This window comes from Mus caroli, unplaced genomic scaffold (assembly GCF_978045245.1).
Source record: "Mus caroli unplaced genomic scaffold, Mus_caroli_1 scaffold_16, whole genome shotgun sequence".
Taxonomy (NCBI): Eukaryota; Metazoa; Chordata; class Mammalia; order Rodentia; family Muridae; genus Mus; species Mus caroli.
Genome location: NW_028227271.1, coordinates 40292539 through 40364627, shown reverse-complemented (window position 1 = coordinate 40364627; position 72089 = coordinate 40292539). Strand labels below are relative to the sequence as shown.

At 43.7% G+C, this 72089-nt stretch overlaps 1 protein-coding gene and 1 pseudogene across 1 annotated transcript; one reads left to right on the top strand and one right to left on the bottom strand.

Moving 5' to 3' along the window:
• Window positions 1-38686: 38686 nt before the first annotated feature.
• On the top strand, window positions 38687-39142 carry LOC110310056 (coiled-coil-helix-coiled-coil-helix domain-containing protein 2 pseudogene; annotated as a pseudogene).
• Window positions 39143-53693: 14551 nt separating this feature from the next.
• On the bottom strand, window positions 53694-64966 carry LOC147000767 (gasdermin-C). The gene is made up of 11 exons (XM_085831590.1): window positions 64756-64966; window positions 63953-64130; window positions 62161-62323; window positions 59623-59734; window positions 57028-57141; window positions 56801-56830; window positions 56545-56571; window positions 55628-55767; window positions 55007-55136; window positions 54509-54582; window positions 53694-53933 (listed from the first exon to the last, which is right to left on the bottom strand). Exons 1-11 carry the CDS (start codon window positions 64964-64966, stop codon window positions 53694-53696), a joined length of 1419 nt encoding a protein of 472 aa, XP_085687716.1.
• Window positions 64967-72089: the final 7123 nt, after the last annotated feature.

The window sequence follows — 72089 nt, the reverse complement described above, 5'->3', positions numbered from 1 at the left end:
TGCAACCTGGCATACATTAATGTACATTTTCCATGACCCCTCCTCCTTCTCTGTGACTCCAGTTCTTCATCTGCAAATTTAGATGGGCTAAAGCAACATCTCCTACGAACAGGCAGTTAGGAAGAATTATTTTTAAAGTAATTTAGCAGCTCCCAGGATATACAAAGCCAAGTGTAAGGATACTGTTCTGTTTCAGCCCTGCATTCCAACTGTTTGGTGTTATGGTTAAGTGCCCGATTCAGAGGAAGTAGAGATTATTTCTCATGTTTGTAACTCGGCCAGGCACAAGCAAGGACATGAATGCAGGACATATCGGCTGGCAGGCTTTAGTCAGTCAGAAGACATGAAGGTTTCCAGTGACTTGGTTTGAGTTCTAGTCACCACCTTGTAACATGGTTATCCTAAACACAAGTCCTTCACATCTCCCCCAAGTTTTGACTGTCTTAATCCAACTCATAAAACTGACAGTTTCAGATCTATCAAACTCAAATGGTTTGTTTCAAACATGAAATAATTAATGCCGCGGATGTCTTTTTTAAACTGCCATCTCTCCCTCTCAGACATGGGTTTTGCCCTAAAGATGGTCCAGGTGTCTCTTTTGCCCTTGAATCCCTCTCCTCCATCCCCTTCCACTCCTTGCTCGTTCATCTGAACATCAAACACCAAAAAACGGGTGAGGACTGAGCCCAGCTCAGAAAAGAGTAGCTGAGCTCCGGAGGCCAGTAGATCTCCTTCTATGTGCACAGCCTGGGGTATGAAGTCCTAGCTACTGCTTGTCCTTTCACTTTGGTTCCTTGCGAGGACACAGAGGATACATGGAGGCAGCAGCGGCCTCCTCATCAGGCCTTCCAGACCTCGGGGTGGGAAGATGGAGATAGGTGAGCCCAGCCTGCCAACCACCAACTCTGAAAGCCTCTACTGCCATCTACTGACCAGTGGGGGAATTCATGGGCAAAATGCCAAGAAGGTGAGTTCCTCACAGTTAAAAGTTTTAATAATCAGTTCCTGTACCCCCCCCCCGCCCCCTTTCCTCCCAATGAGAAAATCCCAAGTCTGCAGAAGTAAGGGGCTTCTATGACACCATACCATCAGTCGTAGCAGTCTATCTCCCCTGCACCCAGATTGGCTCTGCCTACCTACAGTTTTTCCATTTGAAAATAGAGCCACACTAGCCTGCAAGAAAGAGCCAAGACTGGGTCTGCATTAATATTTGCCTTTCAGCCCAGAGCTCAGTGCCACAGGGCCAGCAACGCCCTTCAAGGACAAGGTTCTGAACTATTCATTTGAAAGTATTTGCTGGGTTTTGGTTTGTTTTTTAGAATATGAAGATACCAGGTTTGTTCACACACACACACACACACACACACACACATACACACACACAATCCTATAATCCCAACACTTAGGAAGTTGAGCCACCAGGCAGGAAAATCTTGAGTTTGAGGTTAGATTGGGCTACAGCAAGACTCTGTGGGTGGGGTGTGGTGTGTGTGTGTGTGTGTGTGTGTGTGTGTGTGTGTGTCAGAAAGACAGAGGTTGGTGAAGTGGGAGGGAGAGAAGAAAGAAAGGCATAAGGGAAGGGAGAGAGGGAGGGAGAGCCATGTTTATTATACTTTACAACATACTTTAAAGTTTTTGCCCTTTACATGCTAAGTACGTTATCAATTGCATTTTAAGTGACCCTGTTCCTCCTAAAATTGATACCTTTTTAAAAGAACACTGACTTTCAAAAGCGGGCAAATTTGCCCAAAACAAAAATCTACTATAAGAATAAATACCCTGAAATACAAAATAAATTAAAATATTACAATAAAATTAAAATAAAGCCATGTATAATACCTCTTTTTCCTGTTTGAAGGAACCATTGTTTACTAACGGAAAAGAAATGTCTTCCTCCCACCTAAGAGTGAGACAGATGTGACAAAAATACAGCTTTAGGCAGTTTCCATGTGCAGCCCAGTCTCTGCCGCTCATGCAGGCTATTTTTCTCCGCATCCATTTTCTGTTTCTAGACTTACTACTGAGCTTGGGGAAAAGAGGAAAAAAAACCTCTCACCAGGATCTTCTGTGTTCTAAGTCCTAAACCCGGGGACTATTGGTTCTCTGCCAAATTGTGATAGCATCCTGCGCAGGGATGTGTCCAGCAGGCACATTTACAAATGACTAAGAGCCGCAGGCATTCTTGTGCATCATTCCAGCTTCACCGGTTGGCCAGTACATCTGTTGGAATGGTAGTGTGGCAATGTCATCTCTTTGAGAATCCCCACCTCCACCCCTCCTACAATCCAGTCCCCGCTCCCCTTTTCTGCTTCCCGCAGGTGTCACCAGGCTACTTGCTCAGAACAGTCTTTGGCAAAATCCTAGAGCAGATGTGAGGGTCCCTGCACCAAATTCACCTGGCAACATCCTCTTGTATCTCACTGGCGGCTAACTGCATGCTTGAGTGGGGCTATCTTAATTAAACAGAGAAGGTTAATGAACGATTGCTCCTGAATGCTCAACTTGTGTGTCTGGTTTGAAAATATGCAGGGGTCTCCTTAAAGAATCAAATGGAAGCCAGCTAGTTAGCTGATTACTATCAAATATTACTAAAGCAGGCCATCACCTTCAAACCCTTAAAAGAAAGATTCTTTTAAAACCAATTACCACATCTTATAGTCAATGTGAAAATGTTTATTTTATTCAAAATAGCAAAAAAGAAGAAATGAAAAAATAGAAACCAGAGCTATTTTGTTGTTTTGGGTTTTGTTTTAATTTTGGATTTCATTTCTTTTCCTTGTCCGTTTTTAATGATTTATTTATTTTAATTTTATGTGCACTGGTGTTTTGCTGGCACATGTTTCTGTGTAAGGGTGTCAGATCTCGGGGAACTGGAGTTAGACAGTTGTAAGTTGCCATGTGGGTGCTAGGAATTGAACCCAGGTCCTTTAGAAGACCCGCTAGCGCTCCTAACTGCTGAGCCATCTCAACAGCCACTGTTAATCCCTGTGTGAACTCTTTCCCCATTCATTCTTCTGATTTTTCAGTTTTGTACAAAAGTTGTTCCATACAAAACATCCTACCATGCAATATTTGTTTAAGGTAGCAATAAATCGCAGATACCTTTCAATCCTTCCAAGTTCCTATGTGACAACATTTGCGCTAAATATAGAACATGCCATTTACAAAAAGTTAAAGCCATTGGAAGAAGCTGGGCCTGGAGGCACATTCCAGGACACACAGATAGATGAGAATCAAGAGTTCAAGGTTATCTTGAGCATAAAGTAAGTTCAAGGAAGTCTGGAGACACCAACAGGATCATATGCTGAGTGTTCTGAATACTATACATTCATTTGCGCATTCCTGTGAGTGTGTGCATATATGTGCGGGCATGTGGGCATGTGTAGGCCAGAGGTATTGGTCCTCCAGGGCCACCCACTGTAGTTTTTGACACCAGCTTTCTCACTGAGACCTGGATCTTGCAGATTTAGCTGGATAGGCTGGCCAACAAGCCACGGGACTCCTCCTACCCTTGCTTCCCTGGTGCTGGGATAACAATTATGCACCATCACACCCAGCTCTTTTATGTGGATGTTAGGATCAAATGCAGCTCTTTTGGCTTGAGTGGCAAGCACTTTACCTCCTGAGCTCTCTCTCCAGCATCAACTTATTAACATATGTTAATTACACCTAGTCCTGGGATTCAATGTGATCTTCCCATATACCACATGGCATACACTGATATAGACACCCTTTCCAATCCAGCCCCCACCCATTCAGGTCTAGGACAATTGATAAATCTATCTTCAGATTGACTTTTGGAGCTTCCGCACATGAGAGAGGACATACTCTACTTGTCTCCCTGTGTCTGGTTTGCCCAATGTCCTTCAGTTCCATACAGTTGCTGAAAGAACAGGAGGTCATTCTTTCCTTATGCTACATAGTACTCTGCTGTACACACCGCATACATTCTTTATCTATCCATCTGGCATTCTGCCCTGTGGCCAGTTCCATATCTTGGCTATTTTGAGCAGTGCCATGATAAACCTGAGCATACAGTTGCGACACATCTATTGAATATTCACCTGTAGCTGGAGTGGCTGGATCATATGGTAGATCTATTTTTAGTTTCTTGAGGAAGGTTCATACTGTTCTTTATAATAGCTGTGTGAATTTACATCCTTACCAGCAATGTCAAACTTGGTCAGGTATGGCTTCTTGCCCTGTCAACAATCTTTTTTTGTTTTGTTTTGTTTTTCTTAGTATTCATTAGTTATTTTATTTATTTGCATTTTCAAATGTTGTCCTCCTTCCTGGCCTCCTCTCTACCCCTCCCCCTGCCCCCTCCCCTTTGTCTCTAAGAAGATGCTCTCTAACCCACCCACCCACTCCTGCCTCACCCCTCTAGCATCCCTCTATGCTGGGACAACAAGCCTCCACAGAACCAAGGGCCTCTCCTCCCATTGATGCCAGATAAGGCAATTCTCTGCTACATATGTAACTGGAGCCATGGACCCACCTATGTAAACTCTTTGGTTGGTGGTTTAGTCCCTGGGAGATCTGGGGTATCCAGTTAGTTGATACTGTTCTTCCTCTGGGGTTGCAATCAATCTCCTTCACCCCCTTCAGTCCTTCCCCTAACTCTTCCATTGGGGTCCCCAGTCTCAGTCTAATGGTTAGCTATGAGTATCTGCTTCTATCTTACTCAGATGCTAGTGGAGCCTCTCAGAGGACAGCCATACTAGACTCCTGTCCGAGAGCACTTCTTGGCATCAGCAATAGTGTCAGGATTTAGAGTCTGCAGATTGGATGGATCCCCATGTTGGGCAGTCACTGCATGGCCTTTCCGCCAGTCTCTGCTCCAATTTTTGTCCCTGTGTTTCCTTTAGACAGGAACAATTCTGAGTTAAAATTTTTGAGATGGGTGGGTGGCCCCATCCCTCCACTGGGGGCCATGTCTATCCACTGGAGGTGGTCTCTTCAGGCTTTATCTTCCCTCTGCTGGGTATTTCAGCTAATGTCAGCACCATTGGATCCTGGGAACCTCTTGCTTCCCTGGCACCTGGGACTTTCTAGTGGTCCTCCCAGCCTCCAGCCCCCAACCTCCACTGCTACTTATTTCTATTCATTCACCTGACCCTCTGGACTTCTCTCCTGTCAACAATCTAAAGTGTCAAGCTTGAAAAAAAAAAAAAAACACTGGGCTAGATGTCAGGAGATCTGGGCTATATTCACACCTACTCAATTCACCAACCAAAGAATCATGGCTACAGGACACATTTTATCTGTGCCTCAGTTTTCTAATCTGTACACTGTGATATGGCAAGCTGCCTTGCCAAGTCTGAAGTGAAACAACAAAAGAAATGATTATGCTTTGGACAACCTTGGGAGATCATTGTGAATGCTGTTGAAGATCCATCAATGGTGAGACTTAACACTTTGAAATACCTCGAATCATAATTATAAATAAGGAAGGAAATGTTCAACCCAGCTAATTTTAGAAATAGAGAAACTGACTACCTGGGAAGTTAGCTTACTAAAAGTCTTCACTGTGCATCAGGAATCCAGTGAAAGCTAGAAGTCAGCATTCAGATCCACACGACATCCCTGATAAAATACATGTCCTTGTAAGCATGTTAAAGACAGTCCAGTTCCTTACCATTTATTTCCACTCAAGAGAAATAAACTAGACGTTTACCACTTACCATTCCAGCTCTAACATTTGTCTTAAACTTTTCTGAACTTTGAATGTTTCTTTGTATCTTACAAGAACAAGGGCTTCTTGAAGAAGTAAGGGAAAAAAGTGAATTTGAGCTGAGCTTTTGCATTTGCTGGGTGAGTTGCATACAGCTTTCCCTCCCCGACTCTTCCCCCACCCCAACCCCCATCCCTAACCTAAAGTGGTCTGGAGAATTGATCACATCCCAGGAATTTGGAGAGCTGCCTAGGCTGGGGAAATTAGTTACAGAGTCACAGAGTGACATGTGCTGCCTGTCACATGAAAGTCACTTCCAGCTTGGAACTGATCTCAAATTCCTGCCTTCTGAATGGTGTTTCAGATGCCTATGGGCAGTCACCAAAATAAAAGGAAGTCAGGAGGAAGGGACCTTCCAACACCCTGCCCAAGACCCACAATCACAAAAGGGAGGAGAGCTCTAACCTAACCCTCCACCAGCCCTTGCTTGACAGTGAGGTTTGAGCAAAGCTATCAAATTCAGTTTGTCCTCAATGGAAGTATTTATTTAACAGCACAGGGACCCTTGGGCTCCATCTGAGCACGTTTTTAAACTATGCACACAGTATACACGAGGGTGGATGGGTTTCTTATATATAAACCTGTTGAATGCTGAGGACCCTGGAAAGTTTTGCAGGCCTCCACTTGACTCATCTGGTCCTTGTACACAGATTCAAAGGAGAGGTACTGTTTCTGTGACAGCCAGAGAAACTGTGCTCAGAAAGTTGAAGAAGGTGTTCAAGTTCAAAAACTAGTAAATGAATAGATAAACTTAACCCGCACTGAATGATGCTAAATCCTAGGCTCTAAACATGTTGGATAAATGGAAGCAAAATGACTATAAAATAATGAGTTAGGCTTAATGGTCTGGCCTGTTTTATTGAGTCCAAGACACTGTCATAAAAGAACACTTCTTTTTCCATAGATGATATACCCCAAAATTTCTAGGATATCTGAGACTTGAAGACAGCATTGAGCCTCATATGCTAACAAACAGTGTGAGATATCAATAACCAACCCTTAAGACTTAAATAACAAATGAACAAATAATTGGTGGGTTGAATATTACACAAATGAGTGGGTAGTATGGCTATGTTGAAAGTTATAATTCAAATTCCAGGATGGGTGGTACAGATATCACCATACTCTGGGCTAAGAGAACATTCAGTTGGTAAAGTACTTGCCTCCCAAGTACAAGAACCTGAGTTTAGCCCCAGGGACTTCACATGATGATTCATGCCTACAATCAAGCAATGGAGAGGGCCAGCTCTCCTGGCCTATATGGTACAGATCCAGGCCAGTGAGAAGACTTGTCCATAACAAAACTCAGAAAGCATATGAAGACCAACTCTCAAAGATGTTCTATGAGCTACACACACACACACACACACACACACACAACCCAAAAGGATATACAATACAAAAATGTACTTTAAAATTTATAAATCATTTCTGGAATCTTACATTTAAACCTTTTAGGCTGCTACTGACCATAGGTAAATTAAACCACAAATGTGAAATTGTTCATGGTACGCTGCCTGTTGCAGGGTTTTATGGTTGCAGTGACTGGCAACGTCATTCTTAATTCAGAATATGCCATCACCCTAATTCCTGTCCTTTGGTTTCCCACACCCTCCTCTGAGAAGCCTGTCTCAGACCTCGTTCCCATGAGAGACATCCCCTGTCCTCACAAAGGGATTCTTGTCTGATTTCAGTTCTTCTAATTGGAGTTTAAGCAAACTGTTTCTTGCTCTAACCCAACTAAAGAAAAGCATGATTGTCCTCTATTTCACGTTACCCTCACAGTTACAATACATGCTTAGATATTGTGAACATAAGATGTGATCCTTTTTTTTTCCCTAAAACCCTAGGGCTTCAAGGGGCTCAGAGAATTTTTAATTTATTTCATCCTTCCTTCAGACAGGACCACTCTAAATCAGCAAAGCACAGAAACATCCTGTGAGATCCACTGTGAGATTATTATTAGCCATTCTTTGTGAAGGAGGAAATCAAAGCAAGGCAAACTGGATGAGCAACCTCAAATAGTTTGTAACTAGCGCAATAAGGGCAGCAGGAGCCTGACTGACTCTAATAGCCTTTGCCTGCCAAGGAATCTAAGAAGTACTAACTATAAAGTCTTAACATTATAAAGGGGCAGGGACATGAGACTATTATCTTATAGACATCCCACTTTTCTGACACTATCTTCACTGTCCTGTAGATATCAAGGAATACAAACTAATTCACAGTCCCCTACAAGTACTGTGGTGGGAATTAATAACTACCTCAGACAGACAGACTAGGACCACCCTCTACAGGAGGCAAGACATGCCTCCCTCACTGGTTCCCTAATGGTTACTGCTTGTCCCATAAGCTCTCTAGGCATTCCCCAGGTCTTTGCAACAGGCAAGCAAAAGGGGAAGCATTGGTGTAACACAGCCATCTACCAATCATATGCCATTGGCAGGTTCCCTCCACAGTTTCCTGACCTCTGCACTGGGTTTAAAGATGCTTGCCCAAAAGATAAGTCTTTAGCCTAACTCTCTGAACCAGTGAATGTTACCTTTCCTACAGGGTCCTTGCAGATATAGTTGTGTTTATAGATATAACCGTGTTAAAGATCTTGACATTAGGTTACTCTGGGTGTTTTAAATGGCCCTAAATCCATTGTGAAATGCCCTTATATAAGAGATTCTTGAGTCAGGCGTGGTGGCGCATGCCTTTAATCCCAGCACTTGGGAGGCAGAGACAGGCAGATTTCTGAGTTCGAAGCCAGCCTGGTCTACAAAGTGAGTTCCAGGACAGCCAGGGCTACACAGAGAAACCCTGTCTCGAAAAACAAAAAAACAAAAAACAAAAAACAAAAACAAAAACAAAACAGAGAGAGAGAGAGAGAGATTCTTGGAAGAGACACAAAGAGAGAAGGAAAATTCTCCAGGTGGACAGGGGTAGAGATGTGATCCTGCTACAAGTCTAGGAACATCTAAAGGGGAATATCTGAGGGAAGTGAAGATGAATTGCTGTGGCCCTGCCCACAGCTTACAGATTCTGGCCCCCTGTACTGTGAACGAATATATTTCTTCTGGGGTTTTTGTTTTGGTTTGGTTTGGTTTTGGTTTGGTTTTATTGGTGTTGTTTGAAGCCTCTGAGCTTCAAAGAAACTCATTGGTTAGACATTCTTACGAACCAATAGTACCTCTCCAATGTCATGTTGTGCCGAACATGGAACCTACCCCAGAGCTCATGTTCCATCCTAGGCTGGTTTTGCCTCTGCGATGCTGAAAGCAAGCATAAGCCCCTGCTCATTGTCCCTCTCCCTCTGAAGGCCGCTCTTTCACCCATGTTAGGATAATGGGTTTGCAATATCTGTTGAAGAATATGTTGAAGAACATATGACCAGTGGGCATTTTTCAAGATGATAGCCCCAAATGTTGCTCCAAACAAAGCTATATTGAACCGGAAAAGTTCAAAGCACTTTACAACTGATTCTGGTGCAAAACATGCTGACATTCAAGCAGGACACACTGATAAATGTCCATTCTGACACTGGTGTGATGACAGTGACATCTGCCAGTGATGACAGTGACATCTGATGTGATGACTGACATCTGACAGTGATGGCATGATATGATTCAATACTGTCACTGTCACCCCTGAAGAGAGGCATGCAGAGAAATGCTAAATGTTGATGGTTAGCAGTGCGGAGTGCTCACACTGTGTTGAGGCGCATGTTACGACTTAGGAAACATGAATGAAAGAAAGCAAGGATGGCAGGGAAGAGCCACAGTACAGCATCCTGCTGGTCTAGATTTCTTTATCCAGAACTGCTCCATTCATCTGCTTGGGCATGTGTTTCTTTGAAGAGAAGGGGAAATGAAAGCCTTATCATGACACTTTTCAAACAATCCTAACAAACTTGTAAAGTAAAACTTTCAGGGATGGTCCACAGTATTTTAGTGATGTAAGCGAAATTACCCAGTAAGTGATATTTCACTGACTGACAGCCATGACCAGAGTCTCAGACTCAGTGCATCTATCTGTTGCTTCTGTAGCCACAGCCTCAGTGCCTTGGCCTTACAGTGTTAGTACCTTGGTCCCCAGAACTCCTCTTCAGGTACAACAGCACCACACTCCAAAGAAGGTCCACATGATGGACAGCAGAGAATGTCAGGCAGGGTAATCAGAGCCCCTGCAGGAGGTGTGGTCTTCAACAGACCCAGCCAGCCTAGGTTCCCGGCTGTTGCTGTGGGAGGTGGTGTCCTTGCTAATCAGATCTCCCTCTCCACTGTACCTTTCCCTTCCCAAGCACTAACGCCCAGGCTTTATCTGACTGAGAGAATGTCCAGGGCATAGGGCCGTTGATATAGTTCTCAGAACACAATGGCAAGGCACATTTTTTTTTCCACAGAGAAGATAGGAAGGAGTGGAAAGAACATGATGACTACCAAGATGCTTCTAAGAATGAGCCTTTATCTACTCCGACCCAGCTCCAGATACTTGGGCTGGTGTCATAACTGGTTGATCAGGTATTTGTGTAAAGTCCAAAGTGATCCAGAGACAAAGGTGCACAAATATGAAGAGCAATAAGAGATTCGTCTGTCAACCACCACAATGGATTACCAGTAAAGAACAGGCTTAGTGGCACACATCTGGAATACCAGGACTTGGGAATAGAAATTCAGGAGGATCAGGAGTTTGAATCTGGCTTAAGCTACATGGCCAGACCCTGTCTCAAGCTGGAGAGGTGGCTTAGCACTTAAGAGTACTTGGTTCTCTAGCAGAATGGCACATGCAGTTTGGTTCCCAGCACCCACACAAGGCTGTTCACAACAGCCTGAAACTCCAGCTCCAGGGGAACCAATGCCCTCTCCTGGCCCTTTGGGTATACAAGCACTCACAGACCTAGACCTAGACCTAGACCTACACCTACACCTACACCTACACCTACAGCTATACCTACACCTACAGCTACACCTACACCTACAGCTACACCTACAGCTACACCTACACCTACACCTACAGCTACACCTACACCTACACCTACACCTACACCTACACCTACAGCTACACCTACACCTACAGCTACACCTACACCTACACCTACACCTACAGCTACACCTACACCTACACCTACACCTAGACACATAATTTAAAACAAATAAATCTTTTTAAAAAAATAAATATACAATAAATGTCTGGAAACTAAAAGTATCTTACCAAATCCCTGCCATGGAGCGTTCATATGGTCAAACTGGAATGTCTGTATGGGGTCTTCCCTCAGGGAAACCTAATTCTGTAAGCAGGATGCTATGCATCTCTTACAAATGAGGTGGATATAAGAGCCCAATAATCATCCTAAGGAGAAAAGGAGAGAGGGAAGAGTTGCAAATAAAGGATGCAGGGGAGAAGGGAGGAACAGAGAGGGGACAGAAAAGAGAAGAAAGAAAGGAAAAAAGAGAGGTTACTATACAAGTACTACAGGGTCAGGGATGACCAGATAAATAGTATGTAATTCCCAGAAGGGAGTATCAGCAAGACAATTAGTGAATTAGGCTTAACTGTGCCTACCATCTATTGAGTCCCCACTACCTGATAAAATTTAGGAATTCCTTTTTCCAAAGTGCCTCAAGGTCTGAATAAATAATAGCTCCACTTCATGGAAAAAACAAACAAACAAACAAACAAAAAAAAAAAAACCCTTGAGCTGAAACACAGGAAGACTGTGTCCTCTGCCAGACAAATTCAGCTTTGGGACACCATGGGCAAGTGAAGTGCTGTTTGACTCTAAATCCTGGTGTTTTCTGTCCATCTCCAGCCACACAGGACAAGGAAAGAAATCATGAGTAAACTCAAGGGAAAACAGGGATTATTGCAGACATCAGCAACTGAAATCACAGCAAACTTAGGACCATTAACAGAAACAGAGGTTTCTGGAATGTGCAGTATATACGGAATGCTTACTGTCCAGGTGAAGTTCTAAGAGCTTCCCACAGATCATCTCTTTGTGTCCTAAGGATAATACTGTGAAGAGCCAAGTAGCATCCTTCCAGAGAACAGGGGAAAAAAAATTGAGGCAAAGAGAAGTTGCCCAAGATACATAACCAGGCAATCATGGAAGAAGACTGAAAGTCTATGTTCTTAGTCACCTTGTACTTAAGGAAGTTTGTCATGAGCAGGATGGAAGGGCTGGTCACCCAGAGCATCCCTTCAAATGGCCAGATATCTGCAGAAAGAAAAAATGGATTGTGGTCAAGTAACTGTTCTTACAGAAATAAACACCGGGTGCGGGGAGGGGGGGGGGGGGTTCAAGTGTTCTCAACGCAAACAGGTGACAAATGTCTAGAGTGGTAGATATACCTGAGTATTACACATCATGCACCTGCCGTGAAATGTCACTCTTCTATCTCATAGATGTGAATCACTCTCTTATCAGTTGAAGATTCAAAATAAACAAGTGGCTAAGGAAAAATCAAAACAGTGAGCAGAGAAGTTGTCCACCAGAGAGAAAGCCCAGCTATGTCAGCCACCACATTCTACTCACCCCACTGAGTTAAAGAAAATTCATGTTTCATGGTCACGGCCAGCATGTGATCACAGGAGAGGGTCTTGGGGCTGAGGAGTTGGCTTAGTGGATGCAGTGCTTGTTGCACAAGCATGAAGACCAGAGTTTCTACCTTAGCCCTCAAATAAAAGTTGGTCAGACTTGTCTGCCTGCAATCCTAGCCTTCAGGGGGATATGATGGGGGGTGGGGACTCTCAGGGCAGGCTGCTAGCAAGACTCCAGGTCCCTAAATCACAAGCTCTGTGTTCAGAGAGACTCTGCCTCAATTAATCAAGTAAAAAGTGATTGGGGAAGACAACTGTCATCAAAATCTAGCCTGTACGTGAATGTACATGCATATATCCACATAACAGGCAAACACATATACACACATGCATGCTACCACCCACACATATATACTTGGAAAGAAGGAAGGAAGGAAGGAAGGAAGGAAGGAAGGAAGGAAGGAAGGAAGGAAGGAAGGAAGGAAGGAAGGAAAATGGTTCTTTGTGGAACTGTGGAGGGCAGGGAATGGCTAACAGAAGAACACTGGCATTTGGAAACTAAGCATAAAGTCCACAGACTGACTGATAGCTGGCTAGTGGGAAAGAAATCATAGAAGGCTGGATGCTGGAGGAACTGACTGTACCCTAGGAAGTCAAGGCCAGCCTTTCTCCTGTTTATTCATCACCCTCTACATACCCACAGCAGAGGAGTTCCTAGCCCAGAGAGTTCCTAGGGAGAAGGTACAGAAGAAGCCCGTTCTCATGGAACTCAAACGTAGGAGTTTCCAGACTGTCCTATTTAGAAATCTTCAAGAAGTTCTCTGGACGGATGGAGGGTGCTACCTATCAAAAGGAGACTTAGTGTGTTAGCTCTCTTAACTCCATCCACCCCTTCCAAAAACAAAGAGCAGAGCTATAGGATGCACGGCAAAGAGTATGAATTTGTCAACCCTTGAGCAGCTCTCTTGGATAAGACGCAATGCATCATGGGAGTACAAAGCCAAAACAAGCCTGGCTAAGACACGAGAGTGGAGAAAGGCAATAGGCAAAGAAAACATAGATGTTATTCCCAAATTTAAGTAAGTGATTTCCTCCTCCCCCCCAAAAAAAGACATTTAGGAATTTTATTTGGGAACGTTAAAGATAATCATTTTAAAAAGCACTTTAGAGGCATGCTCAGTTTAAGGTTAGAGTTCAGGAAGGAAAGACAGCAGATACATTTTTGCACGTTTAGCTCAAGGTCACAGAGCACATGTTTAAAAGGTTAAAGTGACAGGACCGCTTTGGAGCACTCTCAGTATATGCTATAATGATTGTGGGCAGAAGCCTGCTCAGTACCCCTCATAAGAACAGTGGACAGGGACATCTCTGAGCATGCTGAGCCTGAATCATAAAGATGGTAGACAGAGACAAGATGCCCTTGGGCTTGATTCAGATGAACTATATGGTTTTAGCTGAAAACAAAAAGAAAAGGACACTTTGATGGTCTATGATATAGAAGTTAGTCCCTAAAGGTGCCTGGTGCCTTTAATAAATAACACACATGCTCCCAGTGGCAGATGAAAGAAATTGTTTTCATGTCACACAACTAAGAAAGAAAGACTCAAGGCTGGATACTGCCTTTTCTTCCTTCTGAAACAAGAAAGTGTGTCTAGCTTCACAAATTCACAGAAGAAAAACAGTCAAGGCCCTGAGACTTCAGGTGAGAAAATGCTAGCACAAGTCAATAATACAGATCTCAGGCCTCCACCTCAGCCTGTTGCTCCTGCTGGGCAGTTTGTGGACATGCCTGTTTTCCCCTCAGTAGATGGCAAGTCCCTTGAAGAAATGAATGGGTCCAGCATTCCTTCTGACATCGCTACTGTGCCCAGTCCAAGGATGGCCTCTGGAGACATTCAATGTGGCTGGCTTCTTTGTTGAAAGAGCCACTGGTAAGAACGCATGTCTTTCTTTCACATCTGTCCTTCCTTGATCCTGCTACAGAAGTATAGTGCTTATGGCTCCACAGCAAATTGTCACTAGTTCCATTAACACATTCAGTCCTTTTCCTCTTTTAAAGCTTGTCTCACATGCCATCTTTCCAGGTAAGCATTCTGTATTCACACTGTGATGCTCCCCTGTGCCCGTGCCCCATGCCACTCAGCCCCTCCCACTTAGGTATCTCCTCCACAGCCTTATCATTGCCCTGAGGACCTGTCAGGCACCTTTGTATCTCTAATACAGGCTGGTGAGCAAGGTGAGGAAACATTTAAAGAATGCATGCGTGAAGAAAGGCTGATTTAGTCAATGAATAAATAAATACAGAGATCAAATGACAGGGAGGTGACATGTGGGAACCCAGGGGTTAAAAGGCAATAAGAGGCTCCAAACTCTAACCCGAGCTTCAGTCCTGAGTTTTGTGTGATCTCGGTGAAGGTGCTTCTGTTCTCATGGCTTTGTTTCCACTCAAAGATACCCAAGGACCCCTAGGTCCCACCGCAGAGGTACATGCATGCTCATGTTCATAAAGGCACTATTCACAATAGCTAAAAAATGGAACCAACCTAGATATCTGCCAACAGATGTGGAGATAAAGAAAATGTGGGATATACGTGCAATGGAATTCCATCGTGAAGGTAAATGAGACCATAGCATTTCCAGGTAAAGGGATATGACTTGAAATCATCATTACATAAAACAAACCAGGCTCAGAAAGCCATATTGTAAATTTTATCATATATACTGAAGCTAGAGTTCAATGCGTTTCTATGAAATATTATATATGCATATATAATGTGTGAGCATAGATTATGAAACTAGAAAGGAGATCATGAGAGAAGAAGGATGGAAGGTAGCAATAGAATATGTGTGACATGAACGCAGCAGGGGGCAACTGGTAGGAGCAAGGCGAGCTTGGTAGGAGAGGGGCAAGAGGAGATGGGTGGGGGATGGGGAGAGAAGGATCAACAAAGGCAATGTATGAAAATGCCCTAATAAAGCCCATTATTTGCATGCCAATTTTTTAAAAAGAAACTAACCTGTTTTTCTTAAAAGAAGGACTCAGACTTGAATTGTCACAACTCCCTGTGAATGAAAGATGTCCTTGGACAAACCGCATTAACGGATGTTTTTGTGCCTCTGCCCTTGAAAACAACAATTAGCCTCACCCGGCTCTTATCATCAGCAACAGACCCTTCTCTACCCTCATCTGCACCAGAAACACCACTGTCTCAAGAGAGACCTCCTTGGGGTGTTAGCGAACAAAAGTGACTGTCACGTCTGGTCACTCTCCCCTGACATGGCTTGCCCTTGGGAAACATGAATGAGCTGTGAACACTTGGGCCTCTTGAAGGCTAGAAAGACGGCCACTGCTCTCTTGAAATGATTGTGCAATTCCAGGCTGCTATCAGGGCTGACAAGGAGGCCACTCCTAGCCTTGGACCCTTCAGTTAGGTTCAACTCCAGGTCAAGTCAGGGGCCCCCAGCAGCTTAGGGGCACAGGATCCACAGGAAGAAATTCCAGGACTTTGCCAGAAGCTAACAACAGTTCCCAGCTGTTCCCAGCTGCCTCCTGCCATTCATGCCGTTTAGAGTGGGGGTCTTTGCACAAATTTCATCAGAAGGAGGGTCAGATGGATGCTTTTGCCTCTGGGTCAGGTCACAGGACAGGCCATGGAGAAACAACAGCCTCTTTGTTGCTGTCAGCTCCTGCACAGACCCTTGACAGAGACCTCCCTCTTCCTGGATCTCTTGGGGACCATGACACCAGTTGTACTGCTATGGCTAGCCTTATGTAGTGACTTTAAGCCTCTCCTGCAAGCTCAAAGAGGGCCTCTAGCCTTGCTCTGCAGTTCCTCTGGGACACATGCTACAGAACTCTCTTATCAAAGGCAGTTCTTGATCAGGGCACTGGTGAGTGGTGGCAAAGCAATGTTCACCTTAGAATAAACGTTGCTTGGCAAGGCTGCTTCTGCTCTCTTCCTCACACAGCCCACCATATGCCACTTCACTCCTGCCCCATCAAACTGTTGGATCTCTTTTTATTCATCATCTAGGACTCAGCTTTTAAGTCCCCACTCAGAAATGCTTTCCCGCTCCATCTTTAGCAACCATCATATACCCTTCCTTCTAATATATCCATCCATTCAGTGTCTACTCTCCTTTGTGGACACCAGTCACTCACAACTGACATTTGTACGCACGTGTATTTGAATAGAGGGCACGCCCCCACTGGAACGTCAGTCTCATGTTGGTTCACATAGTACCTGATGCACAGTAAGAAATCATGGAAGACTTGTGGGAAAGAATGAATACATTCAAAAATGACTTAATCTTCAGAATTCTAGAGGAGAAATGTTTATATTTATAAACGCTATGAAGCCCTTAGTGTATGGTATCTCAATTGTTTCTTTTGTTATTTGCTATATATGTGTTTGTGTGTATGTGTGTGCGTGTGTGTATGTGTGTGCACATGCACACATGCACATAACACATGCACACTCAAGCATGGGTGTGCATGTATTCAAATGTGTACACAGCTCTGTTTCTTTGCTCTTGTGTAAAATAAATGCAGAATGGAGAAGAGAGATATTTGCTCTCAAGGAGATCACAGGCCACTGGGGAAAACAGTTAAGTCATTTGGAACGGCCAACACAGCATCCTGAAGGAAAGCTCAAATGTGTGAGAGCATGACAGTGTGTGCTGAGTGGCAGGGACTGTGAGGTACAGAAGCACGAAAGTCTTTATTCTAACCACAGAGCTGGCAAGCAGCAGAACTAGGATCCAGGCCCATCAACTCTCTCAGCGGCGGTTTTCTAGTAGCCTTCCTCCTGCCCTTTCCCATGTGGATGGCTTGGAGCCCTTGCATCTGGCAGCAGGCAGATGCAGCATTCTGGAACTCCATACCTTGCAGGGGAGCCTCTGCCAGGGACATGAAGTGCTTCAGAAACCTGTTCTCTAGTCCACATGAAGGGTCCCAAGAAGTAAGTTGGGTGATGGCTGCAGGGCTCACGATAGCCTGGCTGAACCAACCGTCTTCACTTCTTTCCTGCTTCGAGAACTTTAAGGTTTGTGCTGCAGAGGACTTCCTTTAAACAGTGCCAGGGGAGAGTATATCCCATTAGTACTATCACAGGCAGGGTCTGCCTTGCTGGGCGGCATCCATTCCCCAAAGGAAAGAGGGTCTCTGACTTAGTGGACAAGACCCTGATAAACAGAACCTCCCTAAGCGACGAAGCACAAACTCTGCATTCCCAAAACCCCATCATCTGGCGTGAGTTCTTCAAACTGACCCTTCCTTTCTTTATCTGAAAAGTAGATTCTTACACCAAGTAAAGGCCAATGCAGCACACCACCAAGCACCAGCCCCACTGTTGGCTCCGTGGCAGCCCTTACGATTACCTTTGGGTTCTCTGGCTTTGAACTCTCATTTTCCTCCCCTATTCTTGTTCTCTCTCTCCTATTCTTCCTGTCCTCCTCACTCTTCCCCTCCGCCTCCATCTCTCTCTTCACCTCCCCCTCCATCCAACCCCACCCACACCCCTCCCAGTAGTACCAAGAATTACACCTAGGGCCTTGAAGAGCCCCACCTCAAGCTGGCTTTGAATGTGCAATCCTCCTGCCTCAGCTTTCTGAGCCTCCAGGATTATAACTCCTGTCCCCAGACACACCATCTTCCCTGATCTTTTTCTCCTTCTACCATTTCTGGCCATTTTCTCTCTTATCAAGGTCTTCTAAACTCTAACTACCTATAGAGAGTAACTCTCAACTCCCTGTGCTCAGCATGTAATGGGGCCCCCCCAAAAAAGGATAACCCATGTCCTAGTGGAGTTATTAGAGAAAAATCAGAGACTAGTCAGTGGCCAGGAAGTGTATGAAGTGAATCTATGGAAAAGATGTGGTGGGCTCTGATCAAGACAACAGGGAGGTCATAGATGGAGGAAGCAGCTGAGAGGCATACGTAAAACATGACACACAGCTTAGGCAATGACCTTAAACAGGAGGCAACAGAAAGAGTCCAAAACCATCTCTGAGGCTTCCAGTTCTGGAGGGTGGACTTGAGTGTCACAGGTAGAAGAGATTCGGAATACAGGAGCAGCATACCCATTACAGGAAGAGACAGTGACTTAAGATGCTTTCTCTTCTATCCATGTTTCCCAAGGCCCGCGCGCACACACATACACACACACACCACAGAAAGGGATTCAAGGGTGTTGCTTGGAGCTTGCACAGTGGCCCTGGGACATGAAGCAGCCTCCATTTCCTATGCAGTGCTACCAGCTACCCAGCTACTCACATCAGCCTCACGATACACATGGTGTGAAGTGACCTACGTGACACACAGGAAATGACCAAGAGGTACAGAGCAAATGGATCTGAGGAACTATCGAGATGTCTGCATCAGCAGCATGGTTTGCAGCCATTTGGCAGAATCTAGATGGGAATGATTTAAACAAACAAACAATCAGAAAAAAAAAAAAAAAACGCCAGGGTTATCCCTGTACCCCAAAGCTCCAAGGAAGTCAAAGCAGAGAAAGGCAATCTCAAATTCCAGGCCAGCCTGGGCTACAGAATGAGATGCTGCATCAACACACACACAGACACACACACACAAACCATTTTTTTTTAATCATGAATTACTGGGGTCAGAAAAAGAGACATGGGGCTCACAGAAAGCTAAACCTACGTTTTAGAAAAATCACAAAATGCTGGTGCAGAATAATTTTTATATAAAGCAAAACAATGAGAAAATGAGAAAAAGTCGTTTATGATCCTATCCACCAAAGTAGCAAACAGTGCTAACGCGTACACACTTCTTTCTTTTAAGTTTCCCTTGGTTTTTTTTTGTTTTGTTTTGGGGAGGTTTTGGGGTTGTTTTGTTTTGTTTTGTTTTGAAACAAGATCCTGCAATTAACAAGCCCAGGTGTAGTCTCACTATTTTAAAAATCCATACATTTAACCAAATAGGTGAGGTTCACTAGAAGAAAGGAGGGAGTGAGAGAGGGAGGGAGGGAGGGAGGGAGGGAGGGAGGGAGGGAGGGAGGGAGGGAGGGAGGGGGAGAACAAAGGGAAAGGGTAAAGCCTCACAGTGGGCAACAGACTTCCATGAGCCTGAGGGAGGCCTGAGAATAGTGCGGATTTGAGAAGGCTCTGGTTTCTTTCAAATTTGTTTTAAATATTACCTAAACTTGGGAGTATACAAAGCCTTTTTACCGTTTTTTTTTTTTTTAAGAGAAGAAAGAGGAAAAAAAAAAGGAGAGAATGAGCCTGTTTTTTCCAGTTCAAGACACTTTCCAAAACTGTCCTTCACGTAGCAACAGCTCCACCTGCTGGACACGAATGGTATCATTACGGACTACAAAGCCAGGCAGGTTGGCAAACCCAGGACCCCAAAGAAGTGAAAGTCTATGGGCCCTCAGCTCAGACCCATATGAAGACCTCGTCCAGATGTACCCTTCACCCCAACTCTTCCTCCAGTGCACCTCAAGTGCACCAAGAACTGAGTACTGAACATTCCCCAGAAATAGAGCGGCCTTGGCCCCCCACTGAATGCCAGGTGCTGCAAACGTGACTCAAGCTATTTTGTAGCAAACATGCAAATGGATATGAGTCGAATTCATCTCCTCACCAATGTGGTAGGTTCAGACAGACCACAGCATGCTCACAGGTGGACATGTGTCCAGCATCTACATCCAACTATGTCGTTTTTAATATAATAATTTATTCATTCTTTAGGAATTGCGTGCATATTCACAGTGCATTTTGAACATATACGCCCCCACTTCTCCTAGATCCTACCTCCTTCTTTAAAATTTCATGTCTTCTTTTTGTTTTTGTCTGTTTTTTTATAATGCACGGAGCCTAATCTGTACTCTCTGTATGCTCGTGGGCATGAGGCCATTCACAGGAGCACAGTCATCCTAAGAGAGACCACTCCCGACTCTCTCTGAGAAGCTGTTGTCTGATAAGAGTTAAGCACTCGTGGGTTTCATGAACCCCTCCCCAGTCCGTGGTAGAATGTTGACTGCCTTGATTCTGTGCAGGTCTCGTGCAGGCAACCAAACTGCTCTGATGTGTCTCTGATATGCTCTGAGTGTGGTGGTCCTGTCATGTCCAAAAGACTGTTTCACTCCAACCCCCCAACCTCTGACTGTTACAATCTTTAACCGCATCTTTAGTGATGATCTGTCAGTCCTGGAGAAGGGATGTGATACAGAGCCCGTCCATGGCTAAGCACTCTTCAGACATTTGTTCTCTGCCCTTTAACCTGCTGTGAATTTGCACACTAACTGCCATTCACGGCACAAAGAAGCGCCCCTGATGGTGCCTGAGAGCCACACTAATCTATGGGCACTGACATACAAATGTAGAGGGCTGTTTGATATCATATCCATTTAGCAAAAATAACATCTGTAGGTTTACCCCTGGAGCCTTTAAGCTCCCGCAACCGTGGGTTCTTAGCCAGATGTTCGGTACCAGGTTTATGTTTCCTCCTGTGGAGTAGGCTTTCAAGCCAATGAGAACGTGCTTGGTTACCACCATAATGTTCATACCACCATGGCACCCATGGGCCTGTCCTGCTATCCAGTCATTATTGCAGTCGCCATGTGTGTAAAACTGTTGACGGCCTTTGTGTCCCAGCAGCCTGAATTGCACCTTCCTGTGCCATGAGAGCTAGCCAGCAGAGAGGAGAGGAAGGTTCCTGATCAGTGCCATCTTGATCTCTACATCCCCTGCATCTGAAGTGGGAGGTGTCATCAGAAATTGGGTCTTACCAGCAAGTTTTGGTGGACAACCAAGAACAATGACAATAGACTGTATTGTTCTGGGAGCAGGGCATCTCCAGGACACTTCTGACTAACATCTCAAGGGAAATGTCTCGTGCCTGGCATTGAGATTTTTCTATTTGATAACCTATGACTTTGGAGATGACAATAGTCTCTCTGTAGAGTAACATCAATTAGACATCAATGTCCCCCTACCGCCCTGGCCTCCCATCCCTCTCTCCAGTTAAACCCCACTCCCTTTTCATATCACCTGGGTTCCACTATGCTCCCACTAAAATCTGTTTTCTTGCCAATGGTCGCTTTCTAATTTCCTGGCATTTATAGGTATTCCTCTATGCCCTCACCGAGCTCCACATATACCTGGGAGCATGTGACATTTGTCTTTCTGGATCTGAGTTACCTCATTCAACTTAATGTTTTCCAGTTCCACCCATCTACCTGCAGATTTCATAATTTCATTTTTCTTTACAGCTAAATAAAAACTCACTTTCCATGAACACCACATTTTCATTACCTGTCATCAGGTTATGGGTATCTAAGCTGTTTCAATGCTCTCGTCGCTATCAACATCACATGGATGTGCATGTGTCTCTCCGACACAGGAAATAAGAGTCCTTTGAGTATATATACAGGAGGGTTTGGGCTGAGTCCCAGGATTACCCCAACAGTGTATGTGAGTTCTCATTCCCCTCCTAGCCCCTCCCATGCCCCTCACCAGTATTTGTTGGCCATTGTTTTCTCAATCTTATTTATTCTGGTTTTGGTAAGATGAAATCTCAAGGAATTTTAATTGTTTATTTCCCTAGTTGCTAAGGATGGTAAATGCTTTTTAAAATGTGTCTTAGCCATTGTATATCTTCTGAAAACTCTGTTATGTTTCATAGCCCACAGTTAATTGCTTCACTGTTTTCTTTCTTGGTGTTCAGCTCTTGAGTTTGTTTGGGGTTTTTTTTTGTTTTTGTTTTGTTTTGTTTTGTTCTGTTCTGTTCTGCTTTGTTTTTGTATAGTCTAGATGCTAATCCTCTGTCAGAGATATAGCTGGAAAAAATTGTATTAATTCTCTAGGCTCCCACTTTAGCCAATTAATACTTTCCTTTGCAGTACAAATTTTAATTTCATGAGTCTCACCTGTTGATTGTTGGCCCTGTTTCCTGGGTGAGCAGAGTTCTATTCAGAAAGTTCTTATCTGAGCCTATATCCTGAAGTGTGCTCCCTACTCTTTCTTTTAGAATTTCTGGGCTAACATTGAGATCTTTTATCCATTTGGAAATTGATTTGTGTGCAGGTTAAAAAACATAGACCCAGCTTCATACGTCTACATGTAACTTTCCAGTCGTCTAGCACCATCTGTTGAAGATGATGGCTTTTCTCATATGTATATTTTGGCCTCTTTGTCCAAATCAAGTGGCTGTGTGAGAGTAGGCTTGTGTATGGGTCCTCAGCTCTATCCAGCTGGTCAGTGTGTCTGTTTTTATGGCAGTACAATGGTCTTTTAATTATGATAGCTCTGTAGTAGAACTTGAAATCAAGGATGGTGATACTTCCTGTAGTGTTTTTGTTTTTCAGGGTTGTTTCTCCTATTCTGTATCTTTTATGCTCCCATATGGATTTTTAAGGTTTTTTTTTTTCAATTTCTGGAAAGAATTGTGCTGGGGTTTTTATAGGCATTGCATTAAATTCGGAAGGGGGGTGGTCATTTTTACAATATTAACTCTGTTGGTCCTAAGATGGCCTCGATATTTTCTAGTTCCTTTCTTGATTTCTTCCCTTGGTGTTCTGCAGTTTTTGTTGCATAGGTCTTTATTACAAGAAAAAAAAATGTAGGCTACTGCAAATGGGATTGTTTTCCTGGCTTATTTTTCAATCCTTGCTACATAGAAAGGCTACTTGGTTTTCTATGTTAATTTTGTAACATACTTTGCTGAGTGTTTATCAACCTAGCCTGTAGTCTTAACAGTAATTGGGTTGATTTTCTCCTCTCCCAGCTTCTTAATAGGTTATAGACTTTGAGCAATGGAGGAAGCGTGACTAGGTAGCATCTTCCAGCTTTATTCCCTGGAAAAGGGTATCTATCTAAAAGCTAGTTAGCACTGTCATAGGAGGTCAGGGGAACTTTCAGAGCCCCTCTGGAAAGACATTTCAAGGGAGCGGCTTGTCTTCATCCCTTCCTCACATATTACACCACCAACGTGCCCATGAACAGCTAGTTTTATAGCTTATCCTCACTTGGATATTTGCTTGTAGTTCTAAAGTGAAATATGTTTTATTCTCTTTCTTTATTCATATAGACTGCCAACAGATAGCCCCAGAAACAAATGAGACTGCAAGATTACCAAGTGGTAAAGAAGGTGAGAGTCTGTATCCCCCCAGGACTGGTTTAACATATAAGCACCAAGGCTAATCATTGGGGACAAATGGCAGCTACACAAACAGATGTTGGCCTCACAGCTGCCTCCAGCTAAGGAGAGACCAGGAGAGGAGGCACGCCACCAAGCAAGAAGTTGGCAGAAACAAAGATGAGAGAGAAGGGGGGGGGTGGGTCCTCGCCACCCTCTGCATTATAGGACCAGAGCTCAGGAGGCAGCTTCCAAAACCAGCCACAGCCATGACATCACCCTTCTCCCTAGCTAGACATTCCACTAACCAAATGAACAGAAAAGGGGGGGCGGGCAGGATTTCTGGTAAAACAGAAAAAAGAATAATTTGCTGTTAGTGAAGAGGCACACACAAAATGCCAGCTAGTGTGCCGCTAAGTAATCACACTCACCATCTCTAAAACCATCAGTAAAGTCTGTCACGTCAACGGTGTTCAGTGTGCCACACTTTCTTAAGCACAGAGGGTCTATTTAGAACCAGGGAAGTCAAGCATGGATCGTCACTACAGCAGACAGCTGGCTCAGTGCAACAGACTCATGTTCCACCCTCCTGATGTTCACAGCCACGGTAGTGACTTCTTGGTGAAAGCTTAGGGACCAGACAACCAGGATTTCTACCTGCCTCTCCCACGTTAATACCTGGGGACAGGTTACTTCATCGATGTGATGGTCCCTCATCTGAGAGATGCAGATTCCAATAGCACTGGCCCTCATGAGGGAAGTGAATCCTATGTGAAGTCCCAGGAACTAACTTACAGCTGTGCCAGATGCACAGCAGTGCTTAATAAATGTGCATAATAATCATGCTGAAAGTCCAAGGGGTCCTCTTTGTTCTAAAGTAATAACTATGCCGAACAGCACCGACTACAGATTTAACAGGGAGCAGAATACACTGACTCACAACATTGCTTAGCGATGGTGATAAGCTGAGTAATGGCTTCTTAAAAATGCCTGTGTCCTGATTCCTACAATTTGTAGATGTTGTTTTATACCAGGAAAGAACACCTCAGGTGAGATTAAGACCTGGGGGAGGTATGGTGGGTTACCTGGGCGAGTCCAGTATAATCACAAGGGTTCGTGTAAGGGGAACACACTGGATCAGAGTCAGAAACAGAAGAAGGCAACATGCTCATAGAGGTTGAGTGAAAGAAGGACCCGCCCATGATGTGAGCCTAAGAGCCAAGGAATATACGCACATCTAAGGAAATGGATTTGGGAAACTGGTGTCTATAGATGGATGCAGTCCTACACATACCTTGAGACCTCAGCTATTTAGAATTCATTTCCAACTTATGACCTCCAAAACTATAAGAAAATGTTTAAGTTGTTATAGTCCACAAAGTTAGTAACAGCTTATCAAAGCCACAATTGGGAAACAATCCTAAACTTGAATAAGAACATAAATGTATCTCCTTTGCACACATATCTTTTGAAAGGCAGCCTGACAGAAGAGAGAGACCAATGGGTTTGCTGTGAGAGATATCACTTTATATTGTTTCTTTCTTTGTGTAAGTGGCCAGACTTCTCACGGTCTTTAAGTGTTTCATCTCTAAAATGGAACTAAACATGGTCATTAAGTATCCACTGCAAAACCACACAGAAAGTACTCAAGAGCTGTAGAATTCTTTCCATGGAAGATGCACAAAGTCCTAATGTCTTTCTCCACTAGAGCTAGTCATTGCAGACCCAGCTCTTGAGCTTTGGTCAATGTGCACAGACCACTCTCCATAAGATCTGACTTCTAGCTACTTTTCCAGATTCTGTCTGAAAGATGAGATCCTGCTATGAACCCCAAGAGATAATGCTTTGGTTTCCATTGCCATCCCTTGCGGATACAGCTCACCTTGTCATTCTCCTTCTGTCCTCATTCATGAGTCAGAGGTCCCTCTTGATGATCTGTTATTAGCTTAAAGCTACGTTGCCAGGAATATACCAGCTCTCCACTCCTTCACTCTACTTAAAGAGTGCTAGAGATGACCAGAACCTTTCTCTTACCCATTGGGAATAACACTGTCATAATTGTTACAAACAGCAATGATGGTAGGTAAATGCTGGGTACTTAGCACTGTACTGGGGACTGGGGTTTCTTTCTCATCCTTCCCATTTTTTTTCTGGAAGAATGCCTGCAAAGTGGACATACTGGAATTATGCAATAAGAGATTCAGCCAATCAATATTCTATTGTGGAAGGGGAATGGTCTCATGAGACCCCACCACTTATGAGGCACAATGGGCAGTTAATAGTTTCTTGGGGTAAAGTCACTTTCTTCAATGGTGTAACCACTTGCTTCAATCAATAACCTCCGAACCATGTTCATGCAAAAAAACCTAATTGAACTCACTGGGTCACGCATGTACGTAAGACAGACATGAGAGTAGGGGGGGTTTGTTGGGGAGACATATCTCAATGGACAGGGAAGGAGGCTGGGATAGGGTTCAGGGATAGTAAAATGACTAAACGCATGCTATGCAGCTATGAAACTTTATGAGTATGTATGAAAGTGAGAGATCCTATCTCCAAAAAACTTGACATGGGTAACATCTGAACAAGACTGGCCAAGGCCCTCTGACTTCTTCATGCAAAGAAATAAATAAAAAAATAGAATAAAGGGATAAAAGGTAATTCTTAAAAAATTTGTCCTGGAGATGTTCCACTCATCAACAATGGCAAGTCTCTTCCCTGCTCCGCCTCCACCTCTGCTCCAGCTACAAAAGGGACCAGCATGAGCCCTATTCAAACTCTAAGCTTCTCAGGAAGAAAAGACAGAGTTAGTGGGACCAGAATATGAGCACAGCAAAGCAAAGGGAGTGTGGTATAGTGGAGATTGAAGGAGAAAAGTCAAGAAGGGCAGTCTAGGGAACAGACATATCAGACCCAAAAGGCAATCTCCCTCTTACTCTTCTTCTGGACTCTGTCACCTGAGCATCTTTCCAAAGGTTCTAAACAGATGAGATGCTATATATACATACATCGCTTTATTTGGCTTGCTCAAGAACCTGTTAAGATGAATACAGGGATCCATGTGTCCAATGCTAGTCAAATATTGGAGCCCAACCATGTTGGCCTGGCCCCAAAGCTTGTGCTCTTCCCAGGCATTGCCCACTCTGGTAGCCGCTGCCAGCTTCCCCTCCCCAATAAAGTGGCATCCAGAACATTTCCAGGGTCTCTTCCAACACAGCTTAAGCTTTGGGTGGTCCATGAATACTTAGTTTTACCCTGGAACAAATGGAGGACTGGAAGTGAAGGTTTCCTTTGCAAGCTGGAAACAGCTGGTCCCAGCTGAGGAGCAGGAAAAAAAAAAAAAAAACCAAAACCAAAAAAAAAAACAATCCCCTCTTGAGGAAGCTCTTTCTTTGACAGGAGGCCCCACTATCACAGATTCTTGGAAGGAGGCCAGAGGGGTGTGCTGAAAGTGGGCATGGGTGTGAAGAAGGATAGATGAAGGATGCTGGGCAGCTGCTGGAGGAGGCCACATGGAATGGGAGGCCTTCGGGATGTTTTGCAGACTCTGAGCTGGAACTGAGGCTAAGATATAAGCATGCAAAAATCCTCACTGCACATGGAAGCAGAATGGGAGAAACAGATGTTCCCAGAGCATCTACTGTGAATTGCAAGCATCAGGCTGTGAGCTTGGAACAATGGACCTGAAGCACCAGAGGCTCTTCAAGGTCAAAGCCTTTGCACTCCCAGCCAACAGGACACCTGTAACCATTGCTCAGCACAGCCTGGGTGTGAACCAAAGTCCAGTTCTGTGCTCTGCCTCCTGCTTTGAACTGGGCTGTGATACCTCTTTCCAAAGAGTCCTAGCTTGTCCAGTTCCTTCCAGGTTTAGATTGTAATCCATTAGTGAGCATGATAAGCCTTGATCCCTTAGCCTAGATTCCTTGGGTTGAAAAGCATTGAAACCATATCACATGCAGGAGTGTGTCTGTGCATGTATGCAAGTATACATGTGCATATGCATGAAATCAGAGGACAACCTTGGCCAGTCATATTCAGATGCCACCCACTTCGGCTGTTTCGGAGATAGGATCTCTCACTGACTTAAGAAACTCCCCAAATAGGCTAGGCTAGCAAGCTTCAGAAATCCACCTGTCTCTACCTCCCTAGTGCTGAGATTACAAATTTGTAGCCACCACACCCAGACTTTTCAACGCAAGTTCTGGAGGCTGAACTCTGGTCCTGACACTTGCAAGGCAAGCACTTTACAAACTGAGTTACCATTCCAGCCCTCCTCTGTGAGATCAATAGTAGCACATCATCCCGGTGGCCCTGCTCCTATCAGGCACCTAGGCCAGCTTTCCAGCAACTTCATTTCAACAGAACATTTGGTATCAGCACCAAGCACAACCATCCATGTTTCACACCTCACAAAACACCTAATGGTGAGGTCTATACTGTAGCCTCCTAGTGGAACTGTGCACACTGGCATGTCACCTGCATAAAAATAAAAATAAAAAAAGGATTGTTTTTTGTCTTGTCAAAGGATTATTTTAGATGCTTACATCCCAGCATTTCTCTTATCCCTCTCTCTGCTCAATTCTTTTTTTTTTCCAGTGTTGGTACCTGTTCCCTCCTCTATCCTTCACCATCCTGACCCACCTTGGACCCAAAGATCTTCATTTGTCCTTTGTCTGCTGAAGGTCCACAGCCAGAGAGAGGGTTCTTAAGGCATTTGGAAGTTCTCATGAGCCACGTATACAGCTTGGCTAAAGGGAGAAATGGAGTCAGGACTTTTCAAGATCTACAAAGGAAGGAGGCCAAATAAGCATCCCAAAGTTGGCTTCTAAAAGGATGGCACAGCTGTGAAATGTCCAAACTTAGACCTGAATCACAGTACTCAGGAAATGGAGATAGGAAGATCTCAAGTTTGAGGCCAGCACAGGCTACATAGTGAGCTCTAAGTCAGCCTACGCTACAGAGACCCTGTATCAATACACAGAAACATTTTTCAGTTTGTAAATTGTGAATATCCTACCTCTGCTTAAACTTGTGAATGCTCGAGGTTCACTGGGATGAGAGCTAACCAATGAAAGCATTCTTTCTGTAGCCCAGCTGGGTCCTTGTCTCTTGTATGCCCCCACTGTAGAAGTCAGGTTTTACTACTGATGATGCTTTGAAGACTACGAATCATTTCTCAGTCAGACCCAGGAGGAAAGAGGTTAGGGAAATTTGGTTACAGAGAGGAGTGCTGTAAGGGACTTATCGTGAAAGGGGCCAGGAGACCAGTGGCTCCATGGAGGATTCGGGACTCAGCAGAAGAAGCTAAGAGAAGCAATCTACAGGACGGGTATGCCAAGCCGTGCTGTGGCTATGCCTGCTGAGATGACGCATGTGCAGTATAGCACACAGGACATTGGTGAATGCTGATGATGGGGAAGACAGAATGGTATACACATAGGAAACTAGAAACAATCCCCCAAGGAAAATCTTGCCTGGCTCCTTCGTGTCATGGATTGAAAACTGAGGCTCAAACAGAAGCAGCCTGCCCGGATACAAGGGTCTGCCTAATAGTGTAGAGCCATGCAACCCACTCCAGCCTGTGGCCCACCCGGGGCTCTGTCTCCTGGCCATGCTGTTCCCAGCATTACACATTTCCTTTACAGTACCTGGCTTCTCATTCATCACAAGGCTTCAAGGGCTGCTGTGAGAGGCACGAAATTGCTCTGCTTCGACCTGCAATAAATCACCCATCTAATGATCTCCAAACTCCTCAGGACCATCTGCAGGCAGCCCTGTGCTCGCTCACTTGGGCAATAAAACAGCTGAAGCTGCTGCCCTCCTTGAGGGAGGGGGTGGAAATCAGGGGGGGAAATGAGCTGCCAATGGGTAGGCGGAACTTCTATTGCTGGCCCTTCCACACTCCCTTTCTCGTACCTCTTTTCTTCTCTTCTTCTCTGCTCCTCCCTCCTCCCCTTACCCTCTTCAATGTCATATGTTGTGACACTAGAAACTGGATGGCATCTTTGGCCCTTGTCTTCTGTGTAAGATGTCTGATTCCCCCATCATAGGCTCTGCAGTTTGAACAGTTTTTGGCTGCTTCTGGGCTAAGCTTCAACCATGGAACTTCTTTGACATCTGCAGGTCTAGTCTGCCTTGATCCTGGTCTTTTGCTTCTGCACTCTGCTGCCTGGGTCTTCTCACTGCTCTTGAGTCTTAGGTGTTCCTCTCCCCAACTGTGGAGGACGCCATCCTCATCGTGGTGTCTAAGCTGAATACTTTCAGAAGTTCTCACAATTTTGTTTTGTTTTTCCTTTCCCCTCCCTCACCTCTCTCCCCTCCCTCAATTCTCCCTTCCCCCACCTTCCCTCTCCCCCATATCCACCTCACCTCTGCCTCCCCTCAGAAGAAAACAGGCCTCCCAGGGACATCAACCAGACATAGGATACCAAGCTACAATAAGACATATCACGCTCTTAAGATTCTTCTCCTTAGGGCCAGACCTACACCAATTGTCCCCCTCTATCTCTGTTCTGTCTTCTATAGAATGATAGAGTCTATTTATAAGATTATCAAAAGGATCAAATAAATTAGTACATACATTGAATGTACTTCATATTGAAGTCACTGTGTAAGCAATTAATGGTATTAATGGAATGCTACAGCTGCCAAAAGAATGGTTCTTTGAGCTGCATTAATTAAAATAAATAATTACAATGATCGTGGATGGAAGAGTCCTTATGTAACCCCACTGCTCAGCCTACAGTGCAATCTCAGGGCTAAGAAACCTTTGAATAAACTGAAAGTTGTTGAGAAGAGACAGATCTAATAACTGTTCCCCCACTCAGATGAAAGGAGACTGAAGGCAAGAAGCTAATCCTGAAACCTGGAGGAGAGAAGAGAGGACAACAGAGTTGCCCTCAAATATACAAGAGGTGATTTTGTTTTCACTCTGTGTGTGTGTGTGTGTGTGTGTGTGTGTGTGTGTGTGTGTGTTTGTGTGTGTCTCCCAGGTCCTGGTTGGGTGTTTTGACATTTGAGTTGTGCTTAGAAATGTCAGCTAATTCTCAACAAATAACAGTAATCAGCAAACTAATATAATCATTCATATGGACAGGCAGACATATGATAGTAGAAATCAGAGTGACATAGAATGGTAACCAACCAATACATCCATTCCTATGGAAAGATAGACATCCTGTTCTGTCTGTACAGTGTTAGTTGTATGTGTATCATGACTATTTAGTATTAGACAGCCAATGGGGGCTCTTTCCTCATAAAGACTATTTCTCCTATTCTCAGAATTCTTTAGCTACCTATAATTTCCTGTCTAGAATTGAGGCCCATGATATTTTCCCTTCCATGTTAGCGTGCTCATTGGTGTCAACCTTACTCATATCATCTTAAGAAGCCACGTTGATCAGACTTCATGGGTGTTGCTTCTCTGACTTCATGCTAGCATGCCTATTGGTGTCAGCCTTCCTCAAATCATGTTAGGTAGCCATGCTCATGAGATGTCATGGGTATAGCTATGACATTTTTAGAAGATGCAATCTCACTGCAAGCTTTCTGTTCCTCGGTCTCTTAGAATTTTTCTGCTCCTCCGGGATGTTCCTCCATAGTCCTTCTTTTGCCTACAGGTCTGTCTAATCTTTTGATGTTGCAACAGGGCATTGTCATCTAAAGAGTTCACATTCAAGAATAAGTCACAGAGTGGGAAACAGAAGGAGAAAGAAGAGGAGGAAATAGGAGGACTGAGAGGAGAGGAGAGGAGAGGAGAGGAGAGGAGAGGAGAGGAGAGGGGAGGGGAGGGGAGGGGAGGGGAGGGGAGGGGAGGGGAGGGGAGGGGAGGGGAGGGGAGGGGAGGGGAGAGGAGAGGAGAGGAGAGGAGAGGAGAGGAGAGGAGAGGAGAGGAGAGGAGAGGAGAGGAGAGGAGAGGAGAGGAGAGGAGAGGAGAGGAGAGGAGAGGAGAGGAGAGGAGGGAAGGAGGAGGAGGAACAGAAAAACAAAAGTCCTAATGGTATAAGCTAAGTTCATGATTTTGTATTGGGACATGTTCATAGCTGTGTCATTACACAGTGTATATGACCTATGGATTATAGGTTGCGTGTCTGGTGTATATATATATATATATATATATATATATATATATATATAGAGAGAGAGAGAGAGAGAGAGAGAGAGAGGAGAGAGAGAGGAGAGAGGAGAGAGTTTCCACTCCAAAAATGGAGCTAAGACTTCAGTAGATGCTCAGCCTACATTTTTGTCCTTCATCAGTCATCATTTTTAGCATTAATGCATGATTAATATATGAAATCGCACAAATAATTTGCATTTATGGAATGGGATACCTTGGCAGTTTGTGCTTCTTAGAATGATATAATTCCAATGCCTACCTTGTGCACAACCCACAGATCCACCAGGATGCTCAAGAGTGTTATGAGTGTTCAGTGGAAAAAGACATACTCTGCATCTCTCCTCTCCTCTCCTCTCCTCTCCTCTCCTCTCCTCTCCTCTTATGCATGCTCCGTTGTCTCGTAGAACTCACTTAGGAAATATTCTCAAAGATAAAAGACTAATAATTTTAAGACTGTGGCCATGGTGCTTTGAGCCAGGCATAAGACTGTGTGATACACAGGTCACATGCCCAAAGAGTTATGTCTGTCTCTATGCCATTTCTGCCAAACATGGTGGTTGATAAGAGACACAGCTCGGGGAATGACCCTTGAAGTAAAGCTTACCAATCCATGCAAAGTCAGCCAGCTATGTTCAGGTGAAGAGTGGATATTGGCTGCTTATGGGAGCTTCTGTAGCAAGAAAAAAGCATCCCTATACCCACAGGAAGAAAAGCAAGAGACTAAGAGAGAGGAAATAGCCAAGGTTGCATTTTCACAATCACCAGGGATCATAGGTCCAAGACATTGCAGTCATAGATACAGAAGAATCTCCTCTGACACTGATGAGGATTGCCATAGAAACAGAAATAGGGAGCCATTGGAGCTGATGAAAGTCAGTCAGTCAGCATTAGCAACACAACCAGGTGACGTGACATGGCCTATTCCTGACCTTCGGCAGTGGAAGATGAACATTTGAAATGCTGTATGCTGTGGCTTGGATCTTAAAGTCTCCCCAAAGTCTCCTGTGCTGAAGGTTTAGTCCCAGTACAATGATGCTCCTGGATCATGAGGACTCAGAACTCATCCACGGCTTATGTAATTGCAGATCCACAGCTGAATGGACTGTTGGGAGGTGATGAAGACTTTGGAAAGTGGGACCTGTTGGAGGAACGAGGTCACTGAGGGTGTGCCTCTGAGGGGCATGTTTTGTCTCTAGTGTGTGCTCTCGCTCCCACTCACTGTCTCACCCTCTCTCCTTCCCCTTCACTCTCTCTCATTCCCTGGACTGCAGAAAATGAGCAGCTCTGCACCATGATACTTCCCACCAGGACAACTGCCTTCCCACCAGCAGAAAAACAATGGAATGCCCATGCACTGAGGCCCCTAAAACCGTGAAGCAAGATAACTCCTCCTTTAAGCTGTGTTTCTTGTGGCCTTTGTCACAGAGATGGAAAGCTGGCTAATACCCACCATCCTCAAATGGCAGCAGAGGAAACAGAGAGATCCCTTCTAGAGGACAACCTCTTCTTCAGCTATGATGAGCCACTGGTTTTATCTCCACTCCACTCTCTTTGTATGGAAGGTTTCCCAACTCCAGACCTACTGGCCAAATGTCCTTGGCTAGTTACCTTTATGGGCCTCAGTTTTCACATCTGAACACAGAAGTAACAATGTCTTAATGCCTGCTTCGTAGAGATGTTTTTCACATTGGAAGAGGTGCACACAGAGGGAGGAAGTGCTGCCTTTTTCTCTCCTTGTACTTTCCCCTTGTTCAGCTTGTTCCATACTTCCTATCCAAAATGTATTCCCTGTGCTCTGAATCCAATTAGGTTATTACAACTCTTAGCCATTTGTAGGGCTTCCAGTTCCAGTTCCAGTTCTTAGTAATGTCTCCTAAAGTTCAGCAATAACGTAGGGTTTGTCTCTGTCCCACACGTTGAAGCCATCGGCTCCATTTGGCTGGCTGAATGCTACAGAAAACAGTCATAAATAACCCAAGACAGGTTTCTAAACTCGTAGTATTTGTCTTCCACAAACTCCAGTCACAGCCTGCTCTACTAAACTTTTCCTAAATCTACAGCCTCATCTCCTGTCCTACCTGTCATTAACTCCCAACGCCACACACCTGTTTGCAAAGTATCTTTTCAAAAAATGTGTATCTCGGGCCATCAAGATAGTAATGTGGGTAAAGGGGCTTGTTGCCAAGCCTGATGGCCTGAGTTCAATTCCCAAAGCCCACATGGTGGAAGAACAAAGCCAATTCCTACAATTTTGCTACAAACACACACACACACACACACACACACACACACACACAAGCACTGCCATTATCATATAAATAAATACAAAAAGAATTTGTGTAATGCTGATCTCTTTCCCATGATAGGGCTCTACATGTGGTCTTCTTTCTCTCTGGAATTCATTTTCTTAACTTCTGGGCAAGCCCAAATCTCTCTCAAAATAGAGATCTTTGTTTAATTGTGCTGGTCCTTGGTCACTTAGACTCCAGCAGTTTCCCAAGTTTCCATGATTATGGAAATTCTATCTTCCTTGCTCATCTCCAAACACCAACATCTAGCATCATACATGACATCCAGCTGGCGATTAATAAATTGAATGAATAAAGACATGAAACATACATGAAATAAATAATGCACCCTCTCTTATGCACGTTGTTGTTTTGTGAGTGCCTTGCCAAGGCAAACATTATCTCCTATAAGGACACAGGCAGAATAAGAGTTGTCGATTTCTTTTGTCCCCAACCCACTAAGCAGTAAAGTACAGTGCTTGTATACAACATTCAAAAAAATGTTTGATGAACAGTAAATAATTGAATGGATGAGCAATTGGGCACGTATACAAAACTTGCTGGACTGAAGTAGCCCTGTGAGAGTAAAGGAAGTGCCACATCCTCACGACATCAAACATGTGTTCTGCGTTTGTCAGTGATGGTTGCTTGCTCAGTTCCCCCACATGGTTGTCACCCATCAGCCTGATAACAGGATCATAAAGAAAGGGGAGTCAGGGTCCTGGGCTTTGTCGGAGTCATCAGCTCAAAGCCCCTCTAATGGGAGTTCCTGACTCAATTGGGTGTGGAGAGAAGAGAAAAGGTGATGGATGGCCCAGACACAAGGAAACTCAGATACCTGCCTTTGTTCTTATCTCTGGAAGAAGGCAGCATCCAGGCACATGGAGTCACGATGAACTAAGAAACTCAAGAATGTCCCTTGATAAATGGGCCCTGGGTACAAGAGTGAATGCCTCTGCTGTTGATTACCTTTTAAGTGAATAGGGTCAAAGGTTGGCATTAACCCAAGGCTCATGGGGTAAGATATTCTTTGTGACCTGGCAGGAATTATTACCAAGGGCAGACCAGGCCAGAAGGTTCACATGGCTAATGAAGACAGGGTCACAGGATTGAGGCCCCCCTGGAGACCAGTTATCTGTGGGCAGAAGAAAAATCTGCTTCACAGCCATGTTGCATGCCCTAATGCTAGGCAACCGTCCTGCAAAACCAGGTTTGTTCAGCATAGGAAACTCTAGTGTGGATGCCTTAGCTTGAATATCTCATCCAAGTATGAACTGTTCAGTCTGCCTTCATTGGATGCTGTCATTGCTGTGAGAACGTGACAGCACCCACTGTTTGATGAGTGCTTCCTCTGTGATGAAATCTTTGCAAAGGTTTTCTTCACATAATCTCCACATGCAGGAATAACCATCTACTTTATAAATGAGAACCCCGGAGCTTCAAGTTCACCAGAACCTGTCTCACCTTTTCTCCTATCTGAGCCATGAATATGCTGTCGATCTGGGAGCTAGAGTTTATGCCCCTTCTTTTACACATGAAAAACCTAACTGTAGACATTTACTTTCCAATACAAGATCACCCAGCTCAGTAGTGACAGATCCTGATCCCAGGTCCGGCCCTTTTAAAAGCCAGTTTCATTCTCTACCATTTGCTATTTGACTGGCACATTAATTATATGGGTAATGGGTAGTGAGTTCAAAACCAGGGGAAGCATATAGCATTTGAGATAGCAAAACCTCAGCTCCTAAGAATTGGCCTCAGATAAACAGGTTTAAGAGCTTAAAGAGGAGGCCACGAGATGTAGAAGAAGGAATGTATCTTCCACGCAGAGGGGTCTTGCTACAAGTTTGAACTTCATCGTTGACTAAGTGTTGCTTGGGTGGACTATTACATAGCCCTGGGCATAATGAGTTGGCGTTGCCAGTGCTTTAAAGGCACCCCAGTCACCACAACAACCATGTGAAATGGACAGCAGTCGTTCTGTTTTATGGGCACAAAACCTGAAAGGCAGAGGCTAAGTATCTTTGCTTGAATCCCTGGGCTGTGGCTTCAACACATGATTCTGTGTCCTGAAGAAGAAGGTCACTGAGGACAAAGATGATTGGTAAGCAGACCCGTTAGCTACTTTAGTTATTTCTAGTTTTCCTCATTACCCAGGTAACTGGAAAAAGGACACCCTAAGCAAGACCTGAGGTTGAATTCCTCCAGACCCTTGTAGAATTTCTTCTAAACTATCCTGTCAGGACAGTATAGACCCAAGAGCCTGGCACAGGGAGGGAGGGGTGACATGGATCAGACTGAGAACAGCCAGCTAGTAGTGAAGAGCTAACAAGGACTGCGATCCAGGCAGGGTCCCGACCTCCACAGACTGAGGCTGATGACCTCCCGTCAGGGACATCAGGGTGAGGATTCCTGCATCTGGTGGAGAGCCAGGTCAGATGACCTTCTGTGCACCTCTAGCTCTGCAATCCCACTGCATTGGGCTCTCACGCCCCTTGTCCCTTCTGGGATCATCACAAGGTGTCTATGGGCTAAACAGAGGCACCCTTAGGGCTGCTTACATGATAATACTTTACTTCCAAACATGGAGACAGCATGAGCCTCTGGAATCTGCCAGAGATGTCTCTGGCCATAACTTCCCTAGAGCAGAAAAAGTTATCCTGAAGTCTAGCTTTCCACAGTTATAAGTCTGTTTTTGACGGTGATGTGACAGGCTACAGGAGGCGGGAACCACCCCCCACCCCCACCCCCAGAACTGCCAAGTCTCTCGAGGATCATGGATGGGACAATCCCAGCCATCAATGGAGCCTTGTAGCTTCGGTGGAAAGAGGGGAACACCCTGCCTCAGGAATGCACCCTCCAGAGTGCTGAAGAGAGCCACTCTGCCATTATGAAACCCCAAACACTCAGGGTGTGGTGGGGCTTTTAAAAGCGTGCTCTGCTCCCACTGAGGAGCCTTGGAAATGTGGAGCGCATGCCACCCAAGGCTACGAAAGGCCCAGACAGCTCGGACAGACGCATGAACAAGGAGCCAATGAGCTCCGGGCAGACTGTCTCAAAGAAATAAACATGTGGCTAAGGTATTTCCATAGCCTGTAAATACTGTCTTTCAGGGGGTTCAGAAGGAGACCAAACAGCCTGCCTCCACTACCCCCCGAGAAAAAAGTGACACTGTATCTAAGGAGGGATCAGCCAGGCACCAAAGCCAGATTTCCCAGCCGCCCTCTAATTTATAGGCCATAAATGATGGTGGCTGTGATCTATTGCCCCTGAGTTGGAGATTTATTCCAACCAAGAGCACACACAGGGCCCACTGATACAACGATGGGTGCTGGGTGGGGAAAGGTTGCACTTTCACTGCACACCAAGTAAAGATGTTTGCAATAGACAGACTAAGAGGTGGTTCCAGACGACACAGAAACTAGCACGTGCTCCACAGCCCCACCGCTCCACACTGAGAGGGAGGAATGGCTGGGATGCTAGAACCAAGAGAGACAACCTCCATCTCTCCAAACTCCCCACGTCCCAGGTCTGCATTGACTTCTCGCTCTGGTTTTGCCTCATCCGAAGCTGCTTTCAAATGGAAGGCATATCCGCTCCCACCCAGGATGCTGTCGGAATGCTCTGGCACAAGGGCCTGGACATCATTTGTTCTAAGATTGCTGTGAACAGAGGCTGCATAAAGCTCTGTTCAGTGAATGGAAAGGTGCAGTCTATGCTCATTCATCTACCACACTTCCTGAAGGGAACCCACACAGAGAAACTGCCCAGTGGCTGAAAAGGAGAAAACTTAAGGGTGTTTTATTTTCTCTGTGTATGAATTTTGTCATTACCTGTATGTGATAAACAATACTTACTCTTCCATTGTGGTCAAAGACATTTTTATTTTTGTTTAATTTCCACAAAAAAAAAAAAAAACCTAAGAAGTTGGATTAAATAAAATAGTAAATAGAGCACAGGTACTGTCATTTTAATTATGAATATATTTCATTGTATAAATGAATAAGTTTGCTGTGCCCTTTCCAAATAGACGGTATAGACCATAGGTCTTAGAAGAATGTGAATATATATGTGTGTGTGTGTGTGTGTGTGTGTGTGTGTGTGTGTGTGTGTGTATGTATGTGTGTATGTATATATATGGCTGGAGAAAGAGCTCAGAAATTAAGAGTACTTAATTAAGACAAGGTTCACTTCCTAGCATCTTCACAATAACTCCCAGGAATCTGCAACTCCAAGGCACCTGATACCTTGTTCTAGCCCCCACCGTCCCAGACACGCATGTGACCTACAGATGTCCATGTGGGCAAAACACCCATACACAGAAAATTTCTAAACTCTTAATTTCTTAATATTCAAGCAGGATTGAAAATCATGAAGCTTTGAAAATCATCCCATTAAACAGACTTACTGATTGGCAACAACTTTACAGTATAAGTTTCAAAGCAAAGGCCTTCATAAGTTAAATTACATTTTCCCAAATGTCTAAAAAACAAAATTCTTTCTGTTCTTCTCTTCATTTTTTTATTGGTGACAGATACAATCTAATGGTTTTTTATTTTGTAATTAGACATGATTATAGGTTAAGTGTACCCTGCCCTGATATGCCCTCCCTTAATAATTCATACCTGAAACTTTAATCCTTATTATTTTAGACCTTATTAATTTAGAAACCTGTGGGTCATGACCCCTTTGGGATCACATTTCAGATATCCTGCATATCAGATATTTACATTACAATTTATAACAATAGCAAAAATTACAGTTATAAAGTAACAACAAAAATAATTTTATGATTGAAGGTCCCCATAACAAGAAAAACTGTATTAAAGGGTCACAGAATTAAGAAGGCTGAGAATGACTGGTTAAGAGTATGACGATAGGCAGTTAGTCTTCTCTGAACACTGAGACTATAAGCAGTTAGGATGCCGAGTGGGATCTCACGTGGAAGCCAAAGCTGCACTTCCTGGGTGACTCCTCTGGCCAGCCCAGCGGGGCCCCTCAGATGAGGGCTGCTCCTGGAAGATCACCTGTAAGCAGCCTCCAGTAGCAGCTGTACCATCTCTGGTTGGCTCACCCGCTGCTGCACTCCAGCAGCCAGGCCTGATGGCCCAGATGGCTTCCGCTGTAGCCGGTATGGCTGTGGGCTCTGCAGTGGGGCACAGTGTGGGGCACGCCATCACTGGGGGGCTTCAGAGGAGGTGATAATGCTGAACCTGCAAAGCCTGACATGACTTACCAGCAGCCTCAGGGAGCCCAGCGGCAGGACCTAGAGATCAAGCAGTTTCTAGAGTGTGCTCAGAACCAGAGCGAGGTCAAGCTCTGTGAGGGCTTCAACGAGCTGCTTGTGACAGTGCAGAGTTGCAAATGATTTAATCTAACCAAGAAATTCAAGCTGAAGAAATGTAAAATTGGTTCTGTGTAATTGATAGTACAAGTGTGAACCCTTTTTTCTAACAGCTCCATTGCTTCAGAATGGCGGTGAAAGAGATCTAACTGCAGATGAGGCTTGTAGTGTTGGTTATTGGGCAAGTGTTCGGCCTCCTTGAACTAACTGTATTGTGATTGTGAGTTAAAAACATAAATAAATAAAGTGGTTTATTCTGAAAAAAAAAGGAGTATGACTATAGTAAAAAAAATAATAATAAGTAAATAGACCCTTTAAAGGGGTAAGCAAACAAAAATGAAGCCAGAAGGTAGCCCACGTCATTGGTGCCTTCCTAAGAGGAAATCCACTTAGCATGGTCCAGCATTCAGAGGCAAAGGCAAGAGAATCAAGAGTTCAAAGCCAAGATGGACTACATAGAAAGACCGTCTCAAAAAGGAGGGAGGGGCTGACAAGATGGCTCAGTGAGTAGAGGCGCTTGCCTCCAAGCCTGACAGCCTGATATCAGTCCGTGGAATTCATCTGAGAAGGCAAGGACTAGTTATTACAAATTCTCTGACCTCCAAATAAGTATGTGGGATATGTACCCCCCACCCCAAATACATTGTTCATGAGAAATGTATAGAAAGAAAGAAAGAAAGAAAGAAAGAAAGAAAGAAAGAAAGAAAGAAAGAAAGAAAGAAAGAAAGAAAAGGAAAGGAAATTTAGACACATAGAGACACCAGAGATGAGGACACAGTGAGGAGAGACACATGAGGAGAGAGGACTCAGGGGAAACTGATCTTAGACTTTGGACTATTGCTATGGTAGCCCTGACACACTGACACAGTCAATACACTGAAGCCTATACCTTGTAAAGCCATTTCAGCCGAGGACTGGCTGGTACCTGCAGCTGGAGATGTGTGATGAACATGTAACTGGGACATGCTGAACTTTAATTAGCTCACTTCACCCAGGACTCCCTGGCCTAAAAATTAGTTCATGAGACACATTTATAACCACAGGTGTTTTCCTATAGAATCTTTATTTTATAATCAACATAGACATTTTATAATCAACATAGACACCTGACAATATCTGTTTCACTAAATTCTGTGAGTGGAACCATAAAGGTTCTCCTTATTAAAAAAATAATATAACTTAAAATTCAAGCAGTCTGTGCTATATCAGCCGTGTCAGTGGTTCATGTGTTCATGTTTGGCAGTCACTTGTTTTGCACCCTCTGCTTAGAAAATGAACTCATCCCAGCATATCAAGGCCTTCACTAACTTGTATTTTTAAATAATTGTATAGTTCTTACAGGTAATTGATGCTGGTCTCACAGAGTATGTTGAGTCTTACAGAAATTAATTCATTCCCATGAGGGGTTATTATAAAAGAGCAAAAATATTATACAAATAGGTAGTATCCAAAAACAAAACATTGACGGGCAGTCTCCCAAGGTTTACATGAACTGTAGTGCAAGGAGGGTGACGTCATTTGAATTATAGGATGATGTCATTTGAATTGTAGGATGACACCCATGTTTTATCTGAAGTGAAGAAGAAAAAAAAAAAAAACAGCTCCAAATAGAATTGAAATATCAGGCATGAATATTTTAAAGCCTAGAGAGAAAAACACTAAAAAAAAAAATTAAAAAAAAAAACACACAAAGAGTGATAACCAAGAAAGCAATAAATAAATCGACTTGTCACCTCACTGAAAAGTAATAGAATTAATTTATTTTCTTAAAAAACGATCTGAGATTCTAGGGAAACCAAGGTCATTTGAGTTTGAAGAAAAAAAAAAACTATCAGAAAAGAGAAAGCTAAAAGTAGAGAACCTATTTTTAGAGGTTTTCAAAAGCTCTTCCTCAAGTATCTAGCTAATTAGCATTTTCTGAGGAATCTATCCAAAGCCAGGGAGGGAGGAGAGGATCTAAAAATGTTTATAGGAGAGAGGGCTTAATCTTCACTCCAGGTTAGGTTTTCTGGGATGTTAGCAGAGCATCTACAGGGTCTTTTTGTACCTCAGCTGTGGCAACAGTGAGCCCTAAGCCAAGCACTATTCGAGTGAGGCCTAAGAAGTATCAAAGGCAGCACTCAGAGATCCTGCTACCCAGAAGCTGCACTCAGACCACAGCTCCACACCAGGCATGGTGGCTAGTTCTCTGACTCCCTGTAGTCATCTTGCTGGCCTCAGGATGCTTACATTTGATAACGCTTTATCATCCCAGGTGCAAAATCGTCACTGTTCCGAGTTACAAATACTAACAAAACAACCAGCCAAAAATTCTACAACCAGTAAACATTTTTAAAATATAGACTTTCCCAAACACATAAGAGCTAAATAAGATCATCGTGAACAGAACCACACCATAACATTTGAACTCAATCAACAGGAAAGATAAAAATATCATTCTGTAGATTTTTATATAGTTACATAAAATTACTGGGGTTTTGTGTTACATGATAGTAGAAATAAACAAAGGGAGATGGATGGGGTGAAAAGGAGAGGGTATGAGATACAGATATGCCCAAACTATGTTATATTCTTATGTGAAAAACATCCTTCTGAAATTCAGTAGCATGTGTGATACATACCAATTGAGAAAATAGCATTAATAATAATTTTAAAATTCATTCCCATAGAATTAAAGGAAAGTAGAGTAAATAATATAATGTTCTGAATTTTTTGTTGTTGAAAAGAAGCAAGATGACAAACTTAAACATGTCATTCTACCACACCCATTAAGTATAAATAGATTAGTCTTCCCAATTAAAAGGCAGAGGTTTTCAGAATGTGGGGGGGGGGGGAAGATCCAATTGTATGCTGCCTATAGGAGAAGCACTTAGGCACAAAGACAAACAGAACAATAAAAAGTCGTGTAAAGCTACAGCATGCTAATGCTAATCCTCCAAAAATATATTGGCTTATTATCTACACCCCAACGCACCATTCAGAGCAAAGGCTGTGAAGAGCATTTCATAGAAATACGATATTTCAAAACGGAACAATCTCAAGTGTTGACATACCTAATAATGTATAGAGCTTTAAAATATGTGAAGCAAAAGCTCACTTAAGCTGAAAGAAAAGTTTTAAAACTAGCAGTTATAGCGTGCAGTTTTAATAGCTATGACTCAGTAATTGATAGAACAATTTGACAGGAAAATGAGGATGGATATAGAAGACTTGAAGAGCACTGTCAACCACCCTGCCCTAATTGACATTTACAGAAAGTGCCACTCAAGCCTTGGCATAACACACACTTATTTTCCAAGCAGACGTAAACACTGTGTGCTGAGCTGCAAAATAACGCAATACACTTTAAAGGATTCAGGTTCAATTGTTGAAGATGATAGTAAGTCGATAAGAGTCAGAACAGATAACTCAATGATGCCAAATAGGGGTTTTGGCTCCTCACAATACTCAAATCCGATCCTTCGAAAGGCTGTGGTGAAAACAAAGTCACCTTTGAGTGACAGTCTCGCTTACCAACACCCAAGAAGACAGGAAGTACTTACAGTGTTCTGATACTGGTATGTAGCACCTAAGTATCTTCTATTAGAATAATCTCTTATTTACACTATATCTTAAATTCTAATAACTTGTTCCCTAACTACTAAATATACTTAGTCACCTTTGTAAATACAACACATATAAAGAATAATTATGTAGACAATGCGGATGTTATTTGACATACACGTGTGCTTTATTATCTATAATGCACATATTCACAAATACCGTATGCACAGGTCATCAGTAACAGACTTAGGATGGTAAGGTCAGTTCACACACATGTTAATTTATACCTTACAAAGCAATTTCATATATATCTGCCTAGCTTCCCCACCTGTAGGAATATATAGCAAGAACCAAGTGTCTTCTATAGTCGGGAAGATTTTATTTCAAATCCTAGCCTGGTCCATTGTACAAGCTGAGTCATAGATATAAAGAAAACAAACTCCAGTAAGCCTAGTGGGGACTGACACAGAGCCCCAGCTCGCAGGGGATCAGGACCACACATGTTCACACACATACAAATGTAGCATTATAGGAAACCTCTTCCACTAATGACATTGCTTCCTCTAGAATCCCTTTCAATCACCCCATGACCCGTTTTACTTAATGACATACTGCACGCCTCCTTGGCAATGGCACTCACTCCACTGCGTTTTAATTGCTACTTTAGCTTGCCAGTTCTCCTGTCTTTCCACCCCAAATCTCCATGCACAGGTTGGATGCCAGCGCTGGCAGTCAACATCTCTACTATCTGTTCATTTGTTTCCTCCCTGTGTCCTTATTCCACACTTTTCCTTGACTTCTTTGCGTCTCATCCTCACATTCCTTGACGTGATCATTATCCCAATGTGGTAAATACTGTTGCTTCATCCCTGAGGTTTGCACCCACCACATCCTCTTGTAGTTCTGATTAAAGCCATGCTAATCTCGGATCACTTCACCATTCTGTGTTAAAGCCTTTCTGCAGATCACCTGTGTTAAATATCCCACTACATTAATTAACTGGGGCACTTGTTGAGAGAAATAGCAAAATTCCCATTCAAATTACTTTCAAATTAGGTAGATGACTTATTGACTAATGTAACTGAAATAGGCTTCGGGTAAGACTGGGTCCAAGGCTTCATCATTACCAAATAATCCCTTGCGTTGACCTTACCCTCAATCATAATTTTCTTCTACAAAGGCCAATACAGTTTGGGGTTATATTTTAGCAACCAGCAACCTCACTGTTTAAAAAGGTGCCGTGTCTGTGGCTCCGTAATTCCGCAAACATTCCATTAATGGCGGTCATGGTTTCAGAACAATGTATGTTGTGTTCTCCTATTGATCATATCTAGTCCATTGACCCTACCCTTGTTGGGGGTTAGATGAGACCTGCACCCATCCAAATCACAATGGCTAAAACTGAACTGCTCCCATTCCAAACCAAGAGAGACATCTGATGGGCAAAAAGGAAACAAAAGAAAATGGTCTATCTGTCCAGCGTGCTTCTGCTATAGTTATTAGTTGCAATTTCACTCCACTGTATGTCCAATCAGCACCTTTGGCCATTTTATTCCCTTCTATGCTCAGGAAATTATGAATTTCCAACTCAAGTAAACACAGTGTTTTCACAACAAGAGGAAGAAGGAAGCAGAAAGAGACTGAGTTTTTATGAAATAATCAGAATGGCAAGGAGAAGAACAATAGAGCTTTGGTTTCTCTCCAGGGATCAGGTGGGCACCTTGGGTTAGTATGATGTAGCAAGTCTGCTCTATAGGTACCACCCAGTGTGGAGATGCCCAACAAAGTTTCAAGAAGGATGGCTTTGGGCAGTTCTGAGGTTCCCGGGTAGCTATCAAGATCGTCACCTCACCTATTGAAGTCTGACAGCTACATGAATTTGTCTCCTTTCTTGCCAGGAGTGTTTCTAGGCTGTTATACCTGGAGACCTGAAATGCATCTATTTTATATATGTCTGTGTTCCCAGTGCCTAGACTAACAAATTGTCCCTTTCATATTTATTACTGGGCAAGTGACAGATGTCAAACATTAGCTTTTTTTTTTTTCTTCCATTTCAGTAGGGTTTTTAGTCTGGAGTCTTGCATACTGCACATGCCTAAGAGACTTTTGTCAGATTGAATTTCTCCAAAAACATCATCTAAAAAATCATCTGAATCGTATTTTCTTTTTCTGAGCCTGTGGATGTTTCAGGGAACACTGTGAACTGAGTACTGCCTGTGTCCAGGTCTTACAATGCAGAACTTCTAATCTGAACCTGTGGCATGTTCTCATGTGTTATCTCTCTATGCTACTTTGATTTCAGCACAAGGTCTGCTGAAGTAAGCACCAACGACATTTTAAATAGCTGCTATCCTTCCTCAGATAGGGAACATGTCATTCTTTGCTCTCGCAGGGGGAAAGACTTGCTTCTGTGCACATCCGTTCCCACAGTCTGTTTCCCCCAGAGCCTTCCCACCTTGACATCCATCCTCAGCACTGCTAGGTGGGCATCAGGGCTCAGCATCCAGCAGTTTGTCTGCTGCTTGGGAAACCCCAGGAATGTTAATGCTATTGAGCTACTCTGCTCAAATACTCCCAGAGTGAAGGGGAAGCACAGCTCTGGTAGCTAGGCAACCATTACAACCACAGAAGGATCTCCCAAATAAAGAGAGATGGAGAACACACTGGAAACAGGCACAATTGCACTGTTAATTTGCAACTGGTTGGATTGCAGCTTTACTTGGTTTGATGGTCTATTTCTTACTTGAGAAAACATCACTACTTAGGTCTGTTGATTTCTACATAAACTTCAAGTCTCTTTGATCCTCATTATTCGTGATTTCCAGAGTCCCAGGAAAGAAAATAGAGGGGTGTTTTTTTTTTACAATGTTGAGCCTCTTAACAGATATTAGGTGCTCAGTAAATATTAATTGAATGAATTAACATGTGGGCACATAGCTTTTAGAGACATATGAAAATGTGGGCATAGACCTAGATGGTGATTTTTAAAGTATGTTGACAAATTCCTTGGTACCTCCATCTTTTTAGGAGATGAAACTTATGTGAGAGATGCCTTCATAGCCTGCTCCTAACCCATCAACAAATGTGGCTTAATCATAACGGATCAATATCCCCCACCCCGGAGAATCATCTCCAGAACACCTTTTCTGCCTCAGTGAAAAAAAATCTTCAGTCGACTTTAATCTCTGTCAGCATCGGATGACATTTACCTGGAAAACTCCAAGCTAGAACCACTCAGGAGATCCACTCTCAATTTCCTGGCCCACATTAAGAAAAAGAAATAGAAGACGAGTCAAATGCTTCTTCTAATCTTAAGCCACTATGTTCTTCGTGCCTTGTCACATAGCAATTAAGACAGAAAAGACATCCTTCTTCCTTTTGGAGACAAGTTAGTTGACAAGTGAACCCCTTAAGGACAAAGGTTCTGTCTTCTTGTTCCCCTGACCTGATGTGTTCAATTAACACTGGGAACATCTAGCTTAAATCTTTATGGATATCTGTATGTACTTATTTCTCACACAAAGAAAGTACAACTCATTAGGCCATCATCAACGGGAATATTAGACAGGCTGGAGAATTCCTACTAGAATTCCCACAACCCTCCTCCTTCCTGAAGCAGGTAGGAATTAGACAGGTTCCCGGGTAGACAGACAGACAGGGAGTGGCTAAGGAAGAAGCTGGCCATCCTGCTGTGTCTCTTAGTCTCTGTCCTAGTCTCTCAGAGCTACAGCTAAAGGAACTCAAGGCCTTAACCTCTGCAAACTCAGGACAGCTGGCAGAGACCCTGCTTCTCAGCAGACTAGGAATCACAAAATGGTAAGGCATGACAATCCTACGTGGGATCACTTAGGAGTTGTCACTGTGGCAACATTGTCAGCCCAACTCAGCTTCACAAATAAATGCTGACCAGGCAGCCTCAGGACCTTTCTGACAGACACTCATCCTGGCCTCCTGTCTCCACAGGTGACAGATGCGAATCCCTCTTTCCACACAGTCTCTCTCCAACCTTTGTCAGACAAGACAGTCTGCTTCAGGACTGGTTGCATACACATCCTCACATACTGAACAGTGGACCAAGTAGCAAGCCATGGCAAAGCCCGGAGTTCTTCCAGCAGATAGTGTATGCCTGCTGTATGCTATGATACATACATACATACAAGTAAAGTGTGATCTAGTTAGGAATGTCAGTCACTTATCACCCCTCCTGAGGAAGGACATTTCTTTAAAGTGTGTTCAGTTGCCCAAGGATGCCTTTAAAAAAAAATTAATGTTCATAGCAGCCCTATTTATAATAGCCAGAAGCTGGAAAGAACCCAGATGTCCCTCAACAGAGGAATGGATACAGAAATTATGGTACATTTACACAATGGAGTACTACTCAGCTATTAAAAAGAATGAATTTATGAAATTCCTAGCCAAATGGATGGACCTGGAGGGCATCATCTTGAGTGAAGTAACACAATCACAAAAGAACTCACACAATATGTATTCATTGATAAGTGGATATTAGCCCAAAACTTAGGATACCCAAGATATAAGATACAATTTGATAAACGCATGAAACTCAAGAAGAATGAAGACCAAAGTGTGGACACTGTGCACCTTCTTAGAATTGGGAACAAAACACCCAGGGAAGGAGTTACAGAGACAAAGTTCGTAGCTGTGATGAAAGGATGGACCATTTAGAGACTGCTGTATCCAGGGATCCGTCCCATAATCAGCTTCTAAACGCTGACACCATTGCATACACTAGCAAGATCTTGCTGAAAGGACCCAAATATAGCTGTCTCTTGTGAGATGATGCCGGGGCCTAGCAAACACAGGAGTGGATGTTCACAGTCAGCTATTGGATGTATCACAGGGCTCCCAATGGAGAAGCTAGAGAAAGTACCCAAGGAGCTAAAGGGATCTGCAACCCTATTGTTGGAACAACATGATGTACTAACCAGAACCCTGGAGCTCTTGTCTCTAGCTGCATATGTATCGAAAGATGGCCTAGTCGGCCATCAATGGAAAGAGAGGCCCATTGGACTTGCAAACTTTATATGCCCCAATATAGGGGAATGCCAGGGCCAAAAGAATGGGAATGGGTGGGTAGGGAAGTGGGGGGCGCTATGGGGGACTTTTGGGATAGTATTGGAAATGTAATTGAGGAAAATATGTAATAAAAATATTAAAAAAAAAAAATTAACCTTAACAAAACACACACACAACTAAATTCAATGCCCCAGAAATGAAGCAAGTCTGTCTTCTACCCATTGCTTCTGCATCTCCCTTTTAGGATTGACATTAGGTTCATAACAAGCCTCAGGTTTGTCCGTGCTTAGTGATCCTCAGCAGCACTAGGTGCTGTGCTGGGTTCTCCTGGGTGCTGTCCTGGGTTATCTATGCCTTTTACTTATCTTACTTAATTTAACCTAGTGGAGAGATGGGCTAGGATGTAGTTCAGTGGTAGAGCATTGATCTAGCATGCATAGAGCTTGAGTTGAGAGAGAGATAGACAGACAGAGAGACAGAGACAGAGGGAGAGGGGACAAGGGAGAGGAAAAGGGAGAAGGAGAGGGAGACTGATTATGAAACTCAGAAAATTTGACTCATTTAAAACCTGTCTCAAACCCATTCCCAAACCCAGGTCCTTCCAGCTCACTCATGGGAGGCAGCTTTTCAGTATTTGAACAGACTTCATGTTCTCACCAAGTTACTGAGTCTTGGCATTTTTTTCACTCATGCTTTCTTAGGTATCAAGCAAGGTTCTAAGATGTGTAGAAGGATTTAATGGCTGGCTAACCTCGTCGAGAAGTGTTTCCTGGCTTACTGCAAGGCAGTTAAGACTTGTAGTTGCAATCTTTGCTCAGCATGAGACAATCTGATTTATCGCATAACCCGGAATAGTTCCAGCATAAGCAGCCGACATCGCACCAAGTCATATTTTCTAAAATATTGAAAATAGTTCCAGGTTCCCCATAACTCAGGTTTTCCCTTCAGAAATGTTTGAAGGAGCGAACACAAGTAATGCAGTGTTTAAGAGGGAGAGCCTACATGAAGATGGAAAAAGAGACCAGTGTGAACAACAACTCTGTCTTGCCCAGTTTCTCCATTCCCATTCCACCTTAACCCAACAGGGAGGGAAGTGAAAGAGGTGTAAGGGGAGAGTGGGGGAGGGGAGGGTGCCCACAAACAGCTTGCTGCTGGACAATGCTGCCATCTGCTGGCGACAATTGGAATTTCACCACACAATCATGCCAGTCTTTCCATTGATCAACCGCAATGATATAATCTTAAATTCCCATAAATTGCCTTTAAATCGCCTCCAAGCCAGTCTAGTGTTGTCATACTTGAGGTCACAACTGGTGCACCACATGTGGTCTGGGAACTGTCTTCAATAAGCCAGTTAAAAAGAGGCAAATTAATAGTAGAAATCAGAAAAAGAACATTTGTTCCATGTAGCTTCACTGAGAAAAGGAACAAAGAAACCAAGCAGAGCCCCCAAGTCTGTCTTTGAGACCCTGAAGTGAGGGTTTATTTAGCTTACTAGTTACAGTCCGTCGTCAGGAAAGCCAAGGTAGGAATTCAAGGCAAGAGTCTGAAGGCAAAAACCTAAGCAGAGACCGAGGAGGAATGATGCTCACTGGCTTCCAGCCCCTGGCTTGCTCACCTACCTTTCTTATACAACCAAGGACAACCTGCTCAGAAGTAGCCCTGCCCACAGTGGGATAAGCCCTCCTACCTCAATTAGCAATCAAGAAAATGTTCCACACATGCCTACAGGCCAGTCTGATGGAGGCAGGTTGTCAGTCGAAGTTGCCTCTTTCCGGGTATGTCAAGTTGGCAAGCAAGACTAACCAGCACACTGCTTTCTAAGCACTTTACTTTTAAAAGACACTATACAGGGCCTAGGCAATGAGAGAAGTTCCAATATCTGCTTAGTGTCTGCTCCCTTCCAGTGCTTCTGTATTGTCTTACTCAGGGTTTCTATTCCTGCATAAAACATCATGACCAAGAAGCAAGTTGGGGAGTAAAGGGTTTATTCAGCTTACACTTCCACATTGCTGTTCATCACCAATGGAAGTCAGGACTGGAACTCAAGCAGGCAGGAAGCAGAAGCTGATGCAGAGGCCATGGAGGGATATTACTTACTGTCTTGCTTCCCCTGGCTTGCTCAGCCTGCTTTCTTATAGAACCCAAGACTACCAGTCCAGGGATGGTCCCACCCACAATGGACCCTCACATCCTTGGTCACTAACTGAGAAAACGCCTTACAGCTGGATCTCATGGAGGCCTTTCCTCAAGAGAAGCTACTTTCTCTGTGACAACTCCAGCTTGTGTCAAGTTGACACACAAAACCAGCCAGTACATATACCCAGCAGCCCTCTCCTTGGATAAAACGTGAACAGGTCTCCCTGGGCCACAAGGAATCCAAAACTGGCCACCAGCAAGCCCCTTTCCCAACACCTCTAACTTCACCCATGTGCTTCCCAGGGCTGCTTTCTAAATGGCTGTAGGTGGAACACTCCCCATGTCTGGTCTGCTGGAAGCCTGTGGTGGTTTGAACTGGAATGCCCCCCCCCATAGGCTCATAGATTTGAATGCTTGTTTAACAGGGAGTAGCACTACTTGAGAGGGATTAGGAGATATGGCCTTGAAGTAGGTGTGGCCTTGTTGGAGGAAGTATGTCACTGGGGGGTGGGCTTTAAGGTTTCAAAAACTCAAGCCAGAGCCAGTGTCTTTTTCTCTTTTTTTTTCTACCTTCAGATCCAGATGTAGAACTCTCAGCTGCCGTGTTTGCCTGTGTATCACCATGCTTGCTGTCATAGCGATAAGCTTCTGAGACTGTTAAAAAGCCCCGACTTAAGAAAATTTTTATAAAGGTTGCTATGGTCATGGTGTCTCTTCACAGCAATAGAACACTTACCAGACAAAGCCCCACCCACACCAAACTCACATGTGTAGCCCCTTCACATACTGATTTTCTCACACAGCCCCTGATCAACGACACTCATTTGAAAAGCATCACATTGAGCTCAGAACTTGACATTTGGAAATGCAATTGTTGTAGACATGTTTCATTAGATAGTTGTCCTGGATTGAAGAGAGACCTAAATCCCCAAAACCTCCCTCCCCTAAGGGCACAAGGAAATCAAGACTCTAAAAAGAGGGATATGTAAACATAGAGACAGAAATTAGAATGATGTAGCCACAAGCCAAGGCATGCCAGAGGGCCAACAGTCACCAGAAATGAAGAGGCAGCAGCTGTTCTCACTGAAGCCCTAAAGAGTGAAAGATGGCGCCTTGACTTCTGGGAACGAGAACTACAAAGGAATGTATCTTTGTTTTAAGCCACTTGGTCTGTAGTAATTTGGAGGGACAGCAACGTTGTGTAGCCAGTCTGGAAATCAGTGTAGAGACGCCTCAAAAAGCTAAAGGAAATCTACTGTATGGCCCATCAGTTTCAATCCTTAGCATACTCCCAAAGGACTCAACATCGTATTCCACGGGTACTTGCTCAGCCATGTTCATTGCTGTTCTGTTCACAATAAGAAATAGAAACAGACGCAGGCATGCACTGCCCAGGGCCCAACGCCCCGACACAGGCAGGTGCCACTACAATAAACAGATACGAAATGTAGAGGTGGGAAACGTAGAAAAACGGAGCAGTGTATGCAGTATGGAACGAGGTAGAACTGGAGACGTGATGGTGGTGACAGGTAAGATAGAGAGAGGGCTAAGATGATGTGCTGTCATTGCTCAAAGGAGGGGGGGGTGCGGGGGAAGGGGCAGGGGCAGGAGAGAGCCGGTAATGTAGCCTGGAACTTCTGCAGATGCAGACTTAGCCCCTGAACATACTGCCTGGCTGCAGGAGGGAATCCCCCTGGCTCTGGGCAAGGATGGAAGCTCGAGATGAAGAAAGGTTCACTTGCTGAATTGGACCTCCTCAAAAAAAAAAAAAAAAAAAACCCACCTGGAAGAGACTGTGTCAGTGACTGTGGCCTATGCTGCTGCCTCAGAACTCTGTGAAGCCTGAGATCCATGACATCTGTGCTGCTGGTGATGCCCTGGGGCTTTACTCCCTCAGAGGCCATCCTGATGTGAATGGTAAAAGTAGTTCTCTGAGGCTATGCTGAAGCTCATGGCCCCTGAAGCTGCTCAGAGCTGTGAGTGAGTTGGTGGTCCTGATACCACAGCCAAGGACTGTGTTGATATTTGTGGTCCTTGTTGCCACGAAAGTGGATACAGATGTTCTGCCACCTGAAGTCATGTTAATAATATCCATGGATGCTGGAGAGCCAGCCCTACTGCCCCTCACTGGAGAGGTGTGTGTGTGTGTGTGTGTGTGTGTGTGTGTGTGTGTGTTTCCCCAGCTGCACCCCGCTGGAGCTGGCCCTGCCCCCGCTGGAGAGTTGGCTCTGCCCCTTGCTAGCCAGAGTTGGCCTCACTCCTCTTGGGCCTCACTGTGATGATGATACATGTATTGCACACAGCCCCCACTCAGAAGGTCTGGCCCCACCTCTCACTGGCCCATAGCAAACTGAGGCAAGCAGTGGCTTAGGTGTGGAATATCTAGCCCTGCACCTCGCTGGTAGCCATAGGGTTCTATCAGTTGAAGGTTTTTGGTGTGGACCCAAGCAGAGAAAGACTTTTGGGGGTGGGAGGGTAGGGCGGTCTGACCACTAAGAATTTGAACATGTTCCAGTGAATATATAGACAACACAGGATGGCTTGGCTCTTTTCTTTCTTTTTCTTTGAGGAACAGGTTACAGAGGAAGGGGTGGACATGGGAAGGCTGGGAGGTAGGCACCATTGGGGGTGCATGCTATGAGATTCCTAAATAATCAATTCAAAAATACATATCCAGAAGAAAAGAAAGAGAAACATCCTAAATGTCCTTCAACTGATGAATGGATAATGATATGTGGTATATACACAGTATGAAATGCTATTCAGCTGTAAAGAAAAATAAACTCAGGAAATGTGAAGGCAAATGGATAGAACTAGAAAACAAAATCATTGAATGAGATAACTCAGACCCAGACAAACAAACCCTGCATGTTCTCTCTCACTTGAGCCTCCCCGTGCCAAGTCTTCATAGGAGAGAACCTGTCTGTCCTGGAGCAAGTACAGAAACCAGGGGAGTAAAAGGGGCCACGGGGTATGGGGGTGGGTAGCAGTAGGAGAACACAGAGGGAAATGGCAGGGTGCAAGTGATCCAAGGGGGGAATGGGGAAAAGGGGGAGCTCTAATTAAAAGGGAAAGGGAAGTAAACACAGGGGGGGATAAAATAAGTAAGGGTGCCTAAAAGAGTATTAAGTAATCATACTATTGACTACTTACCTAAAACATCCCAATTTATTGCTGATGCATTTCAAAGTTACTGACACCAGTACCTTTCACCCAGAACAACTCAAAATGCACACAATTAAGTAAAAGTAAAATACATATCCTTTTATATAGAGGAAAACGTCTAAATCTTTATTTAGCATACTATTTGACTAGTTTTGACAGATAACAACATCCTGTTTCCTAGACATGGTAAGAATATGGAATAGCTGTTAAACCCATAAACTCAAAGTGGCAATGGGTACCCGCACAAGACCAAGCAAACCCGAGCCAACCAACATTCCACATGAATGGAGGAGAACCTCACCCGCCCTAAAACACCTATAGGCTCTCAATGCTGCTGGCAGGAGGTAGCCTCTGGAAGGCTACCCTTGCTCAAATGAGTAATCCCACACTTATGCAAACAACCCTAATTAAATGTAGCATAGCATCAAACAAACAGACAAATGTTGAATGAGAAGTTGTTGAGGAAAAAGGAACTTGGAAGGGATGTATTAATAGAAACAATGGGGGTAGGTAGAATCTGATCCAAGTATATTATTTGTATAATTGTGAATCAATAGTACTTAAAAAAAAAAAAAAAAAAAGGAGCCGTAGCATCTTTATTCCCACCAGCCTAAAACATGCACTCGAATCACAACTCTTGTGTATGCCATGGTGCAATATCTCAAATGTATCCAGGACTGAGGCTGGGCCTGGAGGAAGAGTTAGGCATCTGAAAGTTGCTGTAAAAATGACAGACTTCCATAGAGAGCAGACAGGGGCATCTTGGCTTCCAAATCCCAAGTTGACCTGGGATTATTCAGCTCCATCTTCAGACCACACTCCTCCAGCAATTCATAGGTAATGGCCAAGCCCTCACCCTGGAGTGGGGCAAGAAGCTGAGGCTGGAGTGTGAAGGGAATGTTCCAGGGATACTTGAAGTTTGGCTGTAGGATGCTCTTTACCTAGAACAAAAATTATCAGATTGGGCCAACCAGGCTCTGACCCCAGGGTAAGATCTGTCCCAACACGCGGAAGAAACGCAGAATAAAGACCTAATGAGCAAGACCTGAAGCACTAAGCATTGGCTCCTTACCTAAAACATGGCAATTATAGAGCCTAAGCTGCACAAGAGTATCCTCTGCCGGTGTGAGCACACATGTATGCATGTGGCTATACACACTTTTGTATTTAGAGAGAAATATATAAGGGAGAGTTAGGCGATTTGCAAATGGTAACTGTAATCAAACAGTGAGACTGACTTGTATCCCTTTACTTCCTACAAAGATGCCTTCCTAGATGGCTAACTTAGACCTAGTGGGCCTCACTTCCAAGGCTTCCATAACTGCAGAGATGCTCCTGATATGGTGGAACCCAACCTGCCTGCTCCCCAGAGGGTTCCCGACTCCCCTTGTAGAAACCTCACTGATCTCTTCTAGAATGTTCTTTCTGTTCCTGCTTTCCTACACACACACACACACACACACACACACACACACACACACACACACCGGACAACCTTCCCCTGGCAGTTTCTTACCAGCTCTCTTTGGTGAGGGAGGAGCCGCATCTCCACAGACTGGGCCAGCAGACAGAGTTGGGTATCGCTCAGCACTGGGGGAAGGAAAATGTATTTTCTTCTTACCGTGAACCCAATGAGAGGAAAACTCTGAGACACAGGAATATTTCCCATTACACTTGAAGGTCAAATGCACTGCTCAAAAAAGTTCTCCAGCCCTTGAGATGGGCTCCAGGCTCATAAGTGACATGACCCAGAGCTGAAAATTATAAGGGCTGAGGCAGGAATCAGCTTCCTCCAAGGATGTGTTAAGGGATTGATGACTGCTCATTTTCTAGACCTCAGACTCCATCTGTGGTCCATGCACTGTTATCATTCAGAGCCTAGCTGGCATTAGAGAGAAGGATGATGTGAGAATGGTCATGATAATCCAAAGGCTTTGGAGAGGTGGCCTCTGACACAGCCCTATGAGGACCAACATGAGGACTCTCCCCAAACTCCCCCTGAAATCATTCTTACCCATCAGGGCTTGAAGGAGATAAAGAATGAGGTCCTTTAGGTCAATCCATGGGGTGCTAGAATCCTTTTGCAGCTCATCCAGGATTTTGCCACCTGGGCCATCCATATGCCCCAACTGATTCAACTCCAGCTAAAGGAGACAGGTGTTCTGTTAATAACATCATTTCCAGTTCTGAGGACAGGATGGCTTTCTACATGCTGAACGAGTTCTTTATCACCAAGCAACACCCTGGCTCCTTTTACCCTTCTTTTTATTCATTCATGTGACAGGGTCTCAGGCTGTTGCCCAAACCAGCTTTGAACTCACTAAGTAGCCCAGGAAGACCCTGAACTTTCAACCTTCCTTCAAGTAACTTCAGCTTCCCATATCTGGTTCAAAATTATTCTCCTGTAATGTGGCTATTTCCAGAGGAGTTAAGTATCTCTCCATGGGGAGCAGAACTAGTAGGCCACACTCTCTAACCCTCTACATTGTGCATGGAGCTGAAATCCCCACCTTTGACATCTTTCTCAGTGTTCTCAGCATCATATACATCCCTCCTCCTTCATGTCTTAGCATCTCTGTCTCCCAAACTGACCATTACAGGTTTGATCATCTCTAGACAGCTATGAAACTCTCACCATTTTCATCAGGTCATACAGAACATCCCTGTCACTGAGCATGTGCAGGAAACTGGAGAACACAACTTCTTGAACATCCTTTGAGAGCTTAGCCAGTAGTTGTGTTTGTTCAGATACTTCATGTTGTAGGCACATAAAATCTGTTTGCAGAGAGCAACACCAATCAGAAAGTGAGAGACATTCTTCAATTAGATATCCCTGGGATGGTACCATTTCCAGTAGCTAAAAATGTCTTCATTGACAATCTGCTTGACTTCCCCCCCCCGGGGGGGGGCAACTATCATGAAGCTAGAAACAAGGAAGCATTAGCACTCTGAAAGGTGGGGACACAGCACTGGGGGTAGAGAATGGAAATCTGAGCACTGGTTATTGCAAGTGTTGGGAGAGAAAGGAGCAAGTATTCATTTCTGGGATATGTCAGGAATGAAACGTACTGTTGGGCTCTGGTGACAGCGATCCTCGGTGTTCGTGGATCAGCTTCCGGGTGTGATAAATGGGGATGTGGTGAGGGGTCAATGTGTTGGTGATTCTCAGGCACCTGGCACATAATAGGCACACTTATCGGCCAGTATCTCTGAAATCTATAAAGAATTAGCCAAGCACTGCATTTGAAGGCGTTCTGGCTCTGCCACATGTCCTCTGGGTGAGCCGGGACAGTGGGAGGGTACCACCATGGAAGCACCAAAGCACATCTCTCTGACTCTTTCCCATTCCCCACGCTGGAGCAACGTCTGCTTCCCGTTTGTCCTCAGTGAACATCAGTGCACACAATGTGCATGTGTGAGTTGAACTAACTGAAAAGAATGTGGAAGTAGGCCTCCGAATTCTGAATTCCATAGGAAGTTATCATTTGAGATCCGAGTCTATGGTTTCCCAGTAGAAGCCCAGATTTCCTCTTTAAACACACACACACTCACCTAGATGGGCAGGCTCCTTAATTGTTCCTAGAAAGAGAAACGTGAACTGTTAACTTTCTTCATCCTCAGTTTTTTGAGACACACATTAGAGAGTCTCTCCTACCATCTCATCCCTCCTGCCCCATACCCAGTCTATGCCTTCACCACATTGGCCTTCCATGAACTTTCCCATCCTCCAGCAACCAGAATCAGGTCTAGGGCAAAGCCAAGTAACATCACCCTGATCTCCAACCCCAACCCCACCAGACACACTCACCAATTGGATCGATGGCATTTATCCACGAGCCTAGAAGGAGATAATATATTGGCCCACCCAAGAATTAGTGTTTGTCCTTATATCCCTTATGTCCTCTCCCATGTTCCTATCCCTGCCCCACCCAACTCCTCTATCCGTCCTTGCTTTTCACCTTGCAATTCTGTTCTTATGAGAAACTTCCTACGATAAACTCATCCCAGGTAGATCTCGGTTTAGCAATGTCATACCTATCTCAATGACTAGCTCCTGATATCTTAGCGTGGGTCCAGTGGGTCCAGATAATGCCTTAGGTCTGTTTGGAAAGGTCATCTTCTTCTTAGCATTAGCAGAATGGAGAATGACTAAATGGAAAAGAAACTCAAGTGAGGTGAGGCGAGGTGAGGTGAGGTGAGGTGAGGTGAGGTGAGGTGAGGTGAGGTGAGGTTACACCTGCTAGAGTTCTTCCCACACCTCACATAGGGACTCCCAAGCCAAACACCAGGGACCACTGTCAACCTGAGCACCAGCCTGTGTGTCCTGTGAATCAGATCCTTTCACAGGTGCCCTGAAACCTGCATTGTATTATGTTTGTTTATTTATTGTGTGCACATGCATGTGTGCCTTGGACACATACAGAGGCCAGGTCCAACAGTCAGTTATTTCCTTCCAACATGAGGGGCATGGAGACAGAGCTCAAGTCATGAGGCCTGGTAGCAAGCACCTTCCCCAGCTAATCCATCTCACTTGCCTGAAACTGGCATCTTAAATGAGCACTTTAGGTGGCCATTACACCCTCTGACATTCAAGAATTACTCCATGAGAGTTGAAGAGAGTCTTGCAGCTCTTGCAAAGAACCAGAATTCAGTTCTAGAGCCCATACGGCAGCGCCCTCTTCTGGCCTCTTTGGAAACTGCATGTGTTTGGAATGCTTACATGCAGGAAAACACAAATACACACAAAATAAAAACAAGCAAATAAATATTCCATGAGGTGAAGCAGACTGTTTTCCTCCTGCCCTGTCATACAGGTCTCTTGTTAGCCTTCAGTTACTAGCTGGCCTCCTTTATCTACGCTCAATCTGGTGATCTCGAGTCGTTCTGCGCTCACGTTCATGGAGCTGTGCTGAGGTCTAAACGTGCCTAACAATAAAATTCAAGCATTTGACCCATGAAATGAACGTGTGGAGGAAACAAAGATGACAACATTTAACGTGTGAACTAAATGAAGTTAGGACCAAAAAAAAAAAAAAAACAAAAAACAAAAACAAACAAACAAAAAACAAACTTCAAAGTGTCTGCAAGTCACATTCTGAGCATTAGGGGGCGATCAGAGCATCTTTTTTATACAATCAAAGGAAGAGAACCACCAGGGACAATGTATTGACTGGCAAGCAAAATTTAGTCCCTCATAACAGACCAAAAAGGACACAATAGTTGACATATCACTGCCCAGAAGATTCTGAGAAAACTGGCCTTCTCCTGTGGAAGGGGAAAACCACAGTGTCATTTTTCTCCGAAGCTGACATGAAGAAAGGAGGTAGAGGAAGTGACCTGTAATACATAGGGCTCCAATTTCTCTTCATCACTTAGGTTCACCAACACTTTGCTTGACCTGACAACTGGGCTCTGCACCGTCAGAACCCTTGATCCTAGAGCCCCCTCCCATTATTGCTTCCTCTCACCCACCTAGTCAGCTCTCCTGAGTTTCCTCTCTTCTGTGCACACATCAAACTTTAGAGTTTATCCTCCAGGTAACACTCCACCCCACACCCCGACTCCCACCCCTACACCTACGCATACCCTGAACCCAACCCCCAACCCCACCCTGCATTCAGCCTCCACATGCATGGCCTCTGAGTACATTTGATCTAATCACAGTTTATTTTGTTTTGCTATTAATATTTTGAGTATAGGGTTCATTTTCTTCTCCCTCTGTAAAAGAAAGCACTTTTCACTTACCATGATCTGCAACAGTAAGGCATTTAATAGGCATCTCCAACCCTGTTCCCATTTCCCACCCTATGATTCAGTCATAGGTGCTATAAGGATACGGACAATTTCTCTAGAAGCCATCAGCCACTAACTGTACTTACTAAATTAGAGAGCCCAACTTCCTTGACTGTTGCTGATAACTAGGGGATTAATCTACAAGGTAGATACTGAGGTGTGTGTGTGTGTGTGTGTGTGTGTGTGTGTGTGTGTGTGTGTATTCCCCTCCTCTCTTAGGTGCTACCAGTCACACTGAGGAATAACTTGGGGCTCTGAGACCTACTCATGTTCTGACAGTCAGATCACACACAAGTCCATGCCTAACACAGACAATTTCACACTATGGCAAAATCTGAATGTGTGGGTATGTGTGGATGGGAGGGTGGGGGTAATGTGTATATGTTGTTTGTGGTATGTGTGTTGGGCAGTGGTACAACTCAAGGTAAGAGTCTTGGAGAAAATTCTGTACTGCGTTCAGGCATTCTGTCGACAGCTTCAGTTCTATTGTGCTTCTGTTTTATTAAGGAAATTTAATGTGGAGTTATGGGTCACCTGGTCAACCTGGCAGCTCCCTATTGGGCTTCTAAGTAGGAGCAGGACCTTGAATGACTAGAGATGAATGCCCAGAGATGACTGGAAATAGCCTGGACTTTTTGGACACTCCAAGTCAGATCCATTCCTATGCAGGAAACTACCTCTGCAACTACGGCTAGCAGTATTTGAAGATGGCCATGCTTAGAGGTGACTGAAGGTAGGGCATGTGCCTGGGACAGTGAGGAGTGCTCCTGGTCTGTAGTCAGAGGAGATCCACATGTTTGGACACCCCATCCCCACCAGGTCCCCACTGCTGCTCACCACAAGTGTTATTCTCAATGACGAGTTGCTGCTTTTTGTAGGCCAACACCGAACCTTTTTTGATAGGTATTGAATCTGTTCTCTCTGTTTGCCACTGCCCACTGCCTCCAACCTGGGGAGACAAAACATTTCTAGGAACGTGTAGTTCTTTGACTCATAACACCATAAAAAATGTTTACTTTTAATCCAAAAAGAGTATGCATATAATTTAAAAGTCATAAATCTAGAAAGCTCATGAGAAAATACTAACAGTCACTTACTTATCCCCCCTCCTGGTTCCCATATCCAGTTACTGCTCCTCTCCCTTTTATGACAATATTTGCCTACATTGAAATGTGGGAGTTGTGCCTAGAGAGGCCTAGACATTGAATTCATAGCACCATGGGTGCCAGTCTAGTATTTACCACTGAGCCATAGCTGCAGCCATATTGCAATGTCTAGAGTTTTCCAAACTAGGTATATGATTTATTGTCTCCTAATGTTGAGGTTTCACTCTGATTTACCCATATTCACATCTGGGTTTCTACATAGGCCTGTATTCTCAGCTAGCTGTTGAGGGAGGCTCCTTCTCCTCATTCCAGAGCTTGTCTCTATCAGTCCATGTGATGTCTTCTGTATCTTCTGTCCTGTTACTCATCATCTCCTTGGGACCCTAGAGGTACCATCTACTGAACTCAGCAGCCTCACAGAGTCTGAGACAGGACATGAAGCATCTGTCTTTCTGAGTCTGGGTTGCCTCATTCAGGATTAATATTTCCAGTACATCCATTTTCCTGATAGTTTCATAGTTTCACACATCTTTGCAGGTGAATAAAATTCCATTGTGTTATTGCCACATTGTCACTCTCCATTCATTAAGACAACCATCTATGTTCCTTTACATATACAAATGTTTGTTTTATGAAGCTGAGTGTACACATCCTTGATGGAAATATGATATCTTGGTTAGGGTTTCAATTGCTGTGAAGAGACACCATGCCCAAGGCAACTCTTATAAAGGCAAATATTTAGTTAGTGCTGGCTTACAGATTCAAAGGTTTAGTCCACTAACATAATAGCAGGAAGCATGGCAGCAACCAGGCAGACATGGAGTTGAAGGAGCCTAAAGTTCTACATCTTGATCCAAAGGCAGCCAAGAGAAGACTATCTTCCAGGCAGCTAGGAGGAGAGTTCTAAAGCCCACCCATATAGTGACCCACTTCCTCCAACAAGGCCACACCTACTCCAACAAGACCACACTTCCTAATAGTACCACTCACTGGGACAAACTTATTCAAACTACCATATATTCTTAGAATTATAATATCTTTGTGTTAGACTGTTCTCTTGATCTGTGTGAACTGACATTCTTCCTTCTGATTATTTTTGGATTAAAGTCTATTTCATTAGATTTTACTATGGCAACTTATGTCTGTCTACTTCTCTTTTGATTTGAATATCTGTGCCTGACTTGTACCCTAAGAAAAGTTTCCATCTTTGGTGGTTGAGGTATGTTCCTTGGAAACAGAAAATTGGTCTTCTTTTTACTACTCTAGACTGCTAATGTATGTCTTTTGATTAGGGAGTTTAAACCACTAATGTTCAAAGTATATTGATTTCTGTCATTTTGTTTACTTTTATGGCATTTATGGACTTTTGTTTAATCACTGAGTAAATGTTAGTTTTTGCTATCACTCATTGTGCATTTCCACCCCTTTCTTAATGAAGAATTATTCTTTTTAGTCTCCTCTGTAGAGCTAGACTGGTGGTCATAAGTTCTTTCACAAGCTTTATCATAGAAAGGTTTACTTTCCCCTTTGATTATGACTGACAGTTCTGCTGGGTATAATAGTCCAGGCTGGCATTTGTATTCTTTTAGAGCTTGAAATATATTCATTTGAACTCTTCTTGGTTTTAGAGTCACCATAGAGAAATCAGCTAGTATTTTGACAAGCCTGCCTTTATATGGGACTTGGTCATAGATCATGTAAATCAAGGTATTTAAATATTGCCCCTTCAAACATTGACTACCACAGCCAGGCATGTGAGATATATCTGCAACCCCAGCATTTGGAAAGTGGAAGCTGGAGGACCAGAAGTTCAAAGCCAATCTTAGCTCCATAGTCAGTTGAAGGCAATCTAGGCTATATAAGACCACATCTGAAAAAATATGTGTTATCAGATGATCATAGAACATAGATTAATAGGTACAGTTTAGTAAAGATGTTCCTGTGTTTTCTAGCAATGATACTGGTGTGTGTATATATGAAGAATCCTTACATTTCTGTTTCTACAGTATCTACTGTTTACTCATACAACACATGGTAACAAATAATAACATCATTTTGGAATTTATCAATATTTGCTGATCCTATGTATTAAAGCATTATAAACAAGGGCATTAGAATATAATGTAAGATCAGGACTAACATTAAGCATATACTACAAATGAGCAGTGGAAAATAATGACCCCATCCTTGTGACCTTGGGGAAAGCAATCCCCAAAATCCCTTGAGAAGAGTACACTAGCTGGACAGCTATCTTGTCCCCATCTTGTACCTTGACAAGCTGGTTGATGATCCCTTTGATTCCAAATTTGCCATTGCTTGTGCCTTCCAGCACAGTATCCTTGGTTACTTCATAGGCCTCTGTCACCACATACAGGTTCTTTCCTTCTATCAAGCAATTGTTCATATATGTTGGCCACTGGTCCAACAGATTCCTGAAGATGTAAAGGAGAATGAGAAAAGATCCAAATAGCTAATTTCATAGAAACAGAGACAAAATCATGAACAAATAAACAGAAAAATGTGAGCCAGCCTTTAAAAACTAAAGAGATTGAGTCAGCTTCAGGCTGGGGATGTGGCCCAGTCAATAAAGTGCTGGCCATGGGAGTGTGAGGACATGAATTTATATCCCTAGAAAGCATGTGGTTGAAGTTGATAATATGGTACAGGTGCTGAAATCTGCTAAGACTGTAGGCTATAAATTTTCTTGACATAAAAATAGCAGATACTAAGCTGGCAAAATAGCTGAGCAGGTAGGGGTGTTTGCTGCAGTCCCTGAGGACCTGAGTCTGATTCTCAGACACACACAGCAGAAGGAGAGATCTGACTCCTGCAAGTTGTCCTCTGATTTCCACATGTGAGTTATGGCAGCTACACACACATACATACATACAAACACACCCAGAGTAAATAATAAATGTAATAATACTTTTTTCCAGTTTCTTTTTTTTTCTTTGTTTTTAAAGATTTTTTTATTATTATACATAAGTACACACCAGGAGAGGGCGTTAGATCTCATTATGGGTGGGTGTGAGCCAACATGTGGTTGCTGGGATTTGAACTCAGGACCTTCAGAAGAGCAGTCAGTGCTCTTAACTGCTGAGCCATCTTGCTAGCCTCTCCTTTATTTTTTTAATCCCCTTTCCTGGTTTCCCCTCTGAAAAACACCCTCCCCTATCCCCTCCCCCCTCCCCCTGCTCACTAACCAACCCATTCCAGCTACCTAGCCCTGGCTTTCCCCTACACTGGGGCATAGAACCTTCATAGGACAAAGTGCCTCTCCTCGAATTGTTGTCCGACTAGGCCATCCTCTGATACATACGCAGCTGGAGGTATCAGTCTAACCATGTGTGCTCTTTGTTTGGTGGTTTAGTCCCTGGGATCTCTAGGGGTACTGGCTAGTTCATGTTGTTATTACAACTATGGGGCTGCAAACCCCTTCAGCTCCTTAGGTCCTTTCTCTAGCTCCTTCATTGGGGACCCTATGGTCAGCCCAATGGTTGGAGTAATAAAACTTTTTAAACAATGGTTACTGGAAGCAGTGATGATATGTTACTGACTTATATGCATATATCACACCAAAATGCTGCACATGAAACATGCATTTCTACTTCTGAATTATCTATCAGGAGATGTGACAAGAAGTCAATCTAAACCCCTTACCACTGGGACACTGATTGCTTAAAGAGATTGTTACAATCTTTAGCATAGTTTAATCAATATTCTAACCTTCACTTCTACTGATTTGTTTCTTATTACATGCCCATCCTCTATACAATGAACAGAAAGTTCTAGTATATCAGAACATTTGTCTGTCTGTCTTGTCTTTCTGCTCCCATCACATTAATAGAACAGTAATGGGTAATTCTACCCTAATGAGTATTATTAGTGGACTATATGTCTTTATTTCAATGATTTTTTTAAGTAAAATAAACTAAATTGTCATCCACCCCAGCAAGAAAACCTGCTTGCTGCCTCTCTGCCTATAAGAACACAGCCTGAAACTTGGCTGAGTCATCCTTTTACCTCCCCCCGCCCCCCCGCCCCCCCCCCCGTGGCCTTGCCTGTTTTGAAGACTTTCCAGTTTTGGATTTGGGATGCTCTTACTCTGAACCTCGATGTCATATCCACAGGACTTAACAAACCCTGCTTCTCCTCCTGCAATGGTTTGGACATCCAGGTCAGCCTTCAGTTTCTGGGATATGGTGTGTTTGAGGGGGATGGGAGCTGACACTTCAGGCTCTGAAGAAGAAAAGGCACACAAGTTCAGCTCAGAGTTCACTGTGGAATAGCTATTCTGGAGAATGGGAAAAATAAGGATAGTTCCTCTCCTCATTTAAATCTTAATCAAGAAGCTAGCTAATAATCAATATTCGAAATGTAAATTACCACAGAGGGCAAACTCTAGAACCCATGCAAGCATGGTCTTCATCCTAAGAAAGAAAAGCATTTGTTCAGTATCTAGCAGTCCCTGGGGAACACCGTTCTGAGCAGAGAATCCAGTCCCAGGTTATCTTGTTGAAATAGAAAAACACCTGGGACTTGAGGATAGAATGACCTCAGTCTGGATCATAACCAGACTGACCAGTTTGAACTATGTAACTTTGAACAAGTTTTAGGAAGATGGGTATCATAGCTCTATTTAAAGAAGCTCTTACTCGGGAGGCAGAGGCAGGTGGACTTCTCAGTTCGATGCCAGCCTGGTCTACAAAAGCATGGATGGGTGGATTCCTAAAGTGCCTTCCTTGCCCTTTGCCTTTAAGCAGAATGGTTCACTAGCTACCTGTCTGAGCACCTCAAGGACCTGGGAAGCTGGACCATTGAAAATACTAATTTTCACATTTCTCTGTTCCTTGACTGACCATACCTGGAACAGGAATATTGGGCTCCAAGAGATGCAGAAGGGTAAATCCAACTGGAATATATTCAGTTTTCAAAGCCAACCGGGAAGAAGTTTCCTGAAGTATGTTAAACAGGCTGAATTTGGTTGCATCTGACAGGCATTGGACAGGCCTCAGATCTCTTCCTTGAAGCTTTTTAACCACATCCTTGCTAAGCCAGTCAAATGTGTAGGACATGTTGCTAGGATAGAAGGAAGCACAAACTTCAGCTGGGAAAAGAGAGAGTGTAACTGATTCTCAGTGATTCCTGATGTTTTTGTCATAAGCCACCGATGTGTGAGAGAACTCCCAAATCAGCACACAGCAGAAATATACACATCCAAGTTAGCCCGGAACTATTCCAAAAATCCAAAAGACAGACTAGACCTAGTAGTGCCCACCAGAATATCAATGGGGGCATGGGCCGGAGAGGTGGCTCAGAGGTTAACAGTACTGATGCTCTTCCATAGGAACCAGCTCTTAATGATGGCTCACAACCATCTGTAATCCCATTTCCAGGGTACCTCATCAGGCACCAGGCACATATGTGCTATACAGACATACTTGCAGGTAAGACATCCATACACATAAAAATAAATAATTTGTTAAAAGATGAATGGAGAAAGAAAATGTGGAGGGCCACAAGCCTCTTCCGGTCAGAAAAGCACCGGGGTAGCTAGGGCGCAGAGTCGGCTGACACTCGCCAGCTACCCACAACACCCGCCACAGGATCTTAAGACTTCTGGTGAGTGGAACACAGCTTCTGCTCCAATCCAATTGCGCGCGGGACCTGAGACTGCATTAGTTAGGGAAGCAGAAACCGGCCTGAGTAGAGCCACAGGCCTCATCCAGCCGGACCAGCACCGGGGTAGCCAGAGCGCAGGGTTGGCTGACACCCGCCAGCTACCCACGACCCCCGCCACAGGATTTTGAGACTGCTGGTGAGTGGAACACAGCTTCTGCTCCAGTCCAATCATGCGGGACCTGAGACTGCTCTGGTTGGGGAGGCAGAAATCCGGCCTACGTAGGGCCACAAGCCTCTTCCGGTCAGAAAAGCACCGGGGTAGCTAGGGCGCAGGGTCGGCTGACACTCGCCAGCTACCCACAACACCCGCCACAGGATCTTAAGACTTCTGGTGAGTGGAACACAGCTTCTGCTCCAATCCAATTGCGCGCGAGACCTGAGACTGCATTAGTTAGGGGAGCAGAAACCGGCCTGAGTAGGGCCACAGGCCTCATCCATCCGGACCAGCACCGGGGTAGCCAGAGCGCAGGGTCGGCTGACACCCGCCAGCTACCCACGACCCCCCCCACAGGATTTTGAGACTGCTGGTGAGTGGAAAACAGCTTCTGCTCCAATCTTTAAACAGTGACAACGACAACAACTAACCCCAGAGATTACCAGATGGCGAAAGGTAAACGTAATAATCTTACTAACAGAAACCAAGACCACTCACCATCATCAGAACCCAGCACTCCCACTTCGCCCAGTCCAGGGCACCCCAACACACCAGAAAAGCTGGACACGGATCTAAAAGCATATCTCCTGATGATGGTAGAGGACTTCAAGAAGGACTTTAATAACACACTTAAAGAAATACAGGAGAACACTGCTAAACAGGTAGAAGACAGTAAAGAGGAAGCACAAAAATCCCTTAAAGAATTGCAGGAGAACACTGCTAAAGAGTTACAAATCCTTAAAGAAAAACAGGATAACATAATCAAACAGGTAGAAGTCCTTAATGAAAAACAGGAAAACACATCCAAACAGATGATGGAAATGAACAAAACCATACTAGTCCTAAAAAGGGAAGTAGACACAATAAAGAAAACCCAATATGAGGCAACACTGGAGATAGAAACCCTAGGAAAGAAATCTGGAACCATAGATACGAGCATCAGCAACAGAATACAAGAGATGGAAGAGAGAATCTCAGGTGCAGAAGATTCCATAGAGAACATCGGCACAACAATCAAGGAAAATGTAAAATGCAAAAAGATCCTAACTCAAAACATCCAGGAAATCCAGGACACAATGAGAAGACCAAACCTACGGATAATAGGAGTGGATGAGAATGAAGATTTTCAACTCAAAGGACCAGCAAACATCTTCAACAAAATTATAGAAGAAAACTTCCCAAATCTAAAGAAAGAGATGCCCATGATCATACAAGAAGCCTACAGAACTCCAAATAGACTGGACCAGAAAAGAAATACCTCCCGACACATAATAATCAGAACAACAAATGCTCTAAATAAAGATAGAATACTAAAAGCAGTAAGAGAAAAAGGCCAAGTAACATATAAAGGCAAGCCTATCAGAATTACACCAGATTTTTCACCAGAGACTATGAAAGCCAGAAGATCCTGGACAGATGTTATACAGACACTAAAAGAACACAAATTCCAGCCCAGGCTACTATACCCAGCCAAACTCTCAATTAACATAGATGGAGAAACCAAAGTATTCCACGACAAAACCAAATTCACCATTATCTCTCCACGAATCCAGCCCTTCAAAGGATAATAACAGAAAAAAACCAATACAAGGACAGGAACCACACCCTAGAAACAACAAGAAGGTAATCCCTCAACAAACCTAAAAGAAGACAGCCACAAGAACAGAATGCCAACTTTAACAACAAAAATAACAGGAAACAACAATTACTTTTCCTTAATATCTCTTAATATCAATGGACTCAACTCCCCGATAAAAAGACATAGACTAACAAACTGGCTACACAAACAAGACCCAACAATTTGCTGCTTACAGGAAACTCATCTCAGAGAAAAAGATAGACACTACCTCAGAATGAAAGGCTGGAAAACAATTTTCCAAGCAAATGGTATGAAGAAACAAGCTGGAGTAGCCATTCTAATATCTGATAAGATTGACTTCCAACCCAAAGTCATTAAAAAAGACAGGGAGGGACACTTCATACTCATCAAAGGTAAAATCCTCCAAGAAGAACTATCAATCCTGAATATCTATGCTCCAAATACAAAGGCAGCCACATTCATTAAAGAAACTTTAGTAAATCTCAAAGCACACATTGCACCTCATACAATAATAGTGGGAGACTTCAACACTCCACTTTCACCAATGGACAGATCATGGAAACAGAAACTAAACAGGGACACAGTGAAACTAAGAGAAATTATGAATCAAATGGATCTGGCAGATATCTACAGAACATTCTATCCTAAAACAAAAGGATATACCTTCTTCTCAGCACCTCATGGTACCTTCTCCAAAATTGACCACATAATTGGTCACAAAACAGGCCTCAACAGATACAAAAATATTGAAATTGTCCCATGCATCCTATCAGATCACCATGGACTAAGGCTGATCTTCAATAACAAAATAAATAATAGAAAGCCAACCTTCACGTGGAAACTGAACAACACTCTTCTCAATGATACCTTGGTCAAGGAAGGAATAAAGAAAGAAATTAAGGACTTTTTAGAGTTCAATGAAAATGAAGCCACAACATACCCAAACTTATGGGACGCAATGAAAGCATTTCTAAGAGGAAAACTCATAGCTCTGAGTGCCTCCAAAAGGAAACTAGAGAGAGCACACATTAGCAGCTTGACAACACACCTAAAAGCACTAGAACAAAAGGAAGCAAATTCACCCAAGAGGAGTAGACGGCAGGAAATAATCAAACTCAGGGGTGAAATCAACCAAGTGGAAACAAGAAAAACTATTCAAAGAATCAACCAATCAAGGAGCTGGTTCTTTGAGAAAATCAACAAGATAGATAAACCCTTAGCCAGACTCACTAGAGGGCACAGGGAAAGCATCCTAATTAACAAAATCAGAAATGAAAAAGGAGACATAACAACAGATCCTGAAGACATCCAAAACACCATCAGATCCTTCTACCAAAGGCTATACTCAACAAAACTGGAGAACCTGGATGAAATGGAGAAGTTCCTAGACAGATACCAGGTACCAAAGTTGAATCAAGATCAGGTTAATGATCTAAACAGCCCTATATCCCCCAAAGAAATAGAAGCAGTCATTAATAGTCTCCCAACTAAAAAAAGCCCAGGACCAGATGGGTTTAGTGCAGAGTTCTATCAGACCTTCAAAGAAGATCTAATCCCAGTTCTTCACAAACTATTCCACAAAATAGAAACAGAAGGTACTCTACCCAACTCATTCTATGAAGCCACAATTACTCTGATACCTAAACCACAAAAAGACCCAACAAAGATAGAAAACTTCAGACCAATATCCCTTATGAATATTGATGCAAAAATCCTCAATAAAGTTCTTGCTAACCGAATCCAAGAACACATCAAAACAATCATCCATCCTGACCAAGTAGGTTTCATCCCAGGGATGCAGGGATGGTTCAATATACGGAAATCCATCAACGTAATCCAGTATATAAACAAACTCAAACACAAAAACCACATGGTCATCTCGTTAGATGCGGAAAAAGCATTTGACAAGATCCAACACCCATTCATGATAAAAGTCTTGGAAAGATCAGGAATTCAAGGCCCATACCTAAACATGATAAAAGCAATCTACAGCAAACCAGTAGCCAACATCAAAGTAAATGGTCAGAAGCTTGAAGCAATCCCTCTAAAATCAGGGACTAGACAAGGCTGTCCACTTTCTCCATACCTATTCAACATTGTACTTGAAGTCCTAGCCAGAGCAATTCGACAACAAAAGGAGATCAAAGGGATACAAATTGGAAAAGATGAAGTCAAAATATCACTTTTTGCAGATGATATGATAGTATATATAAGTGACCCTAAAAATTCCACCAGAGAACTCCTAAGCCTGATAAACAGCTTCGGTGAAGTAGCTGGATATAAAATTAACTCAAACAAATCAATGGCCTTTCTCTACACAAAGAATAAACAGGCTGAGAAAGAAATTAGGGAAACAACACCCTTCTCAATAGTCACAAATAATATAAAATATCTTGGCGTGACTCTAACTAAGGAAGTGAAAGATATGTATAATAAAAACTTCAAGTCTCTGAAGAAAGAAATTATAGAAGATCTCAGAAGATGGAAAGATCTCCCATGATCATGGATTGGCAGGATCAACATTGTAAAAATGGCTATCTTGCCAAAAGCAATCTACAGATTCAATGCAATCCCCATCAAAATTCCAAATCAATTCTTCAACGAATTAGAAAGTGCAATCTGCAAATTCATCTGGAATAACAAAAAACCTAGGATAGCAAAAACTCTTCTCAAGGATAAAAGAACCTCTGGTGGAATCACCATGCCGGACCTAAAGCTCTACTACAGAGCAATTGTGATAAAAACTGCATGGTACTGGTATAGTGACAGACAAATAGACCAATGGAATAGAATTGAAGACCCAGAAATGAACCCACACACCTATGGTCACTTGATCTTCGACAAGAGAGCTATAAACATCCAGTGGAAGAAAGACAGCATTTTCAACAAATGGTGCTGGCACAACTGGTTGTTAACATGTAGAAGAATGCAAATCGATCCATTCCTATCTCCTTGTACTAAGATCAAGTCTAAGTGGATCAAGGAACTTCACATAAAACCAGAGACACTGAAACTTATAGAGGAGAAAGTGGGGAAAAGCCTTGAAGATATGGGCACAGGGGAAAAATTCCTGAATAGAACAGTAATGGCTTGTGCTGTAAGATCGAGAATTGACAAGTGGGACCTCATGAAACTACAAAGCTTCTGCAAGGCTAAAGACACCATCAATAAGACAAAAAAACCACCAACAGATTGGGAAAGGATCTTCACCTATCCTAAATCAGATAAGGGACTAATATCCAATATATATAAAGAACTCAAGAAGGTGGACTCCAGAAAGTCAAATAACCCCATTAAAAAATGGGGCTCAGAACTGAACAAAGTATTCTCACCTGAGGAATACCGAATGGCAGAGAAACACCTGAAAAAATGTTCAACATCCTTAATCATCAGGGAAATGCAAATCAAAACAACCCTGAGATTCCACCTCACACCAGTCAGAATGGCTAAGATCAAAAATTCAGGTGACAGCAGTTGCTGGCGAGGATGTGGAGAAAGAGGAACACTCCTCCATTGTTGGTGGGAATGCAAGCTTGTACAACCACTCTGGAAATCAGTCTGGCGGTTCCTCAGAAAATTGGACATAGTACTACCGGAGGATCCAGCAATACCTCTCCTGGGCATATATCCAGAAGATGTCCCAACCGGTAAAAAGGACACATGCTCCACTATGTTCATAGCAGCCCTATTTATAATAGCCAGAAGCTGGAAAGAACCCAGATGTCCCTCAACAGAGGAATGGATACAGAAATTATGGTACATTTACACAATGGAGTACTACTCAGCTATTAAAAAGAATGAATTTATGAAATTCCTAGCCAAATGGATGGACCTGGAGGGCATCATCTTGAGTGAAATAACACAATCACAAAAAAACTCACACAATATGTATTCACTTATAAGTGGATATTAGCCCAAAACTTAGGATACCCAAGATATAAGATACAATTTGCTAAACGCATGAAACTCAAGAAGAATGAAGACCAAAGTGTGGACACTGTGCCCCTTCTTAGAATTGGGAACAAAACACCCAGGGAAGGAGTTACAGAGACAAAGTTCGTAGCTGTGATGAAAGGATGGACCATTTAGAGACTGCCGTATCCAGGGATCCATCCCATAATCAGCTTCTAAACGCTGACACCATTGCATACACTAGCAAGATTTTGCTGAAAGGACCCAAATATAGCTGTCTCTTGTGAGATGATGCCGGGGCCTAGCAAACACAGGAGTGGATGTTCACAGTCAGCTATTGGATGTATCACAGGGCTCCCAATGGAGAAGCTAGAGAAAGTACCCAAGGAGCTAAAGGGATCTGCAACCCTATTGTTGGAACAACATGATGTACTAACCAGAACCCCGGAGCTCTTGTCTCTAGCTGCATATGTATCGAAAGATGGCCTAGTCGGCCATCAATGGAAAGAGAGGCCCATTAGACTTGCAAACTTTATATGCCCCAATATAGGGGAATGCCAGGGCCAAAAGAATGGGAATGGGTGGGTAGGGAAGTGGGGGGCGCTATGGGGGACTTTTGGGATAGCATTGGAAATGTAATTGAGGAAAATATGTAATAAAAATATTAAAAATCAAAAAAAAAAGATTTTGCTGAAAGGACCCAAATATAGCTGTCTCTTGTGAGACGATGCCGGGGCCTAGCAAACACAGGAGTGGATGTTCACAGTCAGCTATTGGATGTATCACAGGGCTCCCAATGGAGAAGCTAGAGAAAGAACCCAAGGAGCTAAAGGGATCTGCAACCCTATTG

Bases quoted from the DNA above. Each gene is read 5' to 3' on its own strand.
- LOC147000767 (XM_085831590.1), bottom strand. From the start codon at position 64,966: ATGTCCTACACATTTGACTGGCTTAGCAAGGATGTGGTTAAAAAGCTT. The intron at 54,583-55,006 runs GTAAGAATGATT...TCCTTCCCCCAG, and splicing joins TCTCCTTCAAGCCCTGATGG to TGCTGAGCGATACCCAACTC. The intron at 53,934-54,508 runs GTAAGAAACTGC...TTTTTGTTCTAG, and splicing joins TCCCTCACCAAAGAGAGCTG to GTAAAGAGCATCCTACAGCC.